General features: G+C 38.4%; 5 protein-coding genes across 6 annotated transcripts in view; 3 read left to right on the forward strand and 2 right to left on the reverse strand.

Annotated features, from left to right (window-relative positions):
* Window positions 1-2124: 2124 nt before the first annotated feature.
* Window positions 2125-6840, forward strand: LOC575172. The gene is made up of 5 exons (XM_030990023.1): window positions 2125-2214; window positions 3035-3214; window positions 3693-3836; window positions 4738-4801; window positions 5687-6840. The coding sequence occupies exons 1-5, from the start codon at window positions 2140-2142 to the stop codon at window positions 5710-5712; spliced, it is 489 nt and encodes a 162-aa protein (XP_030845883.1). The 5' UTR covers window positions 2125-2139; the 3' UTR covers window positions 5713-6840.
* A 2377-nt stretch (window positions 6841-9217) lies between these two features.
* Window positions 9218-21457, forward strand: LOC575235. The gene is made up of 8 exons (XM_794677.4): window positions 9218-9339; window positions 13991-14170; window positions 14674-14874; window positions 15716-15772; window positions 16453-16611; window positions 17097-17240; window positions 18185-18247; window positions 19243-21457. The coding sequence occupies exons 2-8, from the start codon at window positions 13994-13996 to the stop codon at window positions 19411-19413; spliced, it is 972 nt and encodes a 323-aa protein (XP_799770.3). The 5' UTR covers window positions 9218-9339; window positions 13991-13993; the 3' UTR covers window positions 19414-21457.
* LOC752232 lies at window positions 21234-36055 on the reverse strand. 2 transcript variants are annotated; one of them, XM_030990021.1, is made up of 8 exons: window positions 35915-36055; window positions 32321-32515; window positions 31366-31566; window positions 30534-30590; window positions 29834-30025; window positions 28975-29118; window positions 28072-28135; window positions 21234-22478 (listed from the first exon to the last, which is right to left on the reverse strand). In XM_030990021.1, the coding sequence occupies exons 2-8, from the start codon at window positions 32498-32500 to the stop codon at window positions 22402-22404; spliced, it is 915 nt and encodes a 304-aa protein (XP_030845881.1). In that variant the 5' UTR covers window positions 32501-32515; window positions 35915-36055; the 3' UTR covers window positions 21234-22401. The 2 variants fall into 2 exon arrangements, with proteins under 2 accessions (XP_030845881.1, XP_030845882.1); XM_030990022.1 differs by lacking the exon at window positions 21234-22478 and adding an exon at window positions 26058-26737 and having other exon boundaries at window positions 35915-36052.
* A 33185-nt stretch (window positions 36056-69240) lies between these two features.
* Window positions 69241-70283, reverse strand: LOC115926181 (non-classical arabinogalactan protein 31-like). The gene is made up of 2 exons (XM_030990748.1): window positions 70252-70283; window positions 69241-69991 (listed from the first exon to the last, which is right to left on the reverse strand). Exons 1-2 carry the CDS (start codon window positions 70281-70283, stop codon window positions 69241-69243), a joined length of 783 nt encoding a protein of 260 aa, XP_030846608.1.
* A 133-nt stretch (window positions 70284-70416) lies between these two features.
* The window catches only part of LOC115926182, a 5208-nt gene continuing 3535 nt past the window's right edge, over window positions 70417-72089 (forward strand). The window contains exons 1-2 of the mRNA XM_030990749.1: window positions 70417-70436; window positions 70558-70786. Coding sequence (XP_030846609.1) covers window positions 70417-70436; window positions 70558-70786 — 249 coding nt within the window. The remainder of the gene's footprint in view (window positions 70437-70557; window positions 70787-72089) is intronic.

Raw genomic sequence — 72089 nt, forward strand, 5'->3', positions numbered from 1 at the left:
TGGAAAGAAAGATGGATGTACAGTTGATCTTGAATGAGGAGCAGCAGGTTGCTGAGGAAGCCGTTGACATTACCCAGCCCCAGAGACCACCCTCTTACACTTCTACCGATGCTCCGGTCGTCTATCCTAACGGCCCAACCCAGTCACAGGGTGTGTACACAGCACAGACACAGCCAAGCTGCATCATTCAGGTGAGGCGATGCTGATGATGGTTATGGTGGTGATATAGATGATGATGGATATGGTGGTGGTGGTGATGATGATGGATATGGTGGTGATGGTGATGATGATGGATATGGTGGTGATGGTGATGATGATGGATATGGTGGTAATGGTGATGATGGTGGTGGTGGTGGTGATGGTGATGGTGGTGGTGGTGGTGGTGGTGGTGGTGGTTGTGGTGGTGGTGGTGGTGGTGGTGGTGGTGGTGATGATGCTGATGATTGATATGGTGGTGATGGTGATGATGATGGATATGTTGATGGTGGTGATGATGATGATTGATATGTTGGTGATGGTGATGATGATAATATATATGTTGGTGATGGTGATGGTGGTGGTGATGGTTGTGATTATGATGTTGGTGGTGTTGATGGTAATGGAGATGATGAATTTGTTGGTTATAGTCGAAACAGTGATAATGGTGATATTGATGGTTGTGATGGTGATGGTGGTAGTAGTGGTGGTGGTGGTGGTGGTGGTGGTGGTGGTGATGATAATGATAATCACGATGATTGTGAGGGTGCTGCTGCTGAGGAGGAGGAGGAGGATGTTCGCATAGAGATTTGTGGTTGTGGATGATAATGATGAATATAATGTATTAATGCGACAAGAAGAATGATAAAAGAAGTTTTAAAATGTTGAAGATTGTGATGACCTTCCGATCTTAGTTTTGAAGATGATTATAAAACAATAATAGCTCGTATAGGTCGAAGATTATGTCATTGGTGATTATTAGGTAAATCTTAAATCATCATCGTCACTTCCTTAGACCTCACTATTTCTTACAGAACATCCCTGTCCAACAAAACCAAGGATGTTGCGGAGGCCGTTCTGAGTGGTTTAAACACTCTGCTGGCATGAAAACGGGTATCATCCAGCTCATCCTAGCCATCGTTGCTAGCATCCTTTCTGGTGTGGCTATCTATCTGCAGCTCCGCTATGACCGCGATTTTGTTCCCAAGGGATCACCTATCGGTGCAACCATCTTCGTGAGTAGATCAAACGCGATCGCAAAGAATTTTAAGAAATCAACTCAAGCGCACTTTCAATACCTTACTGTATTAACTAGAAACTAGAGACACTATACACGGATTACGTAATATGTCATTGTCATGTTCGCACTCAGCGACTTTTCGGCTGGCTGAGTCGTTGCGATTTTTTTTGGGCTCCCCCCCCCCCAAAAAAAAAAGTGTCCGCTTACCCCCCCCCCCCCCCCTACTAAGCGACTTTTTGGCCGGCGCGATTTTCAAATTTTCCTGAGTCGTTGCGAAATTTTGGACCCGATTTTTAACCCCCCCCCCCCCCCCCTTGAAAAAATCCTGCGTACGCCACTGTTCGCACTTGTTATAAGGTGACCCAAAAGGTTGTTGAAACTACTATACGTTCATTCCTTTATTAAACGTCTTTACGATCATGTTAGATTCGGAAAATTAAATAAATAGTTATTCAGCATGTAGCGTTGTAATGGGGGGGGGGGGGCGGGGTGGATGCCCCCTCTTAACACATGGATCTGCGTTATAATTTCTGATAGTAAACACACAATTGCTTCTTTAAACTTTAACTCTCTAAAGCTTATCTTGTTCTGGTAGTCCATCATATAGGTAAGTTTAAATATAAATACCTGTTTTATACAAGGTGTTATTTTTCTCTGCGATTAGATTTGTTTTCCCTACCCAATCAACTCCCCGTCGTTGAGCAAATGATTGTGAGAACAGTAAAACCTTCAATTTGTGTTTACTATAGAGATGCAAGATATTATTGCAAAAAAAAAAAATCCGACCCTCTTCATCAAAGGCAGCATAAATATTGTCCAGTTGTCTCTCTGCCGACGAAATTCTTTGTTTCCATTAAAAAATAGTGCTTACCATGCATGCAAACCTTCTTTTAAAAAAAAATTACAATTCAATTTTTTCTTAAATGATATTTAATTACCAGTTTTTCCTGCCAGCTGGAATTCTCGGAGTATGTTCTAAGAAGAAGAATAACTGTGTGGTGAGTAGCATTGTTCTTTTTAAACTCAAATAAAATAATTTCGACGTCTAGAAATGAAAATGCGTTTGAGATATCTAATAGGTTGCTTGGAACGGTTGATGTGGGATATTCTATTATTATAATATTGAAATCGAGTACCCTTTATGATTATGGGTGTGTATTGGACAGGGTTGGAGAAATAACCCTTCATAGAAAGTTTGCTTAAAGGAGAAAAAACAGAGAAACTGATCAGCCGAAGATTGGGCAAAGAGAAAGCAAATTCATTTGTACTAAAATGGGAGAGGCATTACAAAAAAATAAGGATAATTTATGTGCCAAGAATATACCCTGTACTGATGGAAGATTTTTCCTTGTATGAGAGGAGGTCAAGCGCATCATAATGATACCACTCAGGAGACCAGAAATAGAAGAGATCCACAGTAAGTCATCTCAACATAATTTTTTTACTCCTAGTAGTCCTTGTGAATTGTACCCTACTTTTTCTTACGCCTTGTTTTAATGACATTTTAGGGCATATCCGGTCACTGTCTTAACTAACCACATCCCTACTTACTTATTATTGATTAAAGCTTATCTGCCATAGTTTACAGGAGGGATTAGACCGCTCTGCAAGGTCACTGGACAGGTGGTTATCTCATCAACTCAGCTCTCAGTTAACATAAGAAAAAGAGGATTATGGGGGACCAATGGTCACCGATTAGGCATTGTTTGGATATAGAGGGCGCAAGTAGCTACAAGTAGTGCAGTGGGCCTTTAAAATGTCATCCAACTTCTTTTAGAGTGTAATCATTATTTTGTTCGTACTATGTTCGTACCTCAGATCGTGGCCTACCTGGTCATGTCAATCTTGGCCGCCATCCTAGCAGCCTTCTTGTGTGTCATGGAGATATTTACAGCCGTTCAAAGCGTAGATGTCGTCTGCCAAAATTATTTCCCCGACTATCGTAATGACGGAGAAGCTGGAGCATTCTACCACACCTGTTACCCCGTACGCCTCAAGGTAAGTCATGTACATCATTTCATCATCTATCCTAACAGTATTTTGAATCTCTACTTAATATTTTGGCTACAAAACCTTAACACTCTAAGTCTTGGACTAAACATTTTAAACGAAATTGTTATTATATCTAGAGTAAAACTATTAACATAATGTAATATCATGTAAAGCGCATGAGGAATTATCATTATGCATTATATATAAGATATACGTGTATCCACTGTCAACTTCTTCTTCTTCTTCTTCTTCTTCTAGTAGTATTCGTAGTATTATTGATAGTAATGGTGGTAGGAGTAGTAGTAGTAGTAGTATTGTTATTATTTTGTATTATTGTTATTATTATAATAGTAGTAGTAGTAGTAGTAGTAGTAGTAGTTGTATAGTAGTAGTAGTAGTAGTAGTAGTAGTAGTAGTAAATGGTGTTGTAATAGTGATTTTGTAGCCGATGTTGACTCTTTAAATCTTTCATCATTATGTTCAGGGTCTCACTGCCATCCGCTCCTTGATTGCTATCCTGATGTTCGCCGAGTTCGTCGTCGCCATCGTAGCTTGTGTCGTCTGTTACGGTGGTCTTAACGGCTGTTGCGCTCGACCCCCTACTCAACAGACCAACGACAACCGCATGGTAATATCATCATTTATGAAAATCATTTAAATATCATGATCCAGGCAATACACCAGTTTACGGTTGTATCAGTGCGCATGCGCAGACAGTTGTCCTCGGGTCATTTGCCCTGAAACAAAGCCAATGGCCCGAGGTCAGTGGTATTTATGCGTAAATTAAGATTGCGCCCATGCAAATGATGATGTGCGCGCACAACGCAGCGCGTAGGCAGTGATATCATCATAATTTGCATGGGCGCAATCTTAATTTACGCGTAAATACATGACCTCTAGGTCATTGGCTTTGTTTAAAATGGCGCACACAACCGTAAACTGGTGTATTGTAGCGTTCATGGTCGTCAAGACTTTCAAGAAATCAACTAAATCCGCTGTCAATGCCTCACAGTATATCACACAGAAAGCCTATTAGCCAAGACGTCATTGTAGTGCGTATATTTCAGTAGTTAACGAACAAGGCTATTTTGATACATATTTTGAAAGTATCTGCGATAGTTATGATTGCGATAAAACTGGCTCGGAAAGAAATTAATTGCATATCCCCCGCTGCTGTAAGAACTAGAATGTTATATTACTACTGTTCAAGCATGGACCTATAAACTATAATAATAATAATAATTGTACCCAGGGAAGCCTCATCAGCTTCAATGCTGTTCTTTCTGAGGGCCCTGCAATTATTATTATTACTCCAGCGATTGCTAGTTACCCATGCATCACACCTGTATTGAGAGTGACAAACGTAGATGCCAGTGCCGGGCCAAAATTCGAACCCTCAACCCAAAGATTGAGAGTCAAGTGAATGAACCACTATACCACGACACCTCCAACTCCACTGAAACTAATTGGTTCATGGTTCAAATGTATAACATTCACCTTCTCATATTTATTGTCATCTATTTGTCAAGGCGTTCTACCCTCAGAGTGGCATTCAACCTATCCAAGCTCAGATGGGAGCCCACGTTGTACAGGGTAAGACTATTAACCCATTACTTACTTCCAATCATCGGGTCATCGCGTCCGGTCGGGTGGTCGCGTTACACGGCCTTTCGTGAAACGACAGCGGAAGATTACGCGACCTTTCGTTAATTTGCCGTCGGGTTTTCACAAAATTTTGGATAAATTGGACCAGATACGACGAATTGACCCAATGATTCGAAGTAAGCCTAAAATGATCCGTAATCTACTGATTCAGTTCTGAATCAAAGATCACGTTCAACAAAGGAAATCTTAGAACTCAGACTAACTTCCCTTTATTTTGAACAAAAAACTTAAGCCCAGCATCGAGTTTAGATATCAGTTAGAATACAGGCCTATTAATCTGCAATGATTAACACTATCACTTTACGGATTGTAACCCCATAAACCCGTGACTGCCACATTGTATGAAGCATTATGTTCCATGCACATCGTTCGTGTGGCAAACGTTGACTGTGGCAGGTTACTCTTTGTTTTATTAGCATACCAATGCGAGCAAATATGTATTTATATCACCATATGACCATGATTTTATTTCTTGTATATTCCATTAAAGTGTATACCTTTGTCTTGTTTCTTCTCCCTCCTCTTAGTCCCATCGGGTTGTACCACTTCTTCTTGTTCTTCTTTCTCTTCTATGTTGGTTCTCTGTGCCTTATTCTTCTTTTGCTTTTTAAATTTATTTTTTCCTTCATAGTGCATTTTCTTCTCATTTCCGACCTTGATTTTCGTTTCGTTCGTCTTCTTTTTCCTTCTTCTACTTCTCCTTTCTCACAATTTAATGTTTTTCTTTAGATTTTTCATGTCATTAATCTTTTTTTCTTTGCAAGGTTAGTCAAAATTAGAATATAATGGAAAATCGTACTTTCTTCTTTACAGGAAGCGAGCTGCCTGCCAAGGCCTAGAATGGACAAGAGCGGGCGCACTCTCATTTTGGAAACGTACTCGCATCAATCGACGACACATTCCCCCTGTAATCTTACATATTGCTCCCCTGTTGATGCTAACTTAATTCGTTATGTTTTAAAGTTTTAATATTGAGCTCTTTGTTCACAAATGTCAAACTTGAGAACAAAAAAAGATAGGAATAGAACTTGTTTTTTAAAAGAAACATCTTGAAGCTTCAAACATTAATTCTATATCATATTCAATTTAATATTGTAAGTACGGTAATGCAGTTTATCATTCAGTAAATTTCTCTAAAATACAAATGAATTGTTGCCTTTTTCCCATTATTGCATTATGTTCTTTGAAATGTGAGTTAAATTATTCACATTAACCTTTGTGGCCATTTAATAGTTGGGTCACATGTAAACATGTACATATATATAGTATATTTGAATTGTGCATTTTCATTTTGCAAATGTATTTGTTCTAGTTTGAGTGCAATTTAAGCAAATTTTACATATTTATAATTATATTCTAGGGCAGAAAAGTAGAAAACAGACCACTATGGTAATGGTAATGGTTGTACTACAAACTATATGTAGTAAAGAGAAATGCACAAAGATAAAAAGTTGCAACATATAATAGTAGCGACCCGGAAGATACAGAATTGAGAGTTGTATGATCCTTTTCTCATATCTTGCACCCATACAGGTGGAAATTTGCACCTTTTGAGATTCAATGCTGCACCCTGTTTTTATACCCGCTTCACTTTTGATTGCGTAATAACAAAGCAATGTGTTCCATTTTACTTTTTGCATTATCTTGTGTGGTATCATGTTCACATAGCGTGTCATGTGATGCGTCAGTCAAATGACGCAACAGACCTAAATCACTCTGCGCCTCCAGGGTGCAACTTTCCACAATTGTGAGGTGCATCTAAATTATGGAGCATATTGAGGGTGATGTTTTTGTACAGTTGATGCCCCTTCTATTTCTGGTATGGTTACTATACATTTATACACACGTTGTTGCTTAATACACTTTTTAAGTTGATAACATTGATAACATCGTGCGTCAATTGTATTTGTACTCACAGCATTATTTTGATGTTTGAATGTAAATAAACACCTCATTAGAGGCACACACAAAAAATGTTTGTACTAACGAAATAAGAACTTTACTGTAAAACATAGATTACATTCACATTACAAACATATTACTGGCGTTATATCTTTAAGTTGACGAAACTATAACTGTAGTAATAATTGTCAGTAAAAATTATATTTTATTTGTTGTCTGTCTACCAACACCGCATGAAAAAATGATCTCATAAACTCATTTTTTAATATTCATATCGTTCGAATTAGAACTAGAATATTGCCATGGTGATTGATGATTGATGATAACTATTTCTGGCAAACATCCAATTACATAGATCCTTTATAAATATAAAATCAGTAAGTGGGAGTAGAGACAGAAGATAGATGGCAAATAGAATGGAGATATAAAAATAACTCATTGATAGCATTCATGCAGGTCATAATGCATTGATGATATACTGAGCACACCCATATAAAGTGTGCTAGCGTCGAAAGGCTTTTATGTACTCCTTATTTCTTCTGTGTGACTTGCATTTTGCGAGTCAATATTTGTTCTGATTTTTTCTCTCTGTAAAGACTGTACCTCTCCCTGCAGTAGTCCCGTTGAACAAATATCTAATTATTGGTTCAGTGTGGGGGGGGGGGGGGTACATTTAGAACTATTACACAGTGTGGTATATAAAATGTATATATATTGTGTATACATTGTGTATATAGGATTGAAAAATTACATGTGCTGTCATTATACTTCCCCCTTCGACCGCCCTTCCTTCTCCCTTCGTTGTCCAAGCAATGTTTAATAAATGGCAGTGGTCGTATATGGCGATCAATGTCAATATAATGTTGAATGATTAGACAGTTGCCATACGGGGTAATTCCTGCTATGACGCACATATTGATATATACACAGTTCTCCCATTAATACTATTTTACGATAAGATAAGATAAGATATTTATTCGTCTTTCTTTCAAATGACACATATAGCATAACTTTAGATCATTACACATTTACAATGCAAAATAACAAATGTTGGCAATGATAAACACAAAGTTAACTAAAAAAAAGACGAGGAGACCCTGGTAAAAGCAGAGATCCTTTGTTCTATATTTTTTTATTTTTGAAGGAATGAGTCATGCAAGTCGTCGCCAGCCAAAGCTTTTGTCAAATTTGCAGTGATATTAAAATTGTTCAAAAGCTCAACAACTATTGACAATGCATCACGTCGATCACACACGCAGAGCAGAGAGATGTCACGTCATGACTATTTCTATCCTGGTCGTCAATGTGTGAGAGGTTGCGATGTCTCTGATTTTCTTGGTTTTGCAGACCCCTTTTCTGCTTTGCTCCACGTAAAACCGCTTCGTATTTATCTTTGTTACATTAAATGACAACTAAATATCAACAGATCTTTTACACATGTGATGGAGGTGCTTCATGAATACCTTTAGTCTCCCCCTGAGAAGAATACTTCCACCTGTGTCCTATTGAATGTATCATCGGTGCACAAATGAACAATGATTACATAACGTTCATGAGCACTCAATTATCCAGTATTCATCTCGGTGGATTTTTTTTTTTTTTTAACAATTACCTTTATTTGCCCCTATGCGCAGATTGTATCTGATCGATTTGGCTAAGACCGTAAAGAGCCTCTCCTCCAAGTATAGTCATCATAAGATTTGACCCTTTGAACGTCACTTTAAGATCATCTAAAGAGATCATCAAACTACTGCCGTTACCTTTGCCCCCCCCCCCCCCCCGACAAAGCCCTAGATACACACTAGGGTTAAATTTGCCTCCAGAAATGAAAATATATAAACGTAAGCATAAATTTCAATACTAGACAGGTCTACTGCTCAACCTATTTACATGATTAAGTATCGACTCCTTTTACCATATTTACCAGTTTGACCAGTCATAACAGAGACGCCTTCATTTCATTTATTTCAATGTATTTTCAAAAAGCACGAGTCTCTAAAAAGATAATTTAGGGGCATGTTTGAAAAGTGAGAGGGGCATTTACTGCCTCCCCCATTTCGTCACCCATTGATGTACGCCCTAATGATAATAGGCATTTCTATAGCACCGTTTATCTAGAAATTCTATTCCCAGGCTCATTTAGCCTATAGCTGCAATTACAGCGCTCCAGCATTTGGAGGAATGAATTCCTGCCAGGTCCCCATTTAAATGGGTTGAGTGTGGCAAATGTAGATCAATGTCTTGCCAAAGGACATTAGTGACGCGGCGGGACACGAACCGCGGACCTTGTGATCGAAAGTCCGGCGACGTATCCACTCGACCACGACACCTCTACATCACCCATTAATGTACGCCGTACATAGTATCGAACTCACTGTCTGTAAAAAGAGACTAACAATGCGCATGCGTGTTTAGCATTGTTACCGTGAAGGCGAGGTTGGTTGCTGTTGTGATCCTGGGCAGTGTACGCCATTCTTCGTTCAGTGGATAATCATTTCGGAGAGATAGTAATATTTTTCGTGAGCGTCGTAAATACTTCATATTTCCAAGCTACTCATTTTCAGGTGAGTAATTTTCACCGTTTTTGTCTTTAACTTAATATCATTTAATAATAGCATTACCGTTGGTAAATTCAGAGAGGTTCTTCAATGAGTGATTATTAAACTGTAATATATAGCAGCAGAAGATCTATTTTTGCTAGCTTGTTGTAAATCGTGTAGGCCTACATAATACTATGAATTTTTGTTGTATTGATCGATTTTTATGTGCATCTATGCCTAAGTGTTGAGTGAAATATATACGTTTCTGAGTTGCTGTTGCTTAATATCTTTGTGCTTTGAGAATTTTTCAGGATTTTGTGCATTTTAGAGGGTTAGTACAGTAGAAGGAAGATAATAAGTAACATTTCATACCAAAATTATGCAATTTTTTAATCAACCTTCAACAATGTTACCGAGTCACTTTAAATGTTGGAGGTAAACCTTGTTTTTAAATGTGATGTAAACAAACCGTTTGAAATTAAAATAAAAGACGTTTTAATGGTTTTCTAAGAAGGCGACACTGGTCAATACCCTCTAACAGTGATTAACAGTAAATTATCCCAACCATTTTTGAATTTTCCCAACCGTTTTTCCATAAATAATAACTTATTATTATTTTTTGTCTTAAAGACAAAAAACAGGTTTTTAAAAATCTGTCAACACTTAAATGTCTGGAATGGTGTAGAGAGCCAATTTATTGCTTCGTGACGATTAATATTCACCTAAAATGTAATTAAATTCTAATAATATAGTTGGTATCAATCGCATCAGTTTTTCCCAATTTTGATCGTTAATAATGAACCGTTTTCGCTCGAACTTTCAGATATCTTTATTTGTACATCTAGCATTGAAGTCAGTACCTTAGCACCATGTTCTCTCATCTATACAATGTTAACACGTTCCTTTAGGTGAACCAGTAACATCATTGAAAGTTGATACAAAAATGCGTAATTTGGGTGTGTAATGTTACTTATTATTTTCCTTCTTTTGTACTTACCCTCTAACATCCAAAGAACCCTTGAGCAAATTCTCAAACCACAAAGATATTTCTGGTTGTCTTTAAATTGCGTCAATGTGCAACCCCCTCCTAACAGTAAATTCTCCCAAATTATTTCGAATTTTCCCAACTGTTTTTTCATGAAAATGAGACATGAAACAGGCTTTCAACACTTAATGTGAATAGTATATAGAGCCAATGCATTGGTTCGTAACGATTTACATTCACCTAAAATGTGATTAAATTATAACAATACAGTTGAGGGAATTTAGGAATCGATCAGATCATTTTCCCCATTTTATCATTAATAATGGTCTGTTTTCACTCAATTTTTCAGTTGTTTATCTTTAATTGTACATCTAGCACGGCATAGAAGCCACTACCTGAATAATAATAATAATAATAATAATAATGTCAACTTATAAAGCGCACATATTACCCATTCAAAAAGACTGCTCAAGGCCCTCTGCAAAATATCAAAATAATTGTATAATATTAAAACTACAACATAAACAAATTGTGCTTATGTTTTTTCTTAAACATTTCAATTGATGGTGATTGTCTCATTTATTATGATAAAATGTTCCATAATTCGGGTGCAATGTTAGCAAAAGCACTGCCCCCCCCCCCCCCAAAAAAAAAAAAAAAAAAAAAATTGTATTGGTTTTGGGTGCCCGTCGGGCCTCCTCCCTTAGATCGGCGCCTGATTTATCTTACATTACTTATATTGGAGAGTAGATATCATATATGAAAAGAAATAGGTCTCAACTGAATCGAAACACTTATACGTAGAATACTATTCCTTTGATAAGCATGTTAACAGATACTGATTAATGGTTTCAACAAGTTGCCAAATATTCAGTTTTCTTAACAACTAAAAATCAACCCAGTGTTTTTATGTAGCTGCATGGTGTCATAAATGCCTTGTTTAAAATCACTTGAGATAAAGCCAATTTAATACATCTCTAAAGATATAATTTAAAAATATGGGAACTTATTTTTCAGTATCTTGGATGGGGGCTTTAAAAATTTTGTTTTTGATTGTGTGTTTGTGGTGGGGCTTCCACTAGCTCTGCGACCGCTCATTTGGAGCAGCAGGTACGACTCCTCTCCCTCCCCGAAAAGCTTTCAAAACTCTTGTTTCACACATTTAACCATTGATGTATACAGATCAATATACTTATAATGCTAAACTGCTTAATATTTTGATTCTCATGAAGTAGTGTTTTTAACGATTGAGGGATGTAAATCGTGAGATCTTCCAGCAGTGATCTAAATAAAAATGACTTATATTTTCATTTGGAGGCAACTACATGCTGCCTCCCGCTTTTCTTTCCCTCCCCATGCTGCACCAAAGGATCGAAATAAAGATGATCCATACGGTGACAGTGTCAAACTAAAACCGTGTCAATGTATTAAACTTAGGAGTATTAATCCACAATGATAATAATAATAATAATAATAATACATATGATTTATAAGGCGCCAAATCCACTTGATAGTCAAATGCTCAAGGCGCAGCTTGTGCAAAAGATGAAATACATACATGATACATTTATACAAAGTGCGATAGGAAAGGTACAGAAATGAAAGGTTATGGTAATCAATTATAAGCTAAATTAAACAGATATTTCTTAAGATTGTTTTTTTAACACTTCAGCAGAACTGCTATTCTTAATCCATTGAGGGGGAGTATTCCATAATGAAGGTCCAGCATGAGCGAAGGTTCGCTCCCCCCCCCCCCCCCCCCACTTTGTTTAACCCTAGGAGTAACAAGTAAGCCAGAGATTTGAGAACGTAGCTGTCTAGAAGGAAAGTAATGCTTAATCAAGCCGATGTTATACTGCGGAGCAGAGCCATGTATACAGTGAAATAATAGCAAAATAATCTTGAAAACAACACGTTTTTCTACGGGCAACCAATGGAGTGATTTGAGGACTGTGTGATGTGACTGTACTTGTTGGACAGGGTCACGACACGAGCAGCAGCATTCTGTAATCTTTGTAATTTAGCGAGTACTGGTTATCTCGGATACAATCATTTCACGGTTTAGATCGAAGTTTTTATTTCATTTTTGTTCTATTTCATATATTATTTTACCAACTTCCAAAAATTTTCCGCAGTTTCTTTCAAGTCTATTCTGTGTAACAATAATGAGGTAGTCATAGCTGAGATAGTCAAAATTGTTAAGCTGTTTATGTTTCAATATTTCCCTCTCGTCAAAGAATTTAACTTTTGCATGTTGAGATTGAGACGGCGCTCTTCAAATTTCGAAGATTATCTGCGCCACAAGTTTACGATATTAATTACAAATTAAGAAGAATCCTTATTCTGTATGGAATCATCTTGATTCAGATTCAGTTGTTGACTTGTAATTAGCGATTGCGAAGTGACAAGATAACTGAATGTTTCAGCCGTAATCTAATCATGTGTTTACTAACTGGATATCAAATGAATATTTCCCCCTCCCCCGTCTTTAACAATGATACCTTCCATGTAATATTAAATGACATTTAGCAAAAATTAAACAAGCTTTGATAAATATTTGATATAAATAAATACGGACCTAGGCAAGTATTAGCTTTTTGAATGAAACTTTAACATTCATGAATTTTATTATTGTTTATATTGTGGTGTGATCATGCGTGAGCGTGTGCTTGATTACCAACGCGTCATTGACTTTAGATTTTAATGGAATACTAGTAACAAAGAATGTGCTAAATCGCATAAACTAGATATATATTGCACGACAGGCGCGTACGCAGGATTTTTTCAAGGGGGGGGTTTTAACATTTATAAATCGGTCCGAAAATTTCGCAACGACTCAGCCAGCCGCTGAATAAGCGGGGGGGGGGGTGGGGGGGGGGGGGGGGGGGGGGGGGGGGGGGGGGGGGGGGGGGTAAGAGGACACATTTTTTTTTTTTTTTGGTCCAAAAAAAATCGCAACGACTCAGACCGACCGCTGAATAAGCGGGGGGGGGGGGGGGGGGGGGGGGGGTAAGAGGACACTTTTTTTTTTTTTTTGGTCTCGAAATTTGGAAATTTGACATTTTGCTCCTTGGGGGGGGGGGTAGGGTCACCTTTTTTAGGTCGGCCATGGGAATATTTTTTTTTTTTTTTTTTTTTTTTAATAATTAAAAAAAAAAAAAAAAAAAAAAAAAAAAAATCCAAAAGGGGGGGTTTTTTAGATTTTTTAGGGGGGTTTACACACAAAAAATTTCCAAAGGGGGGGTTTAACCCCCAAAACCCCCCCCCCCTGCGTACGCGCCTGTTGCACGAGTCATTCAAATTGGTTATACGTGTCATTTTATGGAAGCATTTTGTCACCCCCCCCCCATTGTTTTTTGTTTCCTTTTCTCCAAGGAACATGAACATTGGCGTCTCTCCCCCCCTCCTCCACCGTTTAAGACCAGTGCCCCCCTCCCACACACACACACACACACACACACACCCGCACACACACGCGCACACACACACACACACACGCACACACACACACTACCCTTATCCCCATACTCCTCCTCCGTGATACCAGGTCCTCATAAACGGCCCAATATTATTATTCCGTAGATGTATATGGATACATAATTAATTATTTGCCGTTGTAAGTCCCATTATCCCCCCCCCCCCCACCCCCATGAATTTATCAGTTTCATCGCTTTTTCCCTGTTATTCTAGAAAATGGAAAACAAGATGGATGAACAGTTGATCCCGAATGAAGAACAGCATGTTGCTGAGGAAGCCATCGAAATTAGTCAGCCCCAGCAGCAGATACCACCATCTTACACTTCTACCAAACAGCCAATCCAGCCACAGGGTGTGTATGCAGCACAGCCACAGCAAAACTACATCATCCAGGTGAGGCGATGCTGACGATGGTTGTGACTGTGATGGTGATGGTGATGATGGTGATGGTGATAGCTGTGGTGATGATGATGTGGTGATGGTTGCGATGTGATGGTGATGGGTGGTGTTGGTGGTAATGATGGAGATGTTGGTGATAGTGGTGGTGGTGATGATGGTGAGTGATGATGGTGGATGATGATGATGATGATGACGATGATTGTTAGGGTGCATCTGCTGAGGAGGAAGAGGAGGAGGAGGAGGAGGAGGAGGAGAAAGAGAAGGAGGAGGAGGTGGAGGATGAGGAGGAAGAGGTTTTCATTGAGATGGTGTGGTTATCGCCAATGATGTTGAAAATAATTTATTACTGCAACGAGAAGAATGATAAAAAAAGTGTTAAAATGTTGAAGATCTTGATGGCCTCCCGATCTTTTTAAAAAGATACTTATAAAACAATGATAGATAGTGAAATCCTAAATCATCATCGTCACCTCCTTTGACCTCACTATTTCTTACAGAACATCCCTGTCCAACAAAACCAAGGATGTTGCGGAGGCCGTTCTGAGTGGTTTAAACACTCTGCTGGCATGAAAACGGGTATCATCCAGCTCATCCTAGCCATCGTTGCTAGCATCCTTTCCGGTGTGGCTATCTATCTGCAGCTCCGCTATGACCGCGATTTTGTTCCCATGGGATCGCCCATCGGTGCAACCATCTTCGTGAGTAGATCAAACACGATCGCAAAGACTTTTAAGAAACCAACTTAAGAGCGCTTCAATACCTAACTGTTTAACCTATAGAGAACATACACGGATTACGTAATATGTCATATTCATGGTCGCACTTGTTATAAGGTGACGCTAAAGGCTATTGAAATTAATATACGTTGATTCCTTTATCGAGCGTCTTTACATTCGTGTAAGATTAGAAAAATAAAATTAATAGTTACTCAGCATGAATCGTTGTAATTGGGTGGGGGAGGAGGTGGGGGTTGATGCCAATCTCTATTAGAAAATATGCTAATAATAATTAAACACACCTATTCACACATAGATCTGAATTAGAATTTCTGATAGTTATCACACAATTGTTTCTTATAATTTGAACTCTCTATACCTTAAAAATTTTGTGTTGGTCGGTCATCATAATTATAATTTTGTTTAAAAGTAGGTATGTTTAAAAATAGATACGTTTTTAAACAAAGTGTTATTTTCCCCTTTTATCAGATTTGTTTTTGACACCCACCCAATCAGCTCCCTTGGTTGAGCGAAAAAGTTGTGTGAACAGTAAACCTTCACATTTTTAAATTATAAAATTGCGAGATACGTTCAATATTATTGCAATTAAAAATCAATCCGACCCTCTTGATCAAAGGCAGCAGAAGTATTATCCGGCGAGATTCAGCGATATTATTCACTTAACGTAAATCGAGTTTGTGCTGTTGTCTCTCTGCCGACGAAATTCTTTGTTTCCATTAAAAATAGTGCTTACCATGCATGGAAAACCCTTTATAAAATTACAATTAATTTAACTTTTTCTTAAATGATATTTTATTACCAGTTTTTCCTGCCTGCTGGGATTCTTGGAGTATGTTCTAAGAAGAAGAGTAGCTGTGTGGTGAGTAGCATTGTCCTTTTAAACTCAAACTAAGGATAATTTCGACGTCTAGAAATGAAAATGTATTTGAGATATCTAATAGCATGGAGATATAAGAAGAGAGGTTGCTTGGAACGGTTGAAATCTCATTGAAGCTCATTGAAATTGAGTAACCTGTATATAATATCATGATTATGGGAGTGTACGGGCCAGCGAAATGTTAATTTAGAGAAATAACTCTTCATAGAAAGTTTGCTGAAAGGAATAAAAACCCAGAGAAGCCAATCAGCCGAAGATTAAAATAAAATTGGGCAAAGAGAAAGCAAATTCATTTCTACCAAAATAGGACAGGCACTCCAAAAATATAATAATGATAATTTATGTTCCAAGTAAATACCCTGTACCAAAGGAATATGTGTCCTTATATGATATGGACTGAATCACCAATGGGAGAGATCCATAATAAAAGTCATCTCAAAATTACAAATGTCCTAAATCTATTACTCCTTGTGAATTTTACCCTACCTTTGCGTAAGCCTTATAATCATGACATTTTAGGGAATATCCGGATATTATATCTCAATAACCTCATACATATTTGCCCATTATTTATTAAAACGTCATCCAACTTGTTTTAGAGTGTATCATTTGGTTTGTTCGTACTGTGTTCGTACTATGTTCGTACTATGTTCGTACCTCAGATCGTGGCCTACCTGGTCATGTCAATCTTGGCCGCCATCCTAGCAGCCTTCGTGTGTGCCACAGAGGTCATTGGAGCTTTTCGTAGCGAAGGTTACGTGTGCTGGAACTACCCAGAAGGTGAAGTGTATGCCTACTCATGTCCCTATAAGCGCTTCATGGTTAGTCACGTATATCACATCATTCTTTATCCTAACATTAATTTCTACTAAACCTTTTGGCTACAATGCATTACTGCTCCGAGTCTTGGAGTAAAATAATGTTTTAAATAAAATTGTAATTGTTTTCTAGAGTAAAACTACTGTATCAACATAATGCAATATCATGTAAAGCGCATATGGACTTATATGTATGTATATGTATAACCACTGTCATCAGAACTATCATTACTATTTATATGTTCTTCTTTTTATTTGCTCCGTCTTCTTATTATTCTAGTAATAGTAGTAGTAGTAACAGTAGTATTCATAGTATTATTAGTAGTAATGGTGGTGGTAGTAGTAGTAGTAGAGATGAAGTAGTAGTAGTAGTAGTAGTAGTATTGTTATCATTGTTATTATTATAGTAGTAGTAGTATAGAAGTAGTAGTGTAATAGCGTTTTTGTAGCTGATGTTGATTCTTTAAATCTTTCATTATTATTTTCAGGATGTCACGGCCCTCCACTCCGTGGTCGCTATCCTGATGTTCGCCGAGTTCGTCGTCGCCATCGTAGCTAGCGCCATCTGTTGCGGAGGTCTTAGCGGCTGCTGCGCTCGACCCCCTACTCAACAGACCCATAACAACCCCATGGTAATATCATCATTCCAAATATGAAATATCATTATCTAAGCGATTCTTGCGTTCGCAATCGCAAAGACTTTCAAGAAATCAACTAAATCCAATTTCATTGCCCACAGTATATCACATAGAAACCATATTCTGATTAGCTAATACGTCATTGTAACGCGTTCATTTCAGTAGTTAATGAACAAGGCTATTTCAATACAAGGTTGATCTTTTGAAAGTATCTGCGATCATGTTCATTTATGATTACGATAAAACTGGCTCAGAAAGAGACGAACTGCTGATCCACCACTGCTGTAAGAACTGGAATTTTATATTACAATTGTTTAAGCATGGACCTATAAACTTAATTAATAACAATAAAAAATAACAAAAACAACAACAGTAATAATAATAATATAATAATAATAGTATTGTTTACTCAGCTTCAATGCTCTTCTTCCTGAGGACCGTGCAATTATTATTATCCAAGCAATTGACAGGTACCAATTTACACCTGGGTGGAGAGAGGCATAAGTGGATTAACTTCTTGTCAAAGAACTTCAGTGCCGGGCTGAGATTAGAAACCCTCAACCCTTCGATTAAGAGTCAAGTGAATGGACCACCATACCGCGACACCACTACCTCCATTGAAACTAAAAGGTTAATTGTTCAAGTGTAATAATAATAACGTTTTATTTACCCAGGGTAGCCACTTCAGTTATGAAACTGCTCTTCCAGTGGGCCCTGCATAACATAATATGTTATTACTACCCTTCTCCAATCTAATATGCTGAGCGCCTAGCTAGAAGGCAGAAGGTCCCATTGTTATAAGTCTTTGGTATGACTCAGCCGGGGATCGAACCCACGACCTACGGTTCATGAGACGGGCGCTCTATTACCACTGAGCCACCATGCCCGGTCATAAAATAAATTTACCTTCTCATATTTATTTTCATCTATTTGTCCAGGTGTTCTACCCTCATAGTGGCATGCAACCTATCCAAGCTCAGATGGGACCCATGTTGTACAGGGTAAGACTATTACCCATTACTTACTCCAATCATCAGGTCATCGCGTCCGGTCGGGTGGTCGCGTTAACGGCCTTTTGTGAAACGAAAGCAGAATATCAACGTGACCTTTCGTAGATTTGCCGTAGGGTTTTTTCACAACGGTGTTAGGTATCAATTAGACCAGACCATTTGTAGGTAAGAGGGGTTTATTTCACAGGCATTACCTCCCCCCCCCCCCCCCCGACATTTCATGAATAAAAGAGGAATGATTTCACTAAAGGTCGGGTAACGCGACCACCTGACACGACGCGATCACCCGATGATTCGAAGTAAGCCTAAAATGATCCGTAATCTACTGATTCTGAATTTGATATCACATTTAACAGAGGAAAACGTTTCAAGAGGAAAACTTAGAACTCAGACTAACTTCCCTTTATTTTTAACAAAAACTGAAGCCCAGCATTGGGTTTAGATATTACTTAGAATACAGGCATATAAATCTTAAGTATTACACCAGCACACTCTACGGATTGTAACCCCATAAACCCTGAGACTGCCACATTGTATGAAGCATTATTTTCCATACACATTGAGCGTGTGGCAAATGATGACTGTGGGCCGGTTACTCTTTGTTTCATTAGCATACCAAAGCGAGCAAAGAATATCTTTTCGTTAAATTAGAATTTGTATAATCATATCACCATGATTTAATTCCTCGTGTATTCCATGTAAGTGTAAACCTTTATTTTGTTTCTCCTCCCCTTAGTCCCATCGGGTTGTTCTTCTTCTTCTTGTTCTTTTTCCTCCTCTATGTTTATTCTCTGCCTTTTCCTTCTTTTGTTTAAAAAGAAATTCCCTTATAGTGCACTTTCTACTCATTATCCCACTCTGATTTAGTTCGTTCGTTCTTCTTCTTTCTTCTTCTACTTCTCCTTTCTCTACGATGTAATATTTTTCTTTGAATTGTTCTTTGTCAAAATTAGAATATAAGGGAAATCGTACTTTCTTCTTTACAGGAGGCGAGCTGCCTGTCAAGGCCTAGAAAGGACGGAAGCGGGCGCACTCTCATTTTGGAAACGTACTCGCATCAATCGACGACGCATTCCCCCTGTTATCTTACATATTTCTCCCCTGTTGATGCTAAACAACCAACATTGGAAGTATCATCAGTACTGCAATACACCTGAAATGTTAGAATCGGTGTGTTTGTTTGAATCTACGAGTATTCGCCTTGGATTTAACAATGTATCCCTTAAAATATATTTCAGTCACATAATATATTGCAGTCATATTGCATCAATCACATTGGACTACGTCCCTTATTCGACTAATTTAGTTAAACCCGAACCTGGGTATAAAATCACGTTTAACAAATAACAACTTAGACTTCCTTTTCTAAAACCCGATTTGAACAAGAGCCTATTAATACCTCGCGACTGGTTTGAATTTTACCAAAATACAAGCTGTTTGTCCAATATATTTATAAGCGTACTCACCTTTGAGTTAACAGATGTATTCCATAAAAAACGTATATTTCAATCGTCATGTTCACATAACTTACGATTGCATAGTTCACACAAATATGCTTATATTTACTAAGTAAATAAATCGACTGCTCGGAGTACCGTTCAAATGAGAGGGATGTCGAGTTCATAAAAGACGCATATTGTATACTCTTGCTGCTTTCACTTTCTGTCTTTCTTGAAAAGTAAACAAAATAGAGGCTGAGAGCAATAGATTTCTAGTGCAAAAAAAAAATTAAGCTGCATTTTTCACATGAAAGGTTGGAATAGAAAATTGCAGTTATATCAGGGTTATATGGGTTAGGAAGCGTAATTAAATTAAAGCATTTATATACACATAAATATACATGTATCCTAATCAAACTACATTTTTAAGTGAATTTGATAACTTAATTTGTTTTATATGTTTTAATTAAAGTTGAGGTATTTTGTTCACAAAGTAGAAAGAAAAATATCAAAATCAATTTTTAATAAGCCGGGAATAGAAGTTTTCTTTTAAAGAAACGTCTTGAACTTTAAACATTCATTTTATACGTATGAAAATTAATATTGTACGTAATGTAGGTTATCATACTGCCAATTTATAAGAAATAGAATTGAATTGTTGCCTTTTTACTATTATTGCATTATATTTTTGGAAAATTTCGTAATGTGTGTTAAATTAATGTATATTGTTGTCATTTAATAGTTGGGTCACTTGTAAGAGTAAATATATTATTTTGAATTGTGCATTTGTTTGTGTGATGCTTTGGAATTGTAAATGTAATAGTTTAAGTGAAATTTACGCAAATGTTACATATTTATGAATAATTCACGGCAGAAAAGTAGAAAAAGACAACACAACTAAAAGATATGAAGTAAAGAAAGAAAGAGTAATGCAGAAAGATATGAAGTTGCATCAAATAATAGTAGCGACCCGAGGAAACAAATTTGAGAGTTGTAGGATTCTATTCTCACGTCTTGAACCCTTCAAGGTTTTGAGATTTAATGCTGCACTCTGTTTATACCCGCTACACACAGGGTGTCATCTTGATTGCGTTATAACCTGCGTTAATCAACCCTGGAGAACCGGCTTTAGAGCGTGCGTCAGTTCCACAAAGCAATGCATGCGCTATTCTTTTTGCATTATCTCATATAATATCACTTTCACATCAATCAATCAGTCTCAGTCAATGGCGTAGTCCTACGTTAGTCAAATGACGCAACGAACCTAAATCACTCTTCACGTCCAAGGTGCAAATTTTCACAATTGTGGGGTGCATGCAAATTATGAACCCCATTCAGGGGTTACGTTTTTTGTATAGGGTTCGCACCTTTAATTTCTGGTTTATGGTCAGTATTGGACATGTTTACAGCTGTATTTATCAATGGCGGATCCAGGGGATGAGGGGCGGGCTCTCCTTACAAAAAATGTGCCCCTCCGATTGTGTTTCTATACTCCCTTTTAAATTGTAGAACCCCCCAAAGCACCAGCAAAAATTGTAATCTTCTATTGGGTTTATTGTGTTGCTTGTTTTTGTTTGCTTGTTTAAATCGACAGAGAAGTTTTGGATTTGTCCCCTCCCCTCCCCTATTTAAATAACGCCTAGATCCGCCATTGATTGATTAAAATAGTTTTTAATTCTTTGCTGATACTTTGTGAATTTGTAACTCATTTATCCGAATTAGATCTTCACGCTATAAACAATGCAGCTTGCTTAGTACCTTCTACAGTCTGCGATTTCTTTATCTTGTGTCATTGGTTTCCAAATAATAATTCCGATCTGAAACTTATTCTTATGCTTACTGTTGATTCAAATACCTACGCGAAGAGATCTAGACCGAAATTGTGCGGCCTTATGATTTTTGTCCCCCTATTTATTTATCTATCTACTTAATTTTCTACTACTAAAAATATGAACCTTTTACCCTATGATTTGTTCCGATGGGGGTATTAAAGTGAAAGGTGTAGGCCTCTGAAAAAAGGCAGCCAAATCTGGTATAAACTCACACATGAAAACATAATTTCGAGTCATATGTTTCCTTGTGAGATTATTGACGGTTTATTATATTTATCTTCATCTTCTAAATACCTTCTAGCAATTCCTTCATTATTGTTTGATAAACGTGTAAACTGTAACATAGGTAAGTTTCATATTAAATATCTATATAGATATAACGCGAATATATACAAAATAAAGGCACGATAACAAGATGTATGGCATTATAATGTTACGCTATCTATTAAAGGTCAAAGCTTGTACAGTATGATAAAGCAGTATCATTAGATTGGAACCACACACATATTTTGCAGCCTCTTAATTGGGTAGTGCTAAGTGAATGGCGGAGTCAGGGGGCTCAAAAAGCCTTACTGACCCCATGCCAAACCAAATTTGAATTATTTTAGGGGATTTGGTCGGGCCTTATATGCATCTAAATTGTATGTCAAATTTCTTTCTCCGTAAGCGTTGGTTTAGATTGTATTTCAGTCCCTGACCAAATGAGACTAGGATACCTACATCATCATATTAAAATGATATTAGGGATACCTTCTCGTACCCACACACACACACGCGCGCGCGCGCGCGCACGCACACATACACACTCCTGTCGAAGAATCTTGGGTCCACCAATGGCAAGCTAAGCTGGCATTATACGTAACTTTTCTAATCGTCAAGCCCAGTACCACACTAGCTCATCAGTGAGATGGCTGAAGATCGATTGCCTGGGTAGGGCGGTCCGAGAAGAATCTGGTTAGAGAGAAAGAGAGAAAGAGAGAGAGAGAGAGAGAGAGATATGAGAGACATAACATGAGTGACCGTCATAGACAAAGACAAGACAGTGAGAGATTGGGGAAGGTGAGTGAGGAAAGAAGGGGTGTGGGCGAATAGTAAGTCAGAGAGATAGAGATAGAAACTTGATTTACACAAACAGTGAAAAGTTAAGAGGCCATGCACTGGCTGAAGTAGCTAGTCTGGCCATCACACTGCATTCAAGGAGTATTTGACCGTGTTCGATCTTCAGTGCTCGGGCCCGGCCCTTTCCGCATAACCTGCACAATACTGTTTCAAAATTGGGAAGAAAAAAACATTGTTTTAAAACATAAATATAGAGCAGAGGTCTTGGACTTTCCAAGGTATACAAATGTATTGTTACGTTATCGCCATTAAGCGATAGGAAAAAACGAGCTCGGTAATATTTAAAGGGGCATGTTCCCCGTATTCCAGAGGGCGTTCAAAATACGTACCCGCTGGCGGACGGTGCTAACTGCCTATTGACACCAACAGAATACGGCTCTTACGCAGATGGCATGTTCCGAATGCCCGCACAATGCCGATTATCGCATACATGTGCCGAAGTAATACCAATCGCAGTTCGGCTCTAAGATTCGGCTGCTGTTTCCGCCCACTTTCGTGACGTCACAATCGGCAGCGATCAGCTGGCTTGGCGAAGGCAGGCCAGGACGCGCGTACTTTGATTGACAGCTGTATGCAAATAAGAAGTCGATCTTTGGAACCAAGATGGCGATGACTAGAGCAGCGATAACTACACTGGCGGGAACGTGCCCCTTTAATTGGTCGTATGAACTTACGCGAATTTTTGACCGGCTTCCCTCGAGCATATAAAAATCACATTTATAAAGAAACCTATTGTGATTCGCTGCTCCAAATGAAGCCTCGTAGAACTGAACCTGGATAGTTGGTTACTATGGTAAGAGATAGATGGCAAGCGATAGAGAGACCGAGAGAAGAAAAAAAGACGGAGACGGAGAAAGAAAGAAAGAAAATATTATAAACTTCTAATATTCGGGCAACTATCGCTTCATATCCAGACAGCAAGGACTTTTCATTATATCACGTAACGATCGCCCAGTAACGCATCTTCTGTTGATTTAAAAACTGATAGATTCCTTCAGTACGTAGATTCATATTATTCTGAGCAGTGTCCCCACCCCCCCCCCCCTCCCGCCCCCACTATTTCAAGCATATCCAGAGAACCTAGTTTTCGTTGGACAACCGCCCCTTTTGATTCAGATAAATTCCCCTTTTCACATCTGATAAGCATTTCTATTCAAGTGCCCTCTTTACTTTGACGAGAGCTCCTTTTATTTTGTAATAAATGCTCCTTACCAAATTTATTAGTGCCCCTTTTCACCTCTGATGAGTGCCCCTTGTCACATCTGAAAAGAGCCTCTTTTATTTCCATACGCGCCCATTTTCCTTCCTAATAGTGTCATTTTACCTTCTGAAATTGCCTTTTTCCTTTTGTAATATATGCCCCTTCCCCTTTCGTATAAATGCTCCTTTTTCTCCTCTCTGTTATGTGTCCCTTTTACTCTGACACGTGTCCCTTTTTCTTCTTTTTTTCTGATAAAGAATGTTCAAGAATCTTTGGTTTAATCATTGAAATCAGTGTATGAAATGGTATTCATTTAACAAATCACAATATAAAAAACCATACAAAATTTAAAAAATATATAACATCAATTGAAACGTGAACCTATTTATCGACAGCCCTACACCATTCCCTTTGATACCCCCATCGTGAAAAAAACAAACCAAAGGGTAAACAATTTTCTAAGTAGTATAGATATTAACTATATTGATAGATAAATGGATGGATAGGCCTGCAAATTTCGGTGTAGATCACTTCGCGTAGGTATTTGAACTTGAGAATAAGTTTCAGAATTGGAAATTATATTTTTTTGATTTTGGATACCAATGACACAAAATAAAAAATTCAGGCAGACTGGTAAAAGATACTAGGCAATCTGCAGTGTTTATTGCATCTAATACGGATAAATGAGTTACAAATTCACTAGGTATCAGCAAAGAACTAAAAACAATTATAAGTGGGTCTAAGACTAATTGGAAAAGGGGAGAGGGGAGGGGAAAATTCCAAACATCTCTCTGTCGAACAAACAAACAAAAACAAAACGACTAAAAAGGGGGGAAATAGTTTTTTTTTAATTATTTTGGTGACGTGAGGGGGGGGGTGGTCTAAGATTTAAAAGAAATAATAGAAACACAATAATGTGAGGTCCTTTTTCTTGAGGGGGACCTGAGGGGGACTTGTGACAGCCTGTAAATAGCATCTTGTGCATTTTTAAGGGTGCAAGATGTGAGAATAGAATCCTACAACTCTCAAATTTGTTTCCTCCGGGTTGCTTCTATTATTTGATGCAACTTCATATCTTTCTATATTTTTCTTTATTTCTTTACTACATATTCACTTTAGTTGAGTTGCCTGTTTTCTAATTTTCTGCCCGTGAATTAATTCATAAATATGTAACATTTTGCGTGACTTTCACTAAAATTATGACAATTACATTTCCAACACATCACACACGCAAATGCACATTCAAATATACTATAAGTACCTCTTAACATGAAATCCAACTAGTACATGACAGAAAAAAAAAAAACAACATACATTTTACACATTATGTAATTTTCCAAAAATATAATGCAGTAATAGAAAAAGGCATAAATTCATTTATTATCCTTAGAATTGACAGTATGATGAACTGCATTTACGTACAATATTTAATTACATAAATATAGAATGAATGTTTAAAGTTTCAAGATATTTGTTGCTACTTGCTAAACATAATAGCTCAATTTAAAATTAAACACGAAAAACAAATTAATTTATCAAATACATTTGAAAATATAGTTTGATAAGGAGGTTCATGTAAACAAAAATATATATATAAATGCTTTAATTTAATTAGTGTAATTACGCTTCATTACCCATAATAACTCCTGATATAAATATTATACAAATAATGAATGGTTATGAGTTCAATAGTGCGAATATGTTCATGAGTTGAAAGATTAACATTCTATTCAACGAGGCGTCAGCCGAGTTGAATAGAATTAACGTTAATCTTTCAACGAATGAAAATATTTGCACTATTAAACGAATGAAAAACATTCATTATTTGTTTTATACAACATCGAAGAAGACCTAATAGAACGTTAATCAGCAAATTATGCTTTACTCCTTATAAAGATAAATTAAAGTTCGAGTCAAGCCTTCTCGATTACATGCAGATTGCCTTCGCGTCAGATACACGCAGGGATACGCGCACATGCAGCAGAGAGGTACGCAGTCTGCATATAACCAAAAATGCACGGCGCATATAACCAAAAATGCACGACCGTGCAATATACCATCTATTGAATATCATGTGACCAACAATCGTCCAATCAAATGACAAGGATCCACGTAGGTGTTGTATAAAATATGCTATTCTAACCTCTAATGCGAAAAATATCAGCTTAGAAATCATCTTTGCACGTGTTACACATTGTGCTCAGCCTCTATTTTTGTTTGCTTTTCAAGAAAGACAGAAAGTAAAAGCATCAAGATTTTAATATTTACAATATGTGTTTTTATGACCTCGACAGCACTCTCATTTAAACGTACTTGGATGGGTCGATTTACTTATTAAAATGAAGGCATATTTGTGTGAACTATGCAATCTTAAGTTGTGTGATCATGACGATTGAAATATACTTTTTCATGAATACATCTGTTAACTCCAAGGTGAGTACGCTTAAATATGCAAGGGGACACACGTCCTGTATTCTGGTAAAAATTTAAACGAGTCGCGAGGGATTAATAGGCTCTTGTTCAAATCGGGTTTATGTAAGTTGTCCTTTTATTAAACGTGATTTTAGACCCAGGTTCGGTTTTAACTAAATTAGTAGGATAGGGGAAGTAGGTCTAATGTGATTGATGCAATATGACTGCAATATATTATGTGACTGAAATATATTTTGAGGGATACATGTGGTTAAATCCAATTAAGGCGAATACTCGATGCTAACATTTCAGGTGTATGGTAGTTCTGATGATACTTCCAATGTTGGTTGTTAGCATCAACAGGGGAGAAATATGTAAGATAACAGGGGGAATATGTCATCGATTAATGCGAGTACGTTTCCAAAATGAGAGTGCGCCCGCTCTTGTCCATTCTAGGCCTTGGCAGGAAGCTCGCTTCCTGTTAAAGAGAAAGTACGATGGTGTATTGAATTATTCTTATTTTTACTAACCTTGAAATCAAAAGAGAAAGCATTACATTGTAGAGAAAGAGAAGTAGAAGGAAAAAAATGAAGAAGGGGAAAAAAGAAGAAGGGGAAAAAAGAAGAAGGGAAAAAAGAAGAAAGAAGAATAAGAACGAAACAAAATTCGCGGTGGATAATGAGAAGAAAATGCACTATGAAGGAAAAAATAAATTAAAAAGCAAAAGAAGAATAAGGCACAGATAACCACATAGAGAAGAAAGAAGACCAAGAAGAAGTGGTACAACCCGATGGGACTAAGAGGAGAGAGGAGAAACAAGACAAAGGTATACACCTAATGGAATACACGAGGAATAAAATCATCGTCATATGGTGATATAAATACATATTTGAAGGAAAGAGACCGTTTGCTCGCATTGGTATGCTAATGAAACAAAGAGTAACCTGGCACAGTCAACGTTTGCCACACGCACAATGTGTATGGAACACAATGCCTCATACAATGTGGCAGTCACGAGTTTATGGGGTTACAATCCGTAAAGCGATAGTGTTAATCATTGTAGATTAATAGGCCTGTATTCAACCTAATATCTAAACTCGATGCTGGGCTTAAGTTTTTTGTTAAAAATAAGGGAAGTTAGTCCGAGCTCTAAGATTTCCTTTGTTGAACGTGATCTTTGATTCAGAACTGAATCAGTAGATTACGGATCATTTTAGGCTTACTTCGAATCACTGGGTCAATTCGTCGTATCTGGTCCAATTTATCCGAAACTTTGTGAAAACCCTACGGCAAATTAACGAAAGGTCGCGTGATCTTTCGCTTTCGTTTCACGAAACGCCGTGTAACGCGACGACCCGACCGGACGCGATGACCCGATGATTCGAAGTAAGCAGGCGCGTACACAGGGGGGGGGGGGGTGTTTGGGGGGTTAAACCCCCCCCCCTTTGGTATTTTTTGTGTGTAACCCCCCTAAATTTCTCTAAAACACCCCCCTTTTGGATTTTTTTTTTTTTTCCCATGGTTGACCTAAAAAGCTGACCTTACCCCACCCCCCCCCCCCCAACGGAGCAAAATTTTCAAATTTCGAGACCAAAAAAAAAAAAAAAATGTGTCAAACAAAACCACCCCCCCCCCCCCCCCCGTCCCCACCCCCCCCCCCCCCCCACCCCCCCCCCCCCCCCGCTTATTCAGCGGCTGGCTGAGTCGTTGCGAAATTTTCGGCCCGATTTATAATGTTAAAACCTTAAAACCCCCCCCTTGAAAAAATCCTGCGTACGCGCCTGGAAGTAAGTAATGGGTTAATAGTCTTACCCTGTACAACATGGGCTCCCATCTGAGCTTGGATAGGTTGCATGCCACTCTGAGGGTAGAACACCTGGAGAAATAGATGAAAATAATATCAGAAGGTAAATGTTACTCACTTGAACCACGAACCAATTAGTTTTAGTGGAGGTGCAGTGGCGGATCTAGCTCTTTGCCAAGGTGGGGGGGGGGGGGGGTCGATGACCCAGTGGCGGATCAGGATTTTCCAAAAATCTCACCGTTTTACTGTTTTTTCACTTGCCCCCCCCCCCCCTAGATCCGCCCCTAAGGTGTCGTGGTAATGTATAGTGTCCATTCACTTGATTCCCAATCAAAGGATTAAGGGTTCGAATCTCAGCCCGGCACTAACGTCCTTTGGCACGACGTTAATCCACGTTTGCCACTCCCCGTACGTCCAGTTGTAAATGGGAACCTGGCAATCACTGAGGTAATAATAATTTCAGGATCCTCAGGAAGAACAGCATTGAAGCTGGGTAAAAAATATTGTTTTTATATTATTATTATTATTATTATTATTAGTATCATTTTTATTATTATTGGTGTCACTATTATATAGGTGCATGCTTGAACTATAGTAATATAACATTCCAGTTCTTACAGCAGTGGTGGATATGCAAAACGTCTCTTTCCGAGCCAGTTTTATCGTAATCATTAATGAACATGATCGCAGATGCTTTCAAAAGATCGATCTTGATTTGAAATAGCCTTGTTCGTAAACTACTGAAATGAACGCGTTACAATGACGTATTCGCTAATCGGATTATGGTTTCTATGTGATATACTGTGGGGCATCGATATTGGATTTAATTGATTTCTTGAAATTCTTTGCGATCGTGATCGCAAGAATTGCTGAGATCATGATATTTTCATAATTTGGAATGATGATATTACCATGGGGTTGTAATGGGTCTGTTGAGTAGAGGGTCGAGCGCAACAGCAGCTAAGACCTCCGCAACAGATGGCACAAGCTACGATGGCGATGACGAACTCGGCAAACATCAGGGTAGCGATCACAGAGTGGATGGCAGTGAGACCCTGAAAATAATGATGATATATTTAAAGAATCAACAACAGCGACAACAACAATCTTACAACGCTATTACTGCTACTACCACTACTACTAGTAATACTACTACTACTACTACCACTACTACTACTACTACTACTACTACTACTACTACTACTACTACTACTATGATAATATTAATAACAATAATTCAAATAACAATATAAATACTACTTCTACTACTACATTGAACATCCATTACTAATAATTACACTATAAATACTATTGTTGCTACTTTTACTACTACTACTACTACTACTACTACTACTACTACTACTACTACTACTGATGCTACTACTACTTACTACTACTACTACTACTACTACTACTACTACTAGAAGAAGCAGAAGATGAAAACAGATAAAAAGATGAAAATATAAAGTAATAGTAATTATGATAAGTTCCTAAGCGCTTTACATGATAAAACATTATGTTTATAGTTTTACTCTTAAAAAATAATTACGATTTGTATATAAAATGTTAAGTCAAAGACTCAGATCGGTGATGCATTGTAGCCAAATATTTTGACAGAATGAAAATTCTTTTAGGTAATTCTCAGGCGTCCGCTGGTGGCATTTTCACTGTCTTGTAACTCTTTCACGTTATATGCTCTGTGTTGTCATATAAATAAAATAAAACAAATACTGCTAGGAGAAAGGATATGATATGATATAACTGACTTACCTTGTAACGCACATCGTTACATGAGTCAGGATAAATTCCATCTTCTCCGTAATTACGTAAGTCAGTACGGTAGTCGGGGAAATAATCTGGGCAGACGTAAGGTACGCTAAGAACAGCTAGACTGATCTCCAATGCACATACGAGGGCTGCGTGGATGGCGGCCAAAATTGACATGACCAGGTAGGCCACGATCTGAGGTACGAACATAGTACGAACAAACCAAATGATACACTCTAAAACAAGTTGAATGACATTTGAATCAATAATAGGCAAATATGGATGAGGTTAATTGAGATACATTAACCGGATATTCCCTTCCATGTAAAGGCGTACGCTAAAGTAAGGTAAAACTTCACAAGGAGCCTAAGAAATTTAGGAAATTTGTAATGTTGAGATGACTTGTTGTGGATTTCTCCCATTGGCGATTCAGTCTCCATATCATACGAGGAGAAATATTCCATTGGTACATGATTTATTCTTGCACATAAATTATCATTCTTATTTTTGTAATGCCTTTCCCATTTTGGTACAAATGAATATGCTTCCTCTTCGCCCACTTCTATTTCATTCTTCGGCTGATCAGTTTCTCTAGGATGTTTCCTCTAGGCAAACTTTCTATGAAGGGTCATTCTCCAAATTAACATTAACTTGACGTCGAAATTATCTTTAATTTGTGTTAAAGAAGAACAATGCTACTCACCACACAGCTATTCTTCTTCTTAGAACATGCTCCAAGAATGCCAGCAGGCAGGAAAAACTGGTAATTAAATATCATTTAATGAAAAAAATGAATTATAATTTTATAAAAAGGGGTTTTTCATCGTCGGCAGAGAGACAAAAGCCAAACTCGATCTATTTCAAGTGATAATATAATCACGCCGGACAATGCTTCTGCTGCCTTAATCAAGAAGGTCGGATTGATTTTCAATTGCAATAATATCAAACATATCTCTCAATTCTATAGTAAAAAAAAATATTGAGGGTTTTACTATTCGAACAATCATTCGCTCAGACAATGGGAGTTGATTGGGTAGGCAAAACAAATCTGATCGAAGGGAAAAATAACATTTTGTATCAAAAGGTTTTTATATTTAATCATACTTATATGATTACCGACCAAAACAAAACAACGTGTAGAGCGTTCAACTTATCAAGAAGCAATTGTGTGTTTACTATCTGATAATTGTAATTCAGATCCATGTGTGAATACTTGGGTTTAATTATGATTATCATATTTTTTAATGGGGATTGACGTCCACTCCCCCCCCCCCCCCCCCCCCATCACAATGCTGCATGCTGAGTAACTATTATTTTTATTTTTCTAATCTAATTCGATCTTACAAGTCGTTCAATAAAGGAATCAATGATTAACAATTTCAATAGCTTTTTGCGTCACCTTAGAACAAGTGCGAACATGACAATGACATATTACGTAATCCGTGTATGTTCTCTACAGGAAAGACAGTAAGGTATTGAAAGTGCGCTTGAGTTGATTTCTTAAAAGTCTTTGTGATCATGTTTGATCTACTCACTAAGATGGTTGCACCGATAGGTGATCCCGTGGCACTAAAATAGAGTTCATAGCTGAACTCCAGATAGATAGCCACACCAGAAAGGATGCTAGCAACGATGGCTAGGATGAGCTGGATGATACCGGTTGTCATGCCAACTGAGTGTTTAAACCACTCAGAACGGCCTCCGCAACATCCTTGGTTTTGTTGGACAGGGATGTTCTGTAAGAAATAGTGAGGTCAAAGGAGGGGACGATGACGATTTAAGATTTTACTAATAATCACCAATGAAATAATCTTAGACCTATACGAACCAATCTATCATTGTTTCATAATAATCTTCAAAACCATGGTCGGGAGGTCATCAGATTTTCTTTTACTTTTTAACACTTCTTTTATCATTCTTCTCGTTACAATAATACATTATTTTCATCATCATCATCATCATCCACGACAACCACAACATCTCTATGCGAACATCCTCCTCCTCCTCCTCCTCCTCCTCCTCCTCAACAGCTGCACCCTCATGACAATCATTGCCATCATCGTCATCATCATCATCCACCATCACCACCATCACAACCACCACAACTACCACCATAACCATCTTCATTACAACCATCAGTATCACCTTCACAACGGTCATCATCACCATTATCACCGCTTCGACTATCACCAACTTCTCCATTATCACCATCATCACCACCACTGGCGTATAACTGCCCACCCCCCCCCCCCCCAATAAAATTCGACGTGGTTTATTTCTAATTCGAGACAAGTGAACTACAAATGTTGCTGAAATGTCATGATTTTCCGGAGGTTTTTTTTTGTAAATTATACTTCTTTTTTTTCTGCCCCCAAAAGGTTTTGCTCATTACACCATTTGTCACAATCACAATTATCACGATCATATCAATCACCATCACCACCATATCCATCATTATCACCAACACCACCATCATCAGCATCGCCTCACCTGGATGATGTAGCTTTGCTGTGTCTGTGCTGTGTACACACCCTGTGACTGGGTTGGGCCGTTAGGACGGACGACCGGAGCATCGGTAGAAGTGTAAGAGGGTGGTCTCTGGGGCTGGGTAATTTCAACGGCTTCCTCAGCAACCTGCTGCTCCTCATTCGGGATCAACTGTACATCCATCTTATTTTCCACTTTCTGAAAAGAAAAAAAAAGGGATTAAATTTTTTAATTTATGGAGGGGGTTAATGGGTCTTTAAACAGCAAAAAGTCAATTCTGCATCCATGTTGTTTCTATTCTTGGGGATTAAAAGACGATGGAATATTTCCAACATGAAAATAAAGAGGAATGTTGGACCGTTAATGAGGGACTGGTATCATGGGGGAGGAGTATGGGATGAGTGTATGTGGGGGAGCACTGATCTTCAACGGTGGAATGCGAATGATATAGGCCATCGATTAGGGAAGGGTGCAGGAGGGAGCCCGGTGTCCCATCTTCTTATTTGTTATTGTCCTTTGACATTCCTGCATCTTGCTTTCTTTTTCTTTCCCCCTTTTTATCGCTTGGTAATATGGTGCTGGAGCTGGTGGGGGAGGGGGGAGTAGGTGCCCCATGTTTTACGCTAATGCCTACTCCTTGGAGAAGAGGAAAACAAAAACCAGTCGGGGGTGACAGAACTGTTCCATAAAATGACACGTATAACCAATTTAAATGACTCATGCATTAAGTATCTAGTTTATGCAATTTAGCACATTCTTTGTTACTAGTATTCCATTAAAACCTAAAGTTATTGACGCGTTGGTAATTAAGCACACGCTCACGCACAATCTAAAATATAAAACAATGATAAAATTAATAAGTGATAAAGTATCATTAAAATATGTTATACTTGACTAGGTCCGTATTTATATAATATTAAACGTAAGCTAGCGCTAAAAATTCAGGGCATATTTAATTCCATGAAGAGTTATTTCTGAAGATTTTCTTTTTTAAACATCGCATTGTTGATAGAAAAGGTGAATTAAAATCTATCAAAGAATTTCAGAAAAAGGGTTCAAACAACATTGAAATAAATATAATAAAACAGTTATATGAAGGATAGGCAAGATTGTATGTGTTTTTGTCTGTCTGAGTTTTTCTTGTGTGTGTGCGTGTGCGTGTGTGTGTGTGTGTATGTGTACACAAAAAAGAGTTTTAAAAAAAGTGTACAGGAGGTTGTTTTTTGAAATATTGTTCATTCAGTACACATGTTATATTGTCATAAATGAGTAATAACTTTCAAATGTATATAATTTTGTTATGTTTATGTGGTAACTAGTAACTAAATTGCTTTGTTTTGCATTTGTTATAGTTTGATAACGTTATGTAAAAATGGAAAGGTGCGATTTGTTGTCATATATTTCATTTATGTTGGTGTATTGTAGCTTCAGTATCTTATAATACGTTGTTAAATTATATATTATCATTCTGTTACTTGTTGTGCATTGAATGAACAATAAAATATCTTTCCAAAAAAAACATACAGTCAGTCTGATACTTATGTTTGATTTTAACACATGTAATTTATTACAATGCCTTTTGTTAAAAACATTATATATTATTATATATATTGAATACTATGACTTGTCAACTTGTCTACTGCCAAATGTCTACCATCCAAATGATGAATGATTCAACTATAGAACCAGACTTGGCGTAAATAGCCGAACGCCAAAGATATAACCAACAACAAGACCGCGCTTTGCGTGTCAACTGCTGTACTATACTTTAATAATACTATAATAAAATTGAATTGAATAGAATAGAGTAGAATAGAATGGAAAAAAGTACATTAGATTGATGTACACAGGGGCGTACGCAGGGGGGGGGGGGTTTGGGGGTTCAAACCCCCCCCCTTTGGTATTTTTATGTATGTAAACCCCCCTAAAAAAAACCTAAAACCCCCCCCCCATGTCAAATTTTGAAATTTCGAGACCAAAAAAAAAAAAAAAATGGGTCCACTTACACCCCCCCCTCCCCCCCCCTCCCCCCCTCTCCCCCCCCCCCCCCCCCCCACTGAGCGACTTTTCGGCTGGCTGAGTCGTTGCGATTTTTTTTGACCTCCAAAAAAAAAAAAAAAGTGTCCGCTTACCCCCCCCCCCCCCCCCCCCCCCCACCCCCCCACCGAGCGACTTTTCGGCCGGCGCAATTTTCAAATTTTCGGGAGCAAAATGTTTTTAAACCCCCCCCCCTTGGAAAAATCCTGCGTACGCCCCTGGATGTACATCATTTCCCTCTTCCGTGCTCTACATAGCCTGGTCACGAGGTAGACAGCTAGCTGGCTCAGTGAACTCGAACTAGGAACAGCTCACCTCGTCTATTGTGCTTTTTAGCCGACTCTTGCTGACAATACTGTAATGGCTGTCAGTACTCAAGCGTAGGTGCCTATACTATGAATGGGCCACTACATGTACTCTTATTATGTACCCTTCATGATCGAATTGTTAACCTACACCATCGAATGTTCAGCATAGGGCTAACCCGATGTTTGCAAGAAGTTGATAACCCTACTAAATCTGGAACCAGGCCAAATGTTGAGGGAAATGTGATTGCAAAGCAATGTTTATGTTTTCAATTCCATAATAATAGGGACAAAATAATGAATATAGATAAAAACATCTTGGTCTAGCCTTTGAATTGGTGGACATCATTAAGCTCTCTCCCTCCCCCTCCCCCCCCCCCCTCTCCCTCTCTCTCTCTCTCTCTTCCTCTCATTTGTGACCTCTACCCATCTTAATTAGTTTAATCCCCCCTCTCCCTTTCCCTTGCCATTCCTTCTCTACATGTCTACAATTTCTCTTTCTCCCCCACCCCTTCCCCATCCCTTCTATCACCCTCATTCCCTAATTCTGCTCATGGTAGATTCATTATCTGACTAATATGCTGGTATACGGTAGTATCCCTGTTATACGACGCTGAATGTGAAGGCACATGATGAATCATTAGCCTGTCGACATTTTGTTAATGATAATGTTAGCATCGTATACCAATAATGCTGGAGAGGAAATATTCTGTTCATAATGCTCTACGTGTAAGAGAGAAGGCTATGTTTAGATTTATCAACCACTCATCTCATTCGAGAGTTTACATTGCTGATTAATTGCGTGGATCAATACCGATATTTTCCATCTATGACAAAAACAGTGGATATTACAAGAATGGCAACTAAATATTAAACAACCTTATACATGTATAACTGGCAACTGAGACAATAAAAAATGGCAATTGAGCCTTTAATATTGGAGGTAACATGCTTTCATAATATCATGCAAACAAACGCAGTTGGAAGTCAAATATGATTACTGTGACTTAAAAACCCACAGTGATTTAGATATGCGTATCTTTCACTCAACACTTTGGTATGTATGCATTGAAAAACCAATCAATACAACAAAAATACATATATCTACACCCGGAATTATTTGCAACAATCTGGCAAAACTAGATCCTCCGCTGCTAAACGAATCACTCATTGAACAACCTCTCTAAATTTATCAGAGATGAAAACATTACTAAATCAATTTAAATAAAATAAAAGAACGGTGAAAATTACTCACATCACAATGAGAAGCTTGGAAATATGAAGTGAACGGTATTACGATGCTCTCGAAAAATGCAAAATTACTATCTCTCCGAAATGTTATACACCGAATGAAGAATGGCGCACACTGCCCAGGATCACAACAACGATCAACCTCGCCTGCACGGTAAAAAAATGCTAAACACGCATGCGCATTGTTAGTCTCTTTTCACAGACAGTGAGTAAGGAACTATGTAGGGCGTACATTGATGGGTGATGTAGAGGTGTCGTGGTCGAGTGGATACATCGCCGGACTTTCGATCACAAGGTCTGCGGTTCGTGTGCTCATAAGTGAGGTCGATGCTATGTAGGGCATAGATCAAGGGGTGATGACATTTGGGAGGCAGTGAATGCACCTATCACTTTTCAAACATGCCCCTGAAGCATCTTTTCGGAGACAAGTATTTCTTGAAATACATTGAAATAAACGAAATAAAATGAGAAGGCGTCTTTATTATGTCTTGTCAAACAGGTGGATATGGTCAATACGTGTCGATCCTTAATCATGTAAATATGTTGAGCATTTATTGATCCCTTTATTTGCCTGACTTCACTTATTGTCTGTGCAACCTTTACCTTTACCTGCATATATTATGAAGGAAAGTGTTGAAATCTTAACTCCAGCCCTCACAAAGATGTTCAACCAAACACTAAGAGATGGAACTCTACCAGCTGACTGGCATACAGCTAATATCTGCCCGGTATACAAGAAAGGTGATCGATCACTTCCTATAACTACCTGTGTCCTGCAAAATACTTGAACACATAATATTCCATCACATCATGGACCATATTGAAGATCACCACCTCCTAAAGCACTACTAACATCGATTATTGAAAGCCATTCTTGCGAAACCCAACTTGTAAATACAATGTAAATAAATCATGCGTTGTCTTGACAAAGCTCCTGGTAGTCAGATTGACATGCAGATTATGGATTTCAGTAAGGCCTTCGACACTGTGTCTCACCCCAAACTCTTGCGTAAAATAAATCATTACGGTAGACAAGATATGACCCTTCAATGGATCAAGACCTGGCTTACTACACGTAGTCAGCAAGTACTAGATGGCAAAATATCCCAACCAATCCCTGTTTCCTCTAGGGTACCGCAGGGGACCGTACTCGGCCTCTCATGTTTCTCCTATACATTTCTCCTACGACATTGAAGATCGAGTAAGTCTGGAAACAAAGATCAAATTGTTCGCTGACGATTGCATCCTCTTTCGTCACATCCGTGGGAACGAAGACCAAGCCATATACCTCAAGAAGATATTGATGTTCTGAAGGAATGGTCTTCTTCATGGCAAACGAGTTTCGATCCATATAAATGCCAAACCATGCAAGTAACAAGGAGTAGACAACAAATGCCTTCACATATAGTATGCACGGTGTACAACTATCATCTCTAAAACAGACCACCAATATGGGAGTCCACTTATCCAGTGACATGTCCTGGAACAACCACATCAACCATCATGTCGTAAGATCATGGGATTCATCCTTAGAAACCTGACAAGATGAATGTCTTCAAGGTACTGGTACGTCCTAAACTTGAATATGCAGCAACTGTGTGGGCCCCACACCAATCTTACCTTGTAGATAAATTAGAAATGGTACAAAGAAGGGCGGCACGATTAGTGTGCAATGGCTTTGGTCGTGTCTCTGAGTTACTCAAATCCCTGGAATGGTCTTCTCTCCAACAACGAAGGAAAGACAGCAGATTAACGCTATTCTGCAAGACACTCCCCAGGAGGCCGCTGTAGATATCCCCGATTAAATGTTCAAGAAGCACCAAGATCTGGGAGAGAGAATGCCAATCGTCAATATAACACTACAATGCCGAACAAAAGCATACCTGATCAGCTTCATACCAAATACAGTAAGAGACTGGAACAATCTCCCATCAAGGCGTCTAAATACTGAACTCCACCAAAACTGTCAAACTAAGCCTCCAAAAGAGCCATGCATCAATTTAAAATGCACATTGTAAGGAAACGACACCATCTCTGGACGCAAAGTGCTTCTAAGCAATATGTCTGGATACCATTCTGAGATTCTGAGAACCTTGCTTCCTCGTAGCTAAAATAAATCACATTCACAACACACCAGTACACAGTAATTCTACATTTTAATCAATTCATTTATGCCCCGACAATAAATAGAACACAGTTGGATGTATTCTTCTCAGGGGGGGGGGGGGTAAATGTATTCATGAAGCACATCCATCACTATGGCTGTGATTCTAAAATGCACAAAGTGGGACGTCTCGATGCATGTGTATCAGATCTGTTATTATTTGGGGGCCATTCGGTGTACCAAGATAAGTACGAAGTGGTCTTAATACATGAAGCAAAGCAGAAAAGGGGTCTGCAAAACATAGAATACCAGATATGTCGCAACCTGGATAGAAATAATCATGACGTCGTACGGACTCTCCTACCAAAATTGAGAGTGTTGTTCTGTGCGCGTGATCGCCTTGATGCATTGTCAATAGTTGTTGGGCTGTGGGAATCACCGCAAAAATCATGTCTAAATTTTGTTATTGTCACGTGCATCATTTCAATAATAACACATAGACTTGAACATTCATTAGTGTATGAGTGTATATTTGTTCATTTGTCAGTGTTCCAAACTTAAAGTGACTCGGTAACATTGTTGAAGGGTGATATAAAAATTACTTAATTTTTGTATAAAATGTTACTTATTAATTCCTTCTATTGTACTAATCCTCTGACATGCAAAAAAATCCAGACAAAATTCTCAAACCATAAAGATATCCATAATTTTATTTGAAGGCGTCACCGTGCAACACCCTCTAACAGTGATTAACAGTAAATTCTCTCAACCATTTTTGAATTTTCCCAACAATCTAGCATTGAAGTCACTACCTTAGCACCACTATCTCTCATCTGAACAATGTTACCAAGTCCTTTTAAGATACCTTTACCGTTAAATGTACTATACAAATCAGTAATATTACTCAATTTAATAAAATCAAGAATTGTTCTTTCTTTCCCTTCAAGTATCATTCACGTAAAAAAGGGAATATTGCCGATCATTCAGATTGCAGTTAGATGTTACCAATTTAATTTCAAACTGATGCATACACATTGAATCAGTCAATGGCATCCTATCCGATCTCTCCTATCTATATGAATGCATTATTGTAATGTACATGTAACTCGGGGCTATAAAAAAAAAACAGTATACTGCCCTTTTTCAACCGATGTCAGTGTATATTGCTCTTTTTGCTTTTAATACAATCGTAGGTATATAACAATGTCATTTAATTTTTGTCTCTTCTCTAACTTTTAGTTAATTAATGAAAATTAGGAATCATCTTGTATGTTTGGGGTTCATTTATTGTTAAATTGCATTTTAATATGAATTCTCATTGACAATGACATCTACATAATAGCATTTTAGTTTTATTCCAAACAAAAATGTTGGGAACATTGCAATGTCACTACATTTTGACAAAAACTTTGGCTTGGCTGGCGAGTGTATGACTAATTGTTTGGCTAGAACTAAAAAATGTATCACTAATTTCTTCGAAAACATTGACGGACTGTGTTTATCAATCTGTGCATCATAACAGGGCTAATCCTGTATGGCTACTGTCCAAACATTCAAAATTGAATTGACATTTCTTGCCATACATGATCCGAGCCATGTGTTTGTAATTGCCGGGAGAATGAAGAGCAGGAGGGGAGGGGCGGCAGGGGGGAGGGAGAAGGATGGGGGGGGGGGGGGTATGGGGTAAAATGACAGTACATGTCTATAACTTAGTGTCACGTGGTAGCCCCCTTACAAAATGCTATTGTAATGAAGTGATATGCTCAGTAATAGTTTTCTTTCATTCGTATAGACATCGTATATATATATATATATATAAATATATATATATATATATATATATATATATAATATATATATATATATATATAATAAGTAATTGATATCGCACTTCGATTTATTTAGAACAGTGGAGTAGTTCTTTATGGACCCCCCCCCCCCACCTCCAGCCAATATTTACATATTTGCTCAATAGGGCTATCGCAAGGACAGGAATAGTATTTAAGGAAAAAATCAGAATTAAATTGATGTGCAAAATATAAGGGAAATGGAATTTTCATACAAGCCTTTCGACGCAAGCATATTATATCAGGGGGTGTTTCATATAGACTAAGATCGACTTTAAGTTGGACTTAACTATGGCAGGCCATCAATGCCACTGGTTGCTCTCACCATTGGTCACTCAATTATGATCTTTAGATAATTTTTTACTTCAAGCATGAATTATCAAAAAAAGTAAATTCTGAAGATTCGTGACCATGATTTGTACGTCCCTTAAAAGACCAATGCCAGTAAATGGGGAGAGAAAAACAGTGGCATGAACAGCCTGCCATAGTTAAGTCCAACTTAAAGTCAATCTTAGTCTTTGTGAAAAACTCCCCTGGGCGTGCTCAGTATAATCAATTCAAACTCCCTGTTATAATCATCAACGCATATGACCTTTCATGAATTTTGACAATGAGTTCTCTTTCCATCTCGATTCTATTTGCCATCAGTCTATCTTCTCTCTCTACTCCCCCTTACTGATTTGATATTAAAGGTACTATGTCCCTTTTGCAGCCAACCTCAAATTCTGTAGAACTTTGCAGGAATTATGAATATGTCATATATGTCCTGTCTGTGAAATTTAAACGTTAGCAGTGTCCTCATATTCAAATTATGCAAGGAACCCGTTTACTTGCTAGACTTCACTGTCAGACACTATTGAGTGACTGACTGGCTTTTTTCTTCTTTGGTAATAACAAACATGAAAAGAGTTGTAAAGGGTACATGAGCATTTGTCTACATCAATAACCCACTTCTTGTGATGGCCAAGATTAAACAGACTGAATCTTTGCGCAGCATAAAACGTTTGACCATTCGGTACAATTGTCTGAAAATCAAGACTATTACTTTTGGCTCTATAGCTCTAAAGTCGATTTGCCAACTAATAGTCATTATTTTCCCACATGAAGACATTTTCAAGCCCCACCTTTTTTAGGGAAGTTCTAAATTAGTATTATCTTTCAAATGCAGTTGGAATTTAACTTTTTCATTTTTTTGGCCTGCAAATGGGACATAGTCCTTTAATAAAGGGTCGTTGTAATTGGATGTTTGCGAGAAATAGTTATCATCAATCATCAATTATACATCCGAACCATGGCACTATTTTAGTTCTTATTCAAACAATATTATTATTAAAAATGAGTTTATGAGATCATGTTCCAATGCTGTGTGGGTGGATAGACAGCAAATAGAGCATAAACTTTATGCTGACAATTATTACTACAATTATTATTTCGTCCAATGCAGAGATATAACGTCATTAATATGTTTGTAATGTGAAAGTTAATCTATGTCTAACTTTCAGTCTCTTATTTCGTTAGTACATGTACAAGCAAATATATATGTAAATAATCATGATGATGATGATGATAATAATGATAGTAATAATAGTAATAATTATACTACTAATAATATAATGATAATGATAAGAATAAGAACAATAATAACGATGATGTTGATGATGATGTATAGTAGAAGAGAAGAAGAGGGAGAAGAAGAAAAAGAACAAAGAAGAATTGATTTCAACATGCAATAGGTAATTATTAATATCTCAAATTTTAGTTACATTGCAATTCATTTTTGCTATTTCCTATGCTATTTCACCCATACACACACACGCACACACGCACATATATAGCCAGGGTAATAATCGGGAGCACGAGGAGGGTCAAATCTGACTTACATGAGCGCTTAACAAGAACCCACTATTATTATTATTATTATTATTATTATAGAGAGAGAGAGAGAGGGAGAAAGCGAAAGAGAGAGAGAGAGAGCGCGGAGAGAGGGAGAATGGCTAGAGGAGAGAGAGAGAAGGGGCAGCTGGTTTACAAGACCTTTTTGTAATGCAGGGGTTAACAAGAAAAAAACAAAAAACCCAACACAGTTTGAGAAAAAATACTAATGGCTGTTTGGGGTAAATATACTTTTTTTGGCAATGAAGTTTTGACCTGTTCCACCATGGTATTAGTGCGGTATGGTATGTAATCCCGTAGGATTTTTTTGCCAATTTTTTTTTTTTTTGTGCTGTTTTGGCTTCAAAAGGATCCCAATTGGCCAAAATGATGGGGTTCAAATTTTCAGACCCCTCCTTCACTTCCTGGGGTCCATATTGGGCGTCAACATGGCTTATATAAAGCGCAATAGGGAAATTTGGTGTCTTCGGGAAAATTTGAACCCCATCAATTTCTGATAGCTTGGACCCCAATGAATCCAAAAATGCAACAAACAAAAAACAAACAAAAATAAATAAATTGGCACAAAAGTCCTACGGGAGCTGTTTCAGTGACATACCGTACCACACTATATCAGTGATATCTATATTTGGTCTATATAAAATAGCTCCTCCACATGTCACCTCCTAGTATCACAAATTTTACATGAAATCATGTCATGCTAACAAATAAATACTCTCAACGTTAGATGTTCATGTAATATATCTGGTCTACTTTGAGTAGGGAGTAAATACTATGCGATTGCTTGACAAGAATCGTGTAGACGAAAATCCTCCGTACAGTATAACTAGTCCCCAATGAACAGATTTGAGGCTATACTAAAATATATGAATGCTCTCCTGTAAAACAACACGACCGTTTAAATTAATTCAAGTTTATTTAATAAACCTTGACTTGAAAATGGTAGATTATTACACTTGATTTAAATTTATTTCTATTTCGTTTTCGTTTTCAGTCTTTTCCTTCTTTTTTTTGGTTCCTGTTGTTGCAATCCACAAGGTCGCGGAGTTAAAGTTCGCCCTGTTTACATTAACGCATCAGGTGAATGAACTTGGTAAGGATTCGAATGATCAAACACGTCAATAACTTTGACTTATGTTTATTGCAACGTCATTCTTTGATTCTTGCAGTGGGGTGATTTTATGCACTCTTTTTTTTGGGGGGTGCCATCATTATTTGGTGAAAGGATTCGAAAATGGGCCCTGAAGTTGATCCAAAAAGGCCCAAAGTATCAGCTACTGTAGACAATGAAGAATACTGCTATAAACTATTTAATAGGGTAATATGAGCACAGTAAATCTCTATTTCGGTATCAAAATACAATGATACATTGTGGATATAAGGCTTCAGTAGCCAAATAATGTCTCAGGTACCCAAAATCTGGTTTTGAGGGCCCAAATGTAACATTTGTATTTCAAGCGCAAAAATATAAAGTTTGATGACATATTTTTGTTCTCTTGTTGATTCGACCAATATTAAATCATTTGGGGTACACGCCCCCCCCCCCCCTCCTCTCCCCCGGAGCCCTAAGCTATTCGTTGGGGCTCAGGGAAATGCGTTTTAAAAAAAATCATGTATGTTATGACTAAAATTGATACATAATTATGCTAGAGGATGTTTTGACCCATTCATGATAGTCAAAGATAATAAATTATACACCGCGGGCATGCACCTCAACCTCTCATTAATGAGAGTCATGTATAATGTATTATATAAGGCGGGCATTCACCTTAAAGCGGGACAGCACTTCTTGTAGCTACTTGCGCCCTCTATACAGCCAACATACCTTAGCGATACCCGTTGATCCCCATGATGCCTTTGTTTTAATGTTATTAAGAGCTGATTTGATGAGATAACCACCTGCCAGTGACACGTAGATAGGTCTAATCCCTACTGGCCAAATTAGTGCAGATAGGCTTTAACCTCCCGTCACAATTATTTTTTCTTGATTAAATCATAATTATAGGCTCACCTAAGGACTCATTGTCATCGTTTGTGTAATGTATTGATCATTTGTGATATAGCAAGTTTTATTGATCTCATTATAAAGAGTATTGTACATGTACAAACTAACTAAATGGGAAACTTCAGCTTTCCAGGAGAAATGCCAAAATCATAGCTTGAAAATAAAACCTATGGCGGAAGTAAAAAGTTCGCAGAACATGTTGTTGTGTTGTTATTGTTTTTTGTTGTAATGGCAATAAGTCAAGACCTGACTATTATCACCAACGCCTTTCTTTTTGATATTAATTTCTTTCTTTCTCTTTTTTTTTAAATAAGAGTATCAAAATAAAATTAAATATAGGCTTCTCTCTTTTTTTCTTTTTCTTTTTTCCCCCCTTAAAATGAAATGAAAGAGAAATAGATGAAGAAAAAAATACGACAAAATGTAGATTTTTGTATCCTGTAGGTTCCTGTCCGTTCTAAGACACCGGCCAGACACCGTCCTGTCTCTCGGGTGTAGACAGGGGGCTCCCTTTGGGATACATTAATAATCTGGAAACTCGAAAGAAGAAAGGAATTGATCAACAATTTTAAAATCAAGAGGGTACCTTTCCGGGGAAATTGGCTTTGAGCGACCTCGCAGACTGTAATAACCCTTCGATTAAAAGAAAAACAATTTTGTGATAGAGTGGTGTTTATAATACATGTTGCATTGGATAATTAAACTTTTTAGGGGAAACAAACAAATGTGGGCTTTTGTGAGTGGTGGTGCAAACAAAAAAAAAATTAAATGCTCGATTATTTTGGGTTAATTGAAACGTTTCGTTCTTACAACGAGACGGTATAAAGCGTTTTGAATGTTAGCTTCTAATGAATTTAAGAGCCTTAAAATATCGTCGGGATTTATACAATCTGTTTCAGCGAGTAGCATGGATCTTTCAATTAAATATTTCGGGCATTTTGCTAAAAAGTGTTCAGTGGTTTCTACTTCTCGACACGAGTTACAGTGTCCAGTTGGATGTATTCCCATTCGGCCTAGATCCGCGTTAAGACCGCTGTGTCCAAGTCGTAAACGACGTATTATCTTTTCTTTTGCTCGCTCTAGTTTTCAATTGAAGGTTTGTGAAACCGATTTTAGGATTGTTTTGTAGTGTGTATTTGGAGAAACCTGCCATCTTAATTGCCACAGCTCGGTAAAATGCCTCTTTAAAATGCTGTTCACTTCTGAGATATTAGGCTGTTTGTTATTTCAATGTGTTTGCTGAGGGCTGCCTTAGCATGAAAATCCGCACATTCATTTCCCGTTATTCCACAGTGGGAGGGAATCCATTAAAAGTTCCACGCATTGCTGTATATGTGCTCCGAATTATACAACCTGGACCCATATTGCTCCGTTTAGTCTCATTTCACAACGCCCCCTATCGTCAGAGCATGGTCAGAGTCAGCAGCCTAACATGTTAGCCTATGGACGTTTTTTTTAAAAAATCGTTAAAAATTCATTTTTTGTTTAAAAAAAGCACATCCACCCGACGTACGTTATCACTAGCTCTTTCATTGGAGCCCTCATGTCTCATTGACTTTTGAAAGTTCACCCACCGTATTTTTCAAAATAGGTTTCAAGCTCGTCATTGCCTATAATACACATATGTGAAACAAGTTTAACTTTGGACTCAGTTTGCTAAGCGATTTGAAGATTATAGGTCGAGCACACGAAACATAAAAAGCATGAATTATCATAGATCACTTCTGCCTATTTTATTATGTCCATTTCATCCAACCCCCCCCCCCCCCCACCGTAATTTTTCAATTTAGTAAAAGCAAACATTTAGCCGAGGTAAGCAAAAACATGAATATTCATGACACACCATGGACTATTCGGTTATTAACAGAGGGTGCAATCGGTCATCACGTCAAACTCCCCTAATTGCCACAAGTATATCATATAATTATATAGTTTTGGTATGTTTCTTTTACTCACTCATGAATTATTAAATATCAATGATGGTTTAAAGAAATGTAAAAGAATTTTTAGTTGATATTTATTAACAAAGTATTTATATTTAGCAAAGCAATCTCACATACAAAATTACTATCAAGTGTCGTCTGCTACGCCGATTGTCGCCTGCTTCGTTAAAGGCACATATTTATCGTTTGGACTGTACGGTATACCAGGGAGATTTGTAATTTCCTGCAGTACAACGTAAAGCAGGAAAATGTTGTATATGCGGATCCTTTTAATGATTACGTAATGGAAGTGGCGAGGCGGTATGGTTTGAATAACTTAGGCAGGTGAAAGTTATATATTGAGAAGGAAGGAATGTTCAGAAAGGCATAGAGAGGGAAGTGGGCGTGGTAGCCATTCTAGCTTTGCACCTACATCAGTACGAGATACACCCGACGGCGCGGTGGCCTGTACTTATAGCGCGCGAACACATCACACCCAATGGCATACACCCGGTACCCTGCAACACAGTGGAACATTCTAAGAAATTAAAAATTATCTACAAAATGGACCTTTTGAATCATCTGAGAAGTAACTTACCCTATTCTGATTACTTCAATGAATGTCAAGATAACAATGGCTGCTTTTCCATCCAAAAATAAAACTAGTTTGCAATTAGAAATAGTCAATTTCTCGATAATTTCACAAATATATTTGCCGCCGCATTCAATATGACGTCATTGACAGCTGATTGGCTAGTTTGGTAGTGACGTCGAACGAGCTATGTTTGTGCTGCAGTGATCGAGCGAGCGAAAATGAGACAATCGGAGCAATATGCGAACTATTTTAGTTTTCTAAATCTTTTAATGATTTATCAATGTATTTTTAAAATAGGCCATTCACTTTTTTTCTGTAAATTGAACAATTTCAATTTTCAGCTGCATGCTCGATTATCTTGAGTTGATCTCACTAAACGAAACCAATACAATACAATGTTAGTCATTGTTTTCTAATGTTTCTTTACCGATGTTTTTCTTCCTTCACTATCATCTGTAGGGTTCAAGTTTTGCCCTAGATTTGCACATGTTTGAAGGCAGGCGCGTACGCAGGGGGGGGGGGGGGGGGGGGGGTTTGGGGGTTAAACCCCCCCCTTTGGTATTTTTATGTGTATAAACCCCCCCCCCAAAAAAAACCTAAAACCCCCCCCCCCCCCCCCCCTTTGGATTTTTTTTTTTTTTTTTTTTTAATTATTACAACAAAAACAAAACAAAAACAAAAAAATTATCCCCATGAATGACCCTAAAACAGGTGACCTTACCCCCCCCCCCAACGGAGCAAAATGTCAAATTTCAAATGTCGAGGTCAAAAAAAAAAAAAAAGTGTCCTCTTACCCCCCCCCCCCCCCCCCCCCCCCCCCCCCCCCCCCCCCCCCCCCCGCTTATTCAGCGGTCGGGTGAGTCGTTGCGATTTTTTGGGGACCAAAAAAAAAAAAAAATGTGTCCTCTTACCCCCCCCCCCCCCCCCCCCCCCCCCGCTTATTCAGCGGTCGGTTGAGTCGTTGCGAAATTTTCGGCCCGATTTATGAATGTTAAAACCCCCCCCCCTTGAAAAAATCCTGCGTACGCGCCTGGTTGAAGGGAGGGCACTCACACTTAATGGCCCGAATTCACAACAAGCAGGTTTGAGCTCAGACCAAGGTTTGACCTCAAACCTCCTTTTGTTTCGCCAAACCTCCTTAGGTTTGGCGAAACAAAAGGAGGTTTGAGCTCAAACCTTGCTTTGTGAATTCGGGCCATTGTATTTGTAATTATGTTCGGAGCACACTAATGTTGCGTGTCTAGTAGTCCAGCCTCTGTAACCGTTTTCGTTTAGCGCACCCAATCAGCTGATAAAATAACACACCCTCAACGTTGAAAGTAGACGTAGCCATTCCTCTAAATCTGGACCTCGAATACGTTCGTGTGGACGAAAATTGGGGATTGCGCGATCAGTGGAGAGACCGCGCTGTGTGTGTGGGGGGGGGGGGGGGGGGGGGTAAAAGAACGAACGGACTGAATCTGGACACTTGTCTAGAGGAGATAGCTCTCGCGTCAAGCACGTATTCCAAACTGAAACATGTCTTTAAGAACTGCGAGGGGGAGGGGCAGTTGCCCCCTATGTTTCTAGCGAGCAAAATTGATCACACAAGGGCTCCCTCATTAGAAGAATATACAAGTCAGGTAAGCTTTAGGCAGGTCACTTTAAATGCAAATTGTCAGCCTTTCGAAATAAAAGTATCATGCTCTTTCGCTACAAAGAGGACAGACTCGTTAACCTTTTACTTCATTACAATTAATATTCAAGTTTTCTAGTGCTCAAAATTAATTCTCGGTACGCCCATATCTGGATTTTCCCCTTTAATCGCTTGATTACCTCTCGATAGAGGTTTTGTACAATCCTAGCATCTCATACAGCGCTCAAAATACACGGGGCGGTGGGCGATTCGCCCCCGTGAGCTACATATAATCGCCCCGTCAGGTTGCTCACGGGGGCGATTGCAAATTAAAAATCGCTCCCGTGGAATTATAAAATAAAGATTATCTTTTCTGTTATAACTTTAACACAATATTGAGTTTCAATGTTCAACCTTAAACCAATGAAATGGAACTTAGATTAGCGTGCAAGATTTCTCGTTTTATGAGTAGGCCTATTATTACCGATTCATCTCGCAGTGCAGTGCCGCCGACAGCAGTGGTTATAGGCCTACTGCGCCGTTAGTAACGGTACGTTGTGCACGCTGCCGCGCCATGTCTGCTGGAGCTGGAGCCCGCCCCCCGCCCCCCCCCCCACTCAGTGTTATTTAGGGTACGCATATGCTCTTACCCTCTTTTTTGAAAGCACCCCCTATCTGAGGACTGCCAACATTTCCGAACCCCCCTTCGCGGGCTTTTCGCAGGCTTTTCTGCCTTGGAGACCCCCCTAAATCAGGAAAAATGCTCAATGTACCCCCCTAAATTCGGAATAATTTCTCAGGAGTCCAAAGAGATGAGAGAAAAAAAGATAAACACCCCTTTTTAAAGAAATCTCCGGGTGAAAAAGTCAAATACACCCCTTTTTTTTACAATTCTCGGGCCGGACTTTGTCGCACGAAAAGTACCCCTTTACCGACGGCATGTTGGCAACACGCATGCGGTCATTCCGACCTCTGAGTGGGGGGGGGGGGGGGGGGGGGGGGGGGGGGGGGGGGCTGGAGCGATCGCGAAAGGGCAGAAACATGGTCATGGAGAAGTTTTTCGTTGTGAAAGCGTAACCCGCTGAAATCTGGTGATTTCAAATGACCAGCAAATAATGAACCTCGACCAGTAAATCAATATTAGGGACTTTTAGATTTGCACGATGAGAACGTGGACTGCAACGTGTGACCTCCTTTTAAGGCAGTGCCAGTGCTTAAAAGGACGTCACATGACACTGCCAGTGCCTTAAAGGACGTAACACGCAATTCTAAAAGTCCCCATTGAGAAGAAGAGGAAGACCAAGATGTCGTGAAATGATATGGTAACATGGGCAGATCTACGGGGGGGGGGGGGGGGGTTGGGGGTTTTAAACCCCTTCTTCCACCCCGGCCCCTTTGGGCTGCCAAGTGAAAATGTGATATAAAGCGGTGGGGGGGGGGGGTGCTGGAGAGGAGGACTACTAATCTATTTCATTTTTTTCAGGGGGGGGGAGTGAAGCGCCGTTTTAGTATGACTTTCTTTTAACTCTTACTTTCACCTATCTCAGCTAACCCTAAGTTTTTGGTTGCTGCTTTATATGTAGTTGATAATACATGATTTAAAATAAAAGAGAGAAAGAGAGAGAGAGAGAGAGAGAAAACCACCATCATTTGCAATGGTTCAGGGTTCGTGTAATGTACATTTGAAACCATTTCTTAGCGTCTCAACCCTAAAAAAAATAGCAAAACTATTTTTGATGAAAGCATTATACTGAATTAAATAAAGAATAATAGCTTCATATTGGATCATACTAATACTGATACGGGCTAAAGACAATGTGGTATTTGTATAGGTATTATCCAAAATGACATTCTGATATCAACAGTTCTGGTATCATATTTATATACGCATAATTCAACTGATCTTTATGAATTCTTAACGTGACATAGCTTCTCTCCCCCTGCAAACAAGGTTATTTAATAAAAGGATCATGCGACAAATAATCATTGTGATTCAAATTGTGCAAGATTTTTTTTGAATAAGCAATGCTTTTCACCAGAATCTTCTTTGTAAAAACGACTTTTACAAATCTCAGCCATGCAATTCTGCCACTGTGTTGTAAGATCACTTTCAGATTAGGAGAAGTGTATTCTTTAATGAGTATTTTACATTGATGGAACGTCTCAACTCAGTAAGCATGGCTGAGATTTGTAAAAGTTGTTTTACAAAGAGATTCGCGGGTGAATAGCAGTGCTTATTCAAACAAATATTCGCATCATTTGAATCACAATCATTATTTGTCGCTTAATCCCTTTTAATGACCTTGTTTCTTTCTCGTTTGCAAGGGGAGAAGAAGATATGTCACGTTAATACATCATAAAGATCAGTGTTGTATGCGTATATATTATATACACCAAGGCCAGTAACAGCTATGTAGCTGTAAATTTGTAAGAGGGAAATGCTGATTGAAATGATAATGATGAAATAGCGAAATATTGAGGAGTATCATTCATAGGTTACCAATTCAATGGATATTTGTATAAAAAATAGCCCCCGTCAGCTACTAAAAGAGCCCCCGTGAGAAGGCTCACGGGGCTCTTTTTTTTGGTGGAAGAGCCCCCGTGGACAAATAATATAATATTTGAGCCCTTATCTCATAGGGCGGTGCCAGAAGCGGAGAAGATGGAAATGCTTTAACTCTTCGTAAGAAGTTGCCCAAACTCCCTCTCACAAATCAATTTGATATGTTTATGCAATGGTTCATTAGTACATGTATTTACGATGGATAATGCTTTAAGTAATCTAAAAAAATGTTATATTTTTCAATACAATTCCCCCTTTCATTGACTTGTGAAACCCCTGAAACCCCCCCCCGCCCACCCACCAACGCTTACGCTACCCTCTACCTGATCGTATACTCGTTTCATACATTGATACCCCATTTTGACTATCTACGTGGCGGCCTGTGTATATACTATAACGCATACAACACTGATCTTTATGATGTCTTTAACGTGGCCTATCTTCTCTCCCCTTTTCAACGAGAAAGAAAAAAATCATTAAAGGGATAAGCGACAAATAATGATTGTGATTCAAATTGATGCGAATATTTGTTTGAATAAGCACTGCTATTTACCCGAATCTTCTTTGTCATGTTTGTAAAAACAAACTTTACAATCTCTGTCCATGTCTTACTGAATGAGTGACGATTGTTCCATTCAATGTAAAATACTCATTAAAGAATACATTTCTCCTAATCTGAAAGTGATCTTACAACACACGTGCAGATTTGCATGGCTTTTGATTTGTAAAAGTCTCGTTTTTTTCAAAGAAGATTCTGGTGAAAGCATTGCTTATTCAAAAAATCCTTGCAACAATTTGAATCACAATGATTATTTGTCGTATGATCCTTTTATTAAATAACCTTGTTTTCTTTTGTTTTTGCAGGGGGAGAAGAAGCTATGTCACGTTAAGAAATCATAGAGATCAGTTGTATTATGCGTATATACATATGATACCAGAACAAAATATTGATTATCAGAATGTCATTTTGGAATATCTCTATACAAATACCACATCGTCTTTAGCCCGTATTAGTATTACACTGTTGCTCATAACGGGGAATATTTTTTTTTATCCCAATTTATGGAATTATTTTAAAATAATTTAAAAATACTAGATCTAGATAATAGTATACAGTCTCAGATTTTATTGAATAATAATTTGCCAATATGTGTTTTGCGTGACTGCTAAAGCATGTATATTATGCTACTATGTTTATCAACTAGGGGACCTATGCCCTTAAGTCATAAATGACAGTAATGAGGATTATGCCTCACAAAAGGCACTAATGTAGCACATCGACACGGTGTTGATACTGGGGCCTCACAGTTACGAGGCCATTGCTTTGTCACTGAACCATGACTGTACGCAGCGGGGGCTAGGGTAGGGGGCAGTTTCCATAAATTAAAAACAACAGAAAATGCAATAAATATTCCAATAATTTATTGCATTTTACCCCGGTCCCCAACATAAAAAAAATACTCTGGACGGCCATGCATTATGGCTCAAGGCATGGGCACACAGAAGATTTTGTTATGTTGGGGACCGGGTAGAATGCAATAAATTATTGAAAATTTATTGCATTTTCTGTGTTTTTTTTAATTTATGGAAACTGCCCCCTACCCTAGCCCCCGCCGCGTACAGTCATGGTTCAGTGACAAAGCAATGGCCTCGTAACTGTGAGGCCCCAGGATCAACACCGTGTCGATGTGCTATATTAGTGCCCTTTTGTGAGGCATTAATCCTCATTACTGTCATTTATGACTTAAGGGCATAGGTCCCCTGGTTGATAAACATAGTAGCATAATATACATGCTTTAGCAGTCACGCAAAACACATATTGGCAAATTATTATTCAATAAAATCTGAGACTGTATACTATTATCTAGATCTAGTATTTTTAAATTATTTTTAAAATAATTCCATAAATTGGGATAAAAAAAAATATTCCACCGTTATGAGCAACAGTGTAGTATGATCAATATAAAGCTATTATTCTTTATTCAGTTCAGTATAATGATTTTCCTCAAAAAAGTTTGCTATTGTTTCAAATGTACATTACACAAACCCTGAACAATTGCAAAATGATGGTGGTTCCCTCTTTCTCTTTCTCTCTCTTTATTTTAATCATGCATTACCAACTACATAAAGCAGCAACCAAAACTTAGGGTTATCTGAGATAGGTGAAAGTAAGAGTTAAAAAGAAGTCATGCTAAAACGGCGCCTTACTCCCCCCTTGAAAATAATAAAATTAATTAGTAGTAAGCATAAGCATCCCCCCGCTTTAATATTCACCGGCCGGCTGAGTCGCCCAAAAATGTTCCCAAAAAACTGGACCCCCCAAAACAAATATTGTGCATTTATCCAGCCCCCCTCACATGTGACGTCCTTTTAAGCACTGGCAGTGCCTTAAAAGGAGGTCACCGGACGCAGGGGCGTCGCCAAAGGGGGGGGGTGTGGGGGTGCGACACCCCCCCCCCCCCACCTGTCAGGATATTGTCGGTAAAATTGCGCTGCCGTCGGGAAAAGAGAAAAGGGGGAGGGAAAAAAAGAGAGGGAAAAAAAGAGAGGGAAGGGAAAGAAAAGAAAAAAGAAAAGGAAAAGAAAAAGAAAGAAAGGAAAAGAAAGGAAAGAAAAGGAAAAGAAAGGAAGAAAAGAGAAGAAAGAAAGAGAAAAAAAAAAGAGGGGAGAGAGGAAAGAAAGGAAAAGAAAGAAAAGAAAGAAAAAGGAAAAAAAGAAGAAAAAGAGTGAAAGGGAAACAAAAGAAACGGGGGATGAAAGAGAGGAGAAGAGGGGAGATAAGAATCTGAGAGAGGAGGAGTGGGAGAAAAAGAGAAAAGGGGGTGTTGTTGGGTGGAGTCGTCTCGTCGAGGGATCAAGAAAGACACGGGTAAATATGTTGCTGTGTTGGGTCAGCTGTGTCGGTATTCTTGCTCGATCCTCATCAATGCATAAGTTTTGAAGTCGGTGGAGATGTATATTGTCGGTCGGCCGACAAGTTTTTTTTCCCTACGAACTGCGACTTCTTATCCGCTGTGACGACTTCGAGAGTGACTACAACTACAAACTTGTATTTTCTCGAAGTTTCACTTTCCTATAATTCAGCTAAAGAAATCAGAGGTTTAAAATTTTCGGGAAAACTAAATTCAAACAAGGTTAAGAGTCAACAACGGTACGACGAATCATTTTCCTTTCTTTATATGTGATAAAACGCCAAAAATTCCGCGCTTCGCGCGGAAGGGGAAACTTCATTTAGACGAATCGAGAACGGTACAACGAATCGTCTTCTTTCTCTAATAATTTAAGGAAATATCAAGCTTCGCGCTACGCGCGAAAGTGGGAAACTGAATTCAGACAAATAGGGCTTACTAAAAGTCGAAAACGTTACAACGAATCGTGTTCTTTCTCTAATAATTTGAGGAAACGTCAAAGCATTCGCGCTTCGCGCGAGAGGGGAAACTGAATTCAGATGAATAGGGCTTAATAATAATAAGATTCGAAAACGGTATGAGGAATCGTCTTCCTTTCTCTATATTGTGATGAAACGCCAAAAATTTCGCGCTTCCGCGCGGAAGGGGAAAACTTCTTTTAGACGAGTCGAGAACAGTACGACGAATCGTCTTCTTTCTCTAATAATTTAAGGAAAACGTCAAGCTTCCGCGCTTCGCGCGCGAGAGGGGGAAACTGAATTCAGACAAAATTAATAGGGCTCATTAAAAGTCGAAAACGGTACAACGAATCGTGTTCTTTCTCTAATAATTTGAGGAAACATGAAAGCTTTCGCGCTTCGCGCGAGAGGGGTAAACTGAATTCAGATGAATAGGGCTTAATAAGATTCGAAAACGGTACGAGGAATCGTCTTCCTTTCTCTATATTGTGATGAAACGTCAAAGCTTCCGCGCTTCGCGCGAGAGGGGGAACTGAATTCAGACAAAATTAATAGGGCTTATTTAGAGTCGAAAACGGTACAACGAATCGTGTTCTTTCTCTAATAATTTTAAGGAAACGTCAAGCTTCCGCGCTTCGCGCGAGAGGGGGAAACTGAATTCAGACAAAAATTAATAGGGTTTATTAAAGTCGAAAACGGTACAACGGATCGTGTTCTTTCTCTAATGATATGAGGAAACGTAAAATTTTCGCGCTTTGCGCGAGAGGGGGAACTGATTTCAGATGAATAGGGCTTATTAAGAGTCGAAAACGATACGACGAATCGTCTTTCTTTCTCTAATAATTTAATAAACCAAAACTTCCGCGCTTCGCGCGGAGGGGGAAGCTTCATTCAGATTAGGATTAAGAGTCGAGAACAGTACACCAAATCGTCTGCTTTTTCTCATAATGTAAGGAAAAGTCAAAGCTTCCGCGCTTTGCGCGGGGGGGATACTGAATTGAGAAAAGGATAAACAGTCGAGAATGGTACCAGCAACTCGTCTTCTTTTTTTTATAATAATTTAATGAAACGTCAAGCTTTCGCGCTTCGCGCGGGAGGGGGGGGGAAACTTCATTCAGCCTAGGATTACCAGTCAAAAACGGTACAATTAATCGTCTTCTTTTCCTAATAATTTAAGGGAGGCTCATCACCCACACCCCCTTATGAGCGCGCTTTTAAGTGATTCTCTTGCTCACTACCGCCCCTCCCTAAAATAAGATCCTAGCTCCGCGCCTGCATTAAAATATATAGCTATGATGCTGACTAAATTTTAGAAATAATTCGTATATTAATGTCGTCGAGGAAAATGACCATTTGCGCATATGCAAGTACTATAGATAGTCCATAGGAAAAACAATTTAGCCTTCGCCCAGGTTTATAGGGTTGACTTTGTAGATATTGGAAATTTAATTTTGTCGGTAATTGGTGGCTACTTTTGTCGGTAATCGTTGGCCTCTACACCCCCCCCCCCCCCCCCCCCCCCCCACACTGAAAAAGGTCTAGCGACGCCCCTGGTCACACGTTTCAGTCCACGTTCTCATCGTGCAAATCTAAAAGTCCCTAATATTGTGATTTACTGGTCGAGGTTCATTATTTGCTGACAACGAAAAACTTCTCCAGGCCATGACCATGTTTCTGCCCTTGCCCGATCGCCTCCAGCTCCAGCAGACATGGCGCGGCAGCGTGCACACGCACCGCGCTACTAACGGCGCAGTAGGCCTATAACCACTGCTGACGGCGGCACTGCACTGCGAGCTGAATCGGTAATAATAGGCCTACTCATAAAACGAGAAATCGTGCACGCTAATCTTAGTTCCATTTCATTGGTTTAAGGTTTGAAAATTGAAACTCAATATTGTGTTAAAGTTATAACAGAAAAGATTATCTTTATTTTATAATTCCACCGGGGCGATTTTTAATTTTGCAATCGCCCCCGTGAGCAACCTGACGGGGGCGATTTTGTAGCTCACGGGGGCGAATCGCCCACCGCCCCCGTGTTTTTTGAGCGCTGAACTATTATTCCTATCAGGTGAATGAAATAATTTGTATTGAGGCACTTCACAAAGACTTATGCATTAGATTTGGTTACATTACGAAAATGGCCTACTGCTGTGGTAGAACATCCCTTCACTGCTATTATGTAAAAATGTGTAGAACAGGTGAATATGCATGTCACATCTGTTCTACTGTTAATTCTACACATTATTACATAATAACATGGAAGGGATGTTCCTTTGTCTACCTGAGGAAACTGTATATTTCATGCGCACGCGGCATATACTAGTAAAAGGAAAACCAAGGTTGACGCATTCTCGATCGCCAACTGAGACGACGTGACGCATGCGCAGTGCCTTAAAATGACGTCACACGTTGCAGTCAAAGCTGTGTCGACGTGCAAATATATAAGTCCCTATTTATCTTCGCGTGATACCAGAGTGAGTAACAGCTTCACCCGAAAAGGTAAAGATCGAGAACCATTGAGACTGTCCGCGGCCATCACTTTCATTGCTTTGAGACCCGTTGACCAAGTTTGCGAAGTTGAATCGAAGTGTGTGTCATCTTCATCATGAATCGTTTCTTTGAAGATAAAGAGGTAGCTATCAATTATCTCAAACACCGACCGCATTATTCTGCAGAGATTGCTGAAGCAATCATAAATTACTTGGCTGAACATGTAAGTATAATTATAAGGCTATGTACGGCAGGCAATTGTAATACTTTTTCCAAGTTTTTAACGCATGATATAATACCTGTTTTGATTGAAAGCATGCAATTTCTCTTCTTCATCATTTTTAAATGCAATATTTGCAAAGAAAATTGGAATTGGAATTAGGGCTGTATTGAGAAACAATTTATTTCCTCAACTATTAGCTGACAAAATTAATAATGCAGTAACATTTGCCATGGATATAACAAAAGCAATTGTACGATCCATACATACATGTAATCAACTTTATAAGGCTTATCTAACCAATCCTACAACAACAAAAAACTTTATCGAAATAATTAACTAATATCATTCGAATTTTTATTAAAACTTAATAGAGTGAAATCACCATGAAATCAACATAGGAGATTATAAATGACTTGATAGGCAAGAAAACACACAAAAAACACTTAATGATTATTTTACAATGGATGGTACTGTCTGTTATAAACCCTGGAGTTATAGCTAATATCTTTAATTACTTTTTTTGTAAACATAGGTACTTATTTAGAAAATAAACTTAATGAACCGAACGAAAATTTTACTACATTTCTTCCTGAAGCTAGTCCATGAAATCTTAATGAAATAACCGAAATAACAAAATATCTTAAATCGAGCAAATCATAGGGTCACGATCGAATTAGTGCTTCCTTTCATAAAACATTATGCATTGTATTGCTTCTCCTCTTGCTCACATTTGAATGAATCCATTAACACCGGGGTATATCCTGAATCCCTGAAAATTCCATAGGTAAATCTTGTATTCATAACATATAATTTTTTTTTTAATAACAGATCTATTTCCATTCTGAATGGAACCCACGTTTATGAAGTTTATTTTTCTTTAAGTACTCCGTTTGTCCAAAATCGTTTAGACTATTGGTTTATCTAAGAAATAATAGAAATCAGGTGGTCAAATGCGATATTATGGCATCAATTACTCCTGATCATTCGGCATAATTTTTACCTTTTTTTAAACAAAAAAAAAAAAATGCACCCCCCCCCCCAATTTTAGGGGCGATAAAGCCGGGCTCAATGGGTGTTGAGAAATACGTTAGTGCTACCCCCCCCCCCCCCTCTTAATCGCCCCTAAAATTTTCTCACGGATTGGGACCCCCCAAAAAAAGAAGAAGAAAATTAGTGTAATGTTCATTTTTTCAAATTAAAAGTGATCAGAAAGTTTGCCAGAGTTTTTGGTCATTGAGTTTTATCTTGCTTTTCGTTTAACCCTGGACCTCCTCGTCGTAATGTCATAGGGCTCTCATCAAGAACAGATATTTTTTTAACATAAACATACATTCAGGGAAATATGGTTTCGGAAGTGGAGAGCGTATGTAAAAAGCCTATACACCAGTGGCGGATCCAGGGATGGGCCGAAACGGCCGCGGCCCCCCCCCCCCCTATTGGCGGCGCAAAAAATTGAGAAGGAAAAAAAGAGGGGAAAGAAAATGGAGGAAAAAAGAAGAAGATAAAAGAAAAAAGAACAAAAAGTAAAGAAAGAGAGAGAGAGTTCAAAAAAGGAGGAAAGAAGAAGAGAGGAGCCGGGGAGAAAAAAGACAACGAAATTGGCACTAAAAATTAGTGATAGTAACGACGAATAAGGGAAAGACAAGGGAAGGGGGGGGGGTGCGTAAGGCGGATGCATTGGGGGAGGGGGGGAGGGTGACTGGCCGTATTCTTATTTTTAGGTTATGCGAAACTGAGTCGAAATTATGCTTCTTTTCAAAAAAATCTTAGCATGCTTATTTATGTTAAGCCGAGTGCATGAAAAGGTTAGTGTAGAAACACTTCTGAAAGGCCGCGCCCGGCCCCTCCAAAGAACGGCAGAATGGTAATCCATAAATTATGGGTCATTCTTGATGGCTTGGGAGTCGTTAAAAGGAGGGGGCGGCCCTACTAAAATGGTAGTGACGGTAACGATGGATAAGGGAATAAGGAGGAAGGGATGCACATGCAGGCGCGTACGCACGGGGGGGGGGGGGGTCGAACCCCCCTCAATTTTTTGTCAAGTTGTCAAGTTGGTCCTGATGTGTATAATGCGTAGACCAGGGGTTCTCAAACTTTTTCTTTGACGGTCCAGAAGCGATTTCTATGAAAGCTGTAAGGACCGAAATGCACTTGTATACTGAAGGTATGAGGCTTGTTTTTGGTCTATATCTGATCCAAGGAGAATTGTTACAGTTTAAAAAAACAGAACCGCCAGTGCTTCCACTCGTTTAAATAGAGTTTCCTGAAAATAACATCCAATATCCTGGAATTTGAAGAATTTTCTTAAAATTTTCAAAATGCCTCTTACGTGGATTTCTTATTTGGGTGAATCGCTATGGCGTTTTAATATATATTAATTATTGAGTGGGCTTATTTTGCTTTCTAATGGATCCATACAACATGGCAGAGCTTGAGGGGCCTGGCAGAGCCTTTTCAAGAGAGAAATTGTCTTTAGGAGAAAAAAAGAGATTATTTCTAAAATGAAATGAAAGGGGTCTTGTCAAATAGCCCTTTCATTTCTTTTTTTCTCTCGAAATAAACTCTCTTTCTCTCTTATAGACATTTTATGAGATGGAATCTTCAATCTGAAGCCTTTTTGTGCTCTTTGAAAATGGCACACTGAATGGGGCAGTGCAATTTAAATTTCAAGGGATGGATTAGAGTTTTTATCGCTCTTGAAAGTCAAATAGCCCTTTCATTTCAGAAATAAGGCTCTCTCACTCTCTTACAGACAATTTTATGAGATGGAATCTTCAATCTGAAGCCTTTTTGTGCTCTTTGAAAATAGCATACTGACTGGGGGCAGTGCAATTTAAATTTCAAGGGATGGATTAGAGTTTTTATTGCTCTTGAAAGTCAAATATCCCTTTCATTTCATTTTAGAAATAAATTCTAATACATTCCTTGATATTTAAATTGTGCTGCCCCTATTGTGTCCTCTTTTTAAGAGCACAACAGAGCCCTCAGATTAGGCAGCAAGTAGCAAAACAAACCCGTAACACTGGACACAACATTCAATGGGATGATGCCCATATCACTGAGTTTGAAACGCACTTCTGGTCAAGAATGGTAGAAGAAGCATCTTCATAAAAAGGATGAATCCTTCACTGAAAAGGGATTCTTGCTATACACTTTTACCTTTGTGTAAATAATAAAAGGTCCACGGGCGTGGTTGTTAGAAGCTTAAACTACATAAAACTCTCTCCAATTTTGCAGGGGAGAGCCTTTGTCGGAGTCTTTAATATAAAAGGGATAAATCCTTCACTGAATAGGGATTCTTGCTATATGTTACCTTTCTTCGCTCCAGTGATCTCGAGGCAGCAGACAGCAAGAAATTGTGTAAATAACTTGCTGCTGCCGGGAGTCTTGCATGGGGCAGAGCCCCAGGAAGTTCTTGAACTTTAAAAAATTTAGGAAATTCCAAATAGTCGTCATGAAATTGTAATTTCCTCCTTGAGAGTCACATAACCCTTTCATTTCATTTTAGAATTTAACCTCTCTTTCTCTCTTAAAGACAATTTCATATAACTTCTGTTTTCGTATTGTTTGTACTTTCGTCCGCAGACTACTTAAGCACATGTCGATCCAACTCAGTCGGAAATGTAATATGTAGGCCTAAGTGTAAAGTTAAGTTTCATGTTCTTCCTTTTTTCTTTCTTTCTTTCTTTCTCTCCCTCTCTCTGTCTCTCTCCCTTTTCCTCTATCTTCTTTTTTAAAAACATTATTCTTTCTTTTCTTCTCATTTATCTGTGTGTGACATGCGTTACGCGTACGTCTATCAATGTCTTAATATGGTAGATTTACATTTTGATGTTTCCCTTTGTAGGTGCACCTTATATTCCAGAAAGTGCCCTATTTTGATGATGCCCCCCCCCCCATGTATTGATCTTGATAAAAAAATAACTTTCTCATTAATTCTATTACAATATATCTAATACTTGCACTAATCTCCAATTTAATAAAAATATCTACTTTCTCTCAAGACAACATTATATAAAGGATTCATTAATGCAAGGCTATCACGCGAGTAATCTCTCAATTTCTAACTTCCTGCATTCCTCATCTCCCAGTCTCCCTTGCTTTAATATTCCTCGTTACTTCCTTCCAATTGAACTCCAACTTAATTGATGTTATACACTGTATCTATTCTTCAACTACATGTAGATGCAAATGTTACTCAAAATCCATTATAATCACACTCAGGATACAGCCAACTGACGAGAATTGCTTCAATCTATATTTTACATGTATCATTAATATATGGTTTTACAATGGCTATGGTGATGAGTTGTCTAGGTAACATGTTGATGTGTTTGTTAAAATGTATTGCCATGGCGCAGTGCACCTTCTTGGTTGGGTATGTATTAACGTAAGTTCGTGCCTTTACATATCACCGTAGAAATCAATGTTTTATATTTGATGCAGAATAATATAAATATTTGGAGATTAGAAACACAAACAGTTTCCATAACCGTTCAAGTGTTTCAAAAAAAAAATTAAGCAAACTTTCTCCTGGATGTAAATTCACACTAGCGTATAGCACTAGCGAGCTCTCCGATCTAGGCTAGACTCTTCGCGAGCGGTTTTCATTGGAATTTTAAGCGGTTTCATTGGAATTAATCGAGAAATTCCCCTCGCTAGCGTGTAAATAAAAAATACGCCGGCCGGCCATACGTAAATGGCAGTGACGGTAACGACGGATTAGGAGGAAGGGGTGCATACGTGAACTACAAGCGTATTGGGATGATCATACTATCATTTTAGAGTGTGCAATCTGGGTCGGAATCCAGCATATATATTTATAAAAAAGAAGTTCACATAAAAGCACTCATGATAAAGCCGCGCCCGGCCCCTACAACATCATTTTGGATTTTAAGATGATGGGCCGGTGGCAGGGTAGGGGGCAAAGTTCGCACCACTCTTTAAGTACCCCCCCCCCCCCCAAGGGCCACTTTTACTTTGTAAAGAAGTGCCCCTTCCCCTTTTTAACTCGGATAAGCGCACATTTCATCAACACATGTGCCCCCTTTCCTATCTGATAAGGGCTATTTAGAAAAATGAGGCCCTTCATAAATAAAAAGTGTCCCTTTTCATCTCTGGTAAATGACCATTTTCATATATGAGAAGTTAATTCTTTTACTTCAGTGCGCTCTTCACCTCCGATAATTGCCCCTATTCAAATCTGAGAGATGCTCGTTTTACTTTGAAAAGTACCCCTTCCCCTCCTGATAAGTACTCTTTTCATCTATGATGGGTGCCCATTTTCACCTTTGCTAACTGCCCTTTTATTTTGAATCGTGCCCCTTTTCCTTTCTAATAAGGACCTATCCCCTTTTCATAAATGCCCTTTTCACCTCTGATAAATCAATTTCTGATGGATGCCCCTTTTCCGTCAACAAATGCCCATTTCCCATATTCATAAGTGCCCTATCTCATTTCTGGTGAGTGCCTCCTTTCAGGTGTAAGAAGTGCCCCGTTTGAACCTTTGATAATTACTCTTTGTACCTTGACACATGCTCCTTTTCTTTTCTAATAAGTGTAGGCACGGGGGGGGGGGGCACGTGCCCCTAACCTGCTCATCATTAGTCTTGCACCTAATTTAAAGCGACTAAGAGTAATTTCCCCTAAAAAGGTCGCTCGCTCGCTCGCATTTATAGATGATACAATATGTCACTTTAAAACAAATGTTTTTTCAGTCTTCCGTGATGCTTATAACCCCATCACGATTTGTTTTTTTCCTCTTTATAAGATGTAATTTTTCACTCTGCGACCTCACAGATCTTACATTTTTTCTCGCTCGCTTTGCTCGCTCGCAAATGAATATTCAGACAATCACACCCAGCCGAAAGTGTGATGCTTAAGCAATATCTTGTATGATATATAAAGAAAAACAAATATTGAAATCGTCCCTGATAATGGAATCACAATGAAAGGGTATATACCAATGTCTAAAAAAATGTATATTTTCGCTTTGAGATTTCGCTTTGTAGGTGCCCTTTTTGTTGGTGCTTTCCACTTTGGAAATAGCTCCGCCGCCCCTGCTTACGCATTAGCGCCAGCGTTAATTTCACGCTTTCTCTCTAGCTCTGAAGCTGATTTTTTTTTACCTGGATTCGTGCGATTCGGTTAATACTTTTAGAGGGAGTCTGAGGGGTGATGTGCCCCCCTCTGAAGCTGACATTTTTTGGATTTTTGAAACAGGATTCGTGCGTTTTGGTTAATACTTTTTTGGGGAGTCTGATTTGATTTCAAAACACCTGCAGTTAATGCGGGATGGGGTTGCAGCCTCTCTTTTCCCCGAAAATTAAAAAACCAATATGCATTTGTTATATCTTATCTCGTATTTTTGGTGACAATTAACACTTTTCACAACATACATAAGCTCAAATTTCCGCTCACTCGCCATATTATTAAACCAGGAAATAGATATTGGGGCAAGAGGCTTCAGCCCCACTGATGGAAATGTCAAAAAAATTGCGCGCGAGCATAACTTGAAAACGGGAATGTTGATATCGGACAAGAGATGTGACGTGAGCATGTCCCCTTTCCAAAATAATTGTGCCCGCTTGTAGGTACCAGTACACTATTAAAGTACAGTGCTTCTAATATGACCTTGTCAGTATTGGTAAGTTTAAATAACGGTCTGCGCGAATTTCGAATTTCCGCCCCCCCCCCCCCCCCCCTATTGGAAAATCCTGGATCCGCGCCTGTATACACTATTTGTGCGCCCTATTCGGCGCGTTTAAGAACGCTCGGACGATGTCACTTTACCTAAAGTAATGTTATGATTATAAAGCATGTGTCACTATGAACGTGACTGACAAAGAAAGCGGACAAAATATACAGTTCCTCAGGTAGATAAAGGAACATCCCTTCACTGCTATTATGTAAAAAGTGAATATGCATGTGACACTGTTCTACACATTTTACATAATAGCAGTGAAGGGATGTTCCTATGTCTACCTGAGGAACTGTATATTTTGTCCGCTTTCTTTGTCAGTCATGTTCGTAGTGTGTATACGTGAATGTATTTGGAATGTTTATTTCACGATCGAATGTTAATAGGCAATTTTCGTAATGTAACCAAATCTAATGCATAAGTCTTTGTGAAGTGCCTCAATACAAGTTATTTCATTCACCTGATAAGAATAATAGTATTTCAATAGTCAGAATGCAAACTGCATATATTAAGTGTTGCTAGGTAGGTCAAGCCACAATGTTTGTCCAACCTGGCAACAACTAATGTATGCAGTTCGGTTTCTGTCTATTGAAATACTATTATTCTTTGCAGGTGAATGAAATAATATGTATTGAGGCACGGGGGCTCTTCCTCCGAAAAAAGAGCCCCCGTAAGCCTTCTCACGGGGGCTCTTTTATTACTAACGGGGGCTCTTTTTTATACAAATATCCATTGAATTGGTACCTATGATACTCCTCAATTATTTGCTATTTCATCATTATCATTTCAATCAGCATTTTCCCTCTTACAAATTAACAAGCTACATAGCTGTTACTGGCCTGTGTATATAATATATACGCATACAACACTGATCTTTATGATGTCTTTAACGTGACATATCTTCTTCTCCCCTTGCAAACGAAAACGAAAACATGGTCATTAAAAGGGATTAAGCGACAAATAATGATTGTGATTCAAATTGATGCGAATATTTGTTTGAATAAGCACTATTATTCACCCGAATCATTTTTGTAAAAACAACTTTTACAAATCTCAGCCATGCTTACTGAGTTGAGACGTTCCATTCAATTTAAAATACCCATTACATAATACACTTCTCCTAATCTCAAAGTGATCTTACAGCACAATGGCAGAATTGCATGGCTGAGATTTGTAAAAGTCGTTTTTCAAAGAAGATTCTGGTGAAAAGCATTGCATATTCAAAAAATCCTTGCATCAATATGAATCACAATGATTATTTGTCGCATGGTCCTTTTATTAAATAACCTTGTTTTCTGTTTTGTTTGCAGAGGGAGAAGAAGCTATGTCACGTTAAGAAATCATAAAGATCAGTTGTATTATGCGTATATGATACCAGAACAAATGTTGATTATCAGAATGTCATTTTGGAATACCTCTATACAAATACCACATTGTCTTTAGCCCGTATTAGTATTAGTATGATCCAATGTGAAGCTATTATTCTCTATTTAATTCAGTATAATGCTTTTCCTCACAAATAGTTTTGCTATTTTTTTAGGGTTGAGACGCTAAGAAATGGTTTCAAATGTAAATTACACGAACCCTGAACCATTGCAAAATGATGGTGGTTCTCTCTCTCTCTCTCTTTATTTTAATCATGCATTATCAACTACATATAAAGCAGCAACCAAAAACTTAGGGTTATCTGAGATAGGTGAAAGTAAGAGTTAAAAAGAAAGTCATGCTAAAACGGCGCTTCACTTCCCCCCGCCCCCTGAAAAAAATAAAATAGATTAGTAGTCCTCCTCTCCAGAATCCCCCTCCCCCCGCTTTAATATCACATTTTCACTTGGCAGCCCAAGGGGCCGGGGGGGGGTGGGAGGAGGGGGTTAAATCCCCTACCCCCCCCCCCCCCCCCCCCCCCCCCCGCCGTAGATCTGCCTCATGTTATATCATATCATTCCACGCAGGGGTGGCGATCCAGAAGATCCAAAAGAATTAAACAGCTTGTTCGATTTGTTTTGAAGCATTATCTTCAAAAACCCGGACAGCTTAAAAATAACGTCTATAATCACTCTGAGATGGCTTATAATACCATACGCATTGCATAATGCAACGTCTAGACATAAAGATCGAATCTCAACTTTATTTTTCTTATTCTTCTTTTACATTTCGAAGCGTTGCATGGGATCTTAATCCTGTTTTTTCTACATACTTCAATGCCCCCATTTAAGCATACTTTGAATCTTGGTCACGCTTCGAAAAGTGCGTGGCCTAGCATTTTGTTTCTGTTGATGATCAATTAAATATCAAGGGATGGATTAGAGTTTATTTCAAAAAATGAAATGAAAGGGCTATTTTACTTTCAAGATTCCTTTCATTTCATTTTAGAGAAAACCTCTCCTTCTCTCTTACATTGTTATGTAACAAGTCAAATTTGACCCCATTTAAAACTCAATGATCTATTACATTAAATTAATCATTAAGAATCATTAAAAATAATCGATGAATAATAAAGAAGTATTTTGATTTTTGCACTAACCTAGACAATTTTGCTTGAATTTTTAAACTTTGAAACGCTATTATTACGACTACTGATATCATAGCTTATTTAGGAGCGCTAAAAACAAAAGTACCATAGCTCTTACAAAATCGCAGAATTCGAAGAGAAACTTAAAATGTCTACGTGATCAATAGACCAGTTCACGGTTAGCACCTTACTGCAATGACCCCGAGTATCCACAGATCTTCAAAACATGAAGAGGTCCCAAATTGTACATTTTGAAAAAAATCACTCCTACAGTGATGGATGTGCTATATAAATAGCCTTTGTTCCCCCTTTTCAAAGAATACCTCCACCTGTGTACCATGGATTGCACTGAATGGGCATGAATGAATAATGTTACATAACTTTCATGAGCACGTATCCAGTATTTCGTCTGCGTGGGTTTCAAAATTTGTTCTGCAATGACCTTTATCTGCTCATGCTCAGACTGCAACCGTGAATAAATTTCAGCGATGGCACTCTCTTTTTAACATATATTGGCACACAAAATGCTGGACTTAGCTCATGCTACAATCATAATTATAAACATTAAGTTCAGTCAGGAATCACATGACGTGTACAAGAGTAGGCGCGGATCCACGGGGGGGGGGGGGGGGACGGGGGCCCGCTCCCCCTCCCCCACAGGCAATAATAATAACAATAATAATAAATAATAAATTAATTTTTAAAAATTGCTTTATTCACCGGCTGGCTGAGTCGGCGCTAAATATTTTCTCACGAATTAGCCTTCCCCCCCCCCCCCCCCTCTTGCCGCCGGGTGGATCCGCCACTGTGTAAGTCCCCTCCTATGGGAAATTTGATGATCTTAACACGCAAGGGGAACTCGCACCACGAAGAATATATAGACAATTTTATAGTGTTTCTCTTAATGGGCCTACTAGATAATTGGTTTGACTAAATAAATCAGTAATATCATTTAAAAACAAAATTTAATGAAAGTTATATTTCGTCTTCAATAATCGTTAGGCAATGTGAAATTAATAAATATAATATTCCTTAATTCAGCCTAATCAATGCTTGACTAAATAAATTTAAATTATAGTTTGCTTTATTTTAAATAGTGAAGGACTTTAATATGCCTACTAGTACTAGATAAACTGGCTTGACTAAATAACGTAATAATCCATTAAACGCGCTTTGTTGGTAATAATTTTGGAAGTTAGGAAATGTTTTTTCAGAGTAAAAAGTGTCCGTGGATCCGAGTCCCTGGGGACTTAGATCACGATAATGCCGATAATACTTTACCGATGACCAGATTCCAAGTTAAAGTTTACTATAAAGAACCAAATCCGACATTCAGAAATGATTTTCGGTAACTGATGTGTCAGATGTGATCATTCATAAATGAAAGGCCAGCACACAAATAAATTACAGTTCCTCTCTCAGCTGTCTTTATGCTCATGTGACCTTTGGAAAAGTGCGTTCCCGATTTCGGCGCATGCGCAATGTGCAATTACGAACTCGCTTATTGATAAAAGAACATCATAATCAGATTATCCGACCCCGAAACCCCATGAATTCATCAACTTTATCATACTAGTCCTTTTCCTTTTGAAACTACGCTTGACCTTTACCTCGGATGGCGGCATCTTTTTATTTAGCCAATATGACCAGCATGACAGCCCCGAGGAGACCTGTAATTGATACAAGCAACGTCATAATCAGATTCTCTGACCCCGAAAACCCCCTTACTATATAAACTGTTATCATACTAGCCCTTTTCCTTTTGGAACTACACTTGACCTTTTACTCAAAGGTGGCAGCAATTTTGGATTTTTGATTTGACCAATATGACCAGCATGACAGCCCAAGGAGACCTCAAATTGGTAAAAGAACATGATATTCAGATTCTATGACCCCGAAAACTCCATAAATCCAATTTGTATCATACTAGCCCGTTTCCTTTCGTACTACACTTGACCTGTAACTCAGATGGCGGCTATTTTGAATGTGAACAATACTACCAGTATGACCCGAGGAGATCTCAAATCGATGAAAGAACATCATAATCAGATTCTCTGGCCCCGAAAACCCCCGTAAATGGATAAACTTTTATCATACTAGCCCATTTCCTTTCGAAACTACACTTGACCTGTAACTCAGATGGCGGCCATTTTGGATTTGACCAATATGACCAGTATGTCAGCCCCAAAGGACATCTGAAATCAATGAAAGAACATTATAATCAGATTCTCTGACCCCCCAAAACCCTATAAATATATAAACTATTATCATACAAGCGCTTTTCATTTTGGAACTACGCTTGACCTTTAACTCAGATGGCGGCTACGTTGGATTTGCCCAATATTGCAGTCCCAGAGAGCGCCAAAATCTGCACCAAAATATCCCTAACAGCCCCCACTAATCATCTTATTTCTACAGAAAGCGAAACCATTTCAGATGGCCCTTGATGTCGGTTGTGGCACTTACACGGTCATTGGCTCCTTACTTTGATGAGGTTTTAGGAGTTGATGTGAGTTCTGCGCAGATAGATGTAGCAAAGACGGCTCAAAATCAAAAGAATATATCTTTCAGGTAAGATAAATTATACTTGTTACCATTTTATCAATAGGTTATAATCATTTATCATTTTCTTTTGTTTTCAATTTAAGTTTCTTATTCAATACCTCCAACACCTTTTTTATACCTATTTTCATTCATCTCCAGCCGAAATATTAGGGACTTATGTGAACGAGAACGGCGCGAACATCCACTGATCATGTGTGTCTATGGCAAGCCGTTTTAAACATTTATTCCGATTTCTTGATATCAAGAATTACCATTGCTTTACAACAGAACATCATTTCTTGATATAAATAATTACAATTGCTTTACAACAGAAAATCATTTCTTGATATCAAAAATTGAATTCGTGATATCAAGACGGGAATAAATATTAAAAACGCTTGCCATAGACACGCATGATCAGTGGACGTCCGCGCCGTTCTCGTCCACTCAATCTAAAAGTCCCTATTAATGTTATAACTTGACAATTATCTGGACCATTAACCTCTCAATCCCGATGGTCCCGTTATTTTTTTTTTTCTTATATGAATTCATTTAATGCACGATGTATTTTCCTTGAAATACTTTGTATATATTTCAATGTTTGCATGTTTTTTTAAACTGAAGAATGAATGAAATGAACAAAAATGTAGGCAGCGTTAACGAGAAAGGCTATACATGTAGAATAAATACCTCCCCGTTGGTAAGGGTGTGCATTAGATTGCCTGATTCGTCCAAATAATCATGTAATAATGGATGAAGATTTAATGATTAAATTTTTTTTTTAATATGCCCTTTTTGTTCCTTAAGAAACAGTAGCTGCTCCATGAGTTTACAAATCTCTCAGGAATGTCAGAGTATCAGTTTTGTCGTTCTCTCACTTTACGGTCCAAGAACTTTCTTTAGTCTGGTTCCACTCTAGTTGTCAAAGAAACGTCATTTCCATCTAGAAATTATTTGGAACTATAGGAGGAGGGATTGGTCCTTTGGTGGAGGGATTGGTCCTTTGGTGGAAGGATTGGTCCTTTCGTAGAGGGATTGGTCCTTTGGTAGAGGGATTGGTCCTTTGGTAGAGGGATTGTCCTTTGGTGGAGGAATTGGTCCTTTGGTAGAGGGATTGGTCCTTTAGTGGAGTGAATGGTCCTTTTGGTAGAGGGATTGGTCCTTTGGTGGAGGGATTGGTCCTTTGGTGGAGGGATTGGTCCTTTTGGTAGAGTGATTGGTCCTTTTGGTAGAGGGATTGGTCCTTTGGTAGAGGAATTGGTCCTTTGGTAGAGGGATTGGTCCTTTAGTGGAGTGATTGGTCCTTTTGGTAGAGGGATTGGTCCTTTGGTGGAGGGATTGGTCCTTTGGTGGAGGGATTGGTCCTTTGGTAGAGGGATTGGTCCTTTTGGTAGAGGGATTGGTCCTTTGGTAGAGGGATTGGTCCTTTGGTAGAGGGATTGGTCCTTTGGTGGAGTGATTGGTCCTTTTGGTAGAGGGATTGGTCCTTTTGGTAGAGGGATTGGTCCTTTTGGTAGAGGGATTGGTCCTTTGGTAGAGGGATTGGTCCTTTGGTAGAGGGATCGGTCCTTTGGTAGAGGGATTGGTCCTTTGGTGGAGGAATGGTCCTTTGGTGGAGGGATTGGTCCTTTGGTGGAGGGATTGGTCCTTTGGTGGAGGGATTGGTCCTTTGGTGGAGGGATTGGTCCTTTGGTAGAGGAACTGGTCCTTTGATTTTAGGAGTTGTCCTTTGAAGGAGGGGTCGGTCTTTTGGTAAAAGGATTAGTCCTTTGGTTTTAGAATCGGTCCTTCGGTGGAGGGATTAGTTCTTTGGTGGAAGAATAGGACCATTGGTGGGAGAATTGATCCTTTTAGGCCCTTGGATTTTTAGATATGAAAGTTTGTTCAAATTGATCGTTGTGCCGGACAATACTTTTGGTAGGGTTTTGCGGAGAGCCTGTAGTCGGTACAACATTCAGCACCTTCTATTCGATAGCTCTAGCGTTGTGAACATCTTGAATTCAAAGTAATGTTATCAACACTATCTTTGTCGACTTGTTGATAAGGAGGGTTCATCGTGTCATTATGCTTGTCTGAAGATATTGTTAATAATCCGGAGGTTGCGCCCAACAAATCTATCCAAGTCCATGATTCATTGGAACAGACCGCAAAGTTATTCCTAAATAATATTATAACAGCTGATAACTCTGTCCAAGGAAGACGAGCATTATGACATACATTGAAAATATGACAAAGATAAATTTTCCTTTTTTATTTGTCTTTTAAAGTGTTGGTAGAGCTGAGGATTTACCAACGCCAGATTCCTCGGTGGACCTCATTACATCAGCCACCGCTAGTCATTACTTCGACTGGACTGAGTTCAGGAAGGAAGTCAATCGCGTCCTCAAACCTAACGGATGCCTGGCTGTCTTAGCTTTCGACATCATTTACATCGATCATCCTGATGACGTCATCATGAAGAAACTGAATGATTGCATCGACTCATATCTTGACTATGTGAGTCTATGACGATTGCTCCACAAGCTGACATTTTTACTTCCTTTCCGAGCAGGGCTCAAATTAATTGTTTGTCCACGGGGCTCTTCCCCCGAAAAAAGAGCCCCCGTGAGCCTTCTCACGGGGCTCTTTTAGTACTGACGGGGGCTATTTTTTATACAAATATCCATTGAATTGGTACCTATGATACTCCTCAATTATTTGCTATTTCATCATTATCATTTCAATCAGCATTTTCCCTCTTACAAATTTACAAGCAAAATAGCTGTTACTGGCCTGTGTATATAATATATACGCATACAACACTGATTTGTATGATGTCTTTAACGTGACATATCTTCTTCTCCCCTTGCAAATGAAAAAGAAAACATGGTCATTAAAAGGGATTAAGCGACAAATAATGATTGTGATTCAAATTGATGGGAATATTTGTTTGAATAAGCATGCTATTCACCCGAATCTTCTTTGTAAAAACAACTTTTACAAATCTCAGCCATGCTTACTGAGTTGAGACGTTCCGTTCAATTTAAAATGCCCATTACATAATACACTTCTCCTAATCTCAAAGTGATCTTACAGCACAATGGCAGAATTGCATGGCTGAGATTTGTAAAAGTCGTTTTTACAAAGAAGATTCTGGTGAAAGCATTACTAATTCAAAAAAAATCCTTGCATCAATTTGAATCACAATGATTATTTGTCGCATGGTCCTTTTATTAAATAACCTTGTTTTCTGTTTTGTTTGCAGAGGGAGAAGACGCTATGTCACGTTAAGAAATCATAAAGATCAGTTGTATTATGCGTATATACATATGATACCAGAACAAAATATGTTGATTATCAGAATGTCATTTTGGAATACCTCTATACAAATACCACATTGTCTTTAGCCCGTATCAGTATTAGTATGATCCAATGTGAAGCTATTATTCTTTTTTAATTCAGTATAATGCTTTTCCTCAAAAACAGTTTTGCTATTTTTTTAGGGTTGAGACGCTAAGAAATGGTTTCAAATGTACATTACACGAACCCTGAACCATTGCAAATGATGGTGGTTCTCTCTCTCTCTCTCTCTCTCTCTCTCTCTCTTTATTTTAATCATGCATTATCAACTACATATAAGGCAGCAACCAAAAACTTAGGGTTATCTGAGATAGGTGAAAGTAAGAGTTAAAAGAAAGTCATGCTAAAACGGCGCTTCACTTCCCCCCGCCCCCTGAAAAAAAAAATAGATTAGTAGTCATCCTCTCTAGAATCCCCCTCCCCCCGCTTTAATATCACATTTTCACTTGGCAGCCCAACC

The sequence above is a fragment of the Strongylocentrotus purpuratus genome, unplaced genomic scaffold, assembly GCF_000002235.5.
Source record: "Strongylocentrotus purpuratus isolate Spur 01 unplaced genomic scaffold, Spur_5.0 spur5_scaffold_19, whole genome shotgun sequence".
Lineage (NCBI taxonomy): Eukaryota > Metazoa > Echinodermata > Echinoidea > Camarodonta > Strongylocentrotidae > Strongylocentrotus > Strongylocentrotus purpuratus.

Coding starts and splice junctions, on each gene's coding strand:
- LOC575235 (XM_794677.4), top strand. CDS start 13,994: ATGGAAAACAAGATGGATGAACAGTTGATCCCGAATGAAGAACAGCAT. Junction 15,773..16,452: donor AGAAGAAGAGTAGCTGTGTG/GTGAGTAGCATT, acceptor TTCGTACCTCAG/ATCGTGGCCTACCTGGTCAT. Junction 16,612..17,096: donor GTCCCTATAAGCGCTTCATG/GTTAGTCACGTA, acceptor TATTATTTTCAG/GATGTCACGGCCCTCCACTC.
- LOC115926181 (XM_030990748.1), bottom strand. CDS start 70,283: ATGTTCACAACGCTAGAGCTATCGAATAGAAG. Junction 69,992..70,251: donor CTAGAGCTATCGAATAGAAG/GTGCTGAATGTT, acceptor TCAAAGGACCAG/TTCCTCTACCAAAGGACCAA.
- LOC752232 (XM_030990021.1), bottom strand. CDS start 32,500: ATGGATGTACAGTTGATCCCGAATGAGGAGCAGCAGGTTGCTGAGGAA. Junction 30,026..30,533: donor AGAAGAAGAATAGCTGTGTG/GTGAGTAGCATT, acceptor TTCGTACCTCAG/ATCGTGGCCTACCTGGTCAT. Junction 28,136..28,974: donor AGACCCATTACAACCCCATG/GTAATATCATCA, acceptor CTATTTCTCCAG/GTGTTCTACCCTCAGAGTGG.
- LOC575172 (XM_030990023.1), top strand. CDS start 2,140: ATGATATTTAATTACCAGTTTTTCCTGCCAGCTGGAATTCTCGGAGTA. Junction 2,215..3,034: donor AGAAGAAGAATAACTGTGTG/GTGAGTAGCATT, acceptor TTCGTACCTCAG/ATCGTGGCCTACCTGGTCAT. Junction 4,802..5,686: donor GGGAGCCCACGTTGTACAGG/GTAAGACTATTA, acceptor TCTTCTTTACAG/GAAGCGAGCTGCCTGCCAAG.